Source organism: Syzygium oleosum, unplaced genomic scaffold (genome assembly GCF_021117445.2).
Source record: "Syzygium oleosum isolate NSW1041296 unplaced genomic scaffold, Sole_v2.1 Sole_v2.19, whole genome shotgun sequence".
In the NCBI taxonomy this organism is placed as follows: Eukaryota; Viridiplantae; Streptophyta; class Magnoliopsida; order Myrtales; family Myrtaceae; genus Syzygium; species Syzygium oleosum.
Genome location: NW_026607503.1, coordinates 1,560,908 through 1,612,986, shown reverse-complemented (window position 1 = coordinate 1,612,986; position 52,079 = coordinate 1,560,908). Strand labels below are relative to the sequence as shown.

Here is a 52,079-nt window from a genome sequence, read left to right as displayed (position 1 = left end):
AATTTAGGGTTTGGGTTTCAGGGTTCTGAGTTTGGAGTTTTGGGTTTAGTATTTCGGATTTTGGGTTTAGGATTTGAGGTTTAAAAGGTTTAAGGTTTGGGTTTGGGGATTTTGATTTTAAGGTTTAGGGTTTCGGATTTTTTATTTTAGTGTTATGGATTTTAGGGTTTGAGTATTGAAATTTAAGGTTTTTGGGTGTAGGGTTTGAGGGTTAAGGTTTATGATTTTAGGGTTTAGGATTTGGGGTTTAATATGAGAATATCTTGTGAAAGAAAGAGTTGATCTTGTTTCTCTATAGTTTCTCATTTTGTTCCAGAAACAAAAAAGCAGATTTTTTTTACTTCTTATTTCTGTTCCAAAGATATTCCTTGACCACTTTTCTGTTTCGAGGAACAAAAAACTAATTGACGTTACTAAACGAATTTCTGTTCTTTTTCTATTTCGAGAAATAAAAGATTAAAAAAAAAATAGAAACGTTACTAAACAGGCCCTAAATATGAACACCGAGGAAGGGCTTTGAAAAGAAAACACATGTCGAATGACTTTTCACCGTCCGGAGAGGGAGACATACAAGCAAAGAGGGACCCCATGAGCAACCCACAAATCGAACAGCAAGTCGTTTTAGTCCTCGCAGCACTCGAAGCCTGTCGTGCCCCATCCTTCCCATCTTTTGCTCTCTCTTTTTATCCCTTTCCTTTTTCTCACAAATCGACCAAAAGTTCACCGAACGACCGCCGGTCAGATCCACGCACCAGATAAAAGTAATACCCCGTCACTCACATCTTAGTTGCAGTCGATGTGTAGTCGCGTGACGGGGGTGTAGGTAATGTCGCATTGTGACAATGGTTTCATGAAGATGATGAGAGATTCTTCCTTTTTGGCTTCACAAGAAGCAAGGAAGTGGATAACGAGGTGGTAAGGTAAAAAGACTGGAGATCTATTTCATTCCTCATATTCGAGTTTGGAGCATCTACAGCTTTGCGCGTAATTAGCACCCGGCGATCATGGGTGCATTTTTGGATACAACTAGTTTCTACGAATGAGAAATCAAGATGCGCGACAAAGGGTTACCTGTTGTCGTTGCCATTGTTGATGTGGTGCATCAAAAGCGAGACAATCTCGGAAAACTGAGGGCGTTTTGAAGGACTGTTGTTCCAGCATTTCGTCATCAGATTTCTCAGGAATTGCGGGCAGTCCTTTGGAATCTCCGGCCTGAGTCCGCAAGCGGCGATCCCCACCGCTGCCTGAACTGGAGAATAAGCAGCATAAGCTGCCTCCCCGGTCACCATCTCCCACATTACCATTCCGAAACTGTAAACGTTACTCATCCATGTCTCACTCACACTTTCAGGATCGCCTGCAATTATCTGTCAAAACCAAAACCGAAGTTATTGCGTATCTCATTTAATTTTGTCAAATAGATTTGCACTTTAAACATCTCTCTTTTCATGTTGTAGTTCACTAAAAGCAGCTTGCAGCTTGTTTCTTCAGAGACAATGCTCATTATTTTACCGTAGTTCCGCTCAAACTGTCCATCCTTGCAAGCCATCAGTGAGAGGGAAGATGTATTGAAAATTATTGAACTTCCATGGGTCCAGAATCAGGTAAGAGCTGAATCATATCTAACGAATTGGACTAGTTCTACCAAATAGAAAGAGGCGATCTAGAGCACTGTGACTTAATAATGGATAATGTCGTAACATCAATGCTGGATCCCTATGACACGGCTCTGCCGAAAAGGTCACTAAAATGCAGCTCATTAGGAAGAGAACAAAAGCACCATCACTGGGGGCTCCACTAATGCACCTAGTTCAAATCACAGGTGCCGAGTCCCCACTACGTCTTCTAAGGTCATGGCCGGGAGATGACGGGATTTAGTGAAAGCAATAGAATTGCTTAGGCAACGGTAGACAATTATACTAACAGTAAAAGCAAAAGCAAAGGCAATAATGAAAGGCATGGAAGGCATGCTCATTGAATGATGTCATAATAATGACTAAAGTCCCTTTTGGGAAGCATGGAGTGAACAACCTCGTAAAGCGCAGCCTGTGTGCATGGAATCTGGTTGAGTAACTTGCACAATGGCGACAAGGAAAAAGGAGCGAAATAAAGCATAGAATATTTCTCCCGAAAGACATGCTAGATTGAATGAACAAGCGGTACGGAGTATGAATTTTACACGGTATGGTAAAATGACAACTGGAAAGCAGGCAACAGGGTAATCCAACCGGCGATAGTTGACTTTAGGTTAAACAATTTACATCCAAAAGGTTTGTAATGAGATTTAGTATGTTTAAAGAAGATTGGACAATCGAAAGACAAACGACGTGTGATCAAATGAATACAACTGTCGAGAAAATATTCCGACTGATACTTCAAAACTTCAATCGTACACATGGAAAATGTTTATCGAGTTAAAGATTGGACAGTTCTCCGCCATGAGCTATCTACATGTGGACTAACGAAGGTAGTGGAGATATGCAGCAACATGTGTTGGTGAAGAAATAGCAACATATAAACTGGGCTTGATCCAATTTCGAATGTGTTGGGAATTTATTGGTGTCGAACACCAACCTAACAGCTAAGGCCGTGCTTGATGAGTATAGTGTTTGTTAAAAAGGAAAACGTGCACAGCATATTATTCAAGTGCGAATCAGGAGTGAACAAAATAATGCAGCAGAATACAAACCTCAGGAGCCAACCACCGGTAACCATCGGTTTCATAATCCATTGCTTCACCAACACTCTTACAAGCAGCAACAATGCCCATATCCCCCAAGCAGGCATTCCCATGGCGGTCAAGCAAAATTCTCTGTGTATTGAGGTCTCTATATGTGACGCCATGTTCGTTCATAAACTTGATTCCTTCTACCACATCGATTGCGATTCTGACAATCTCCCTGATTTGAAGCTTCTTGCTTTTAAGCATCAAGTCATGAAGAGATCCACCTTCCATCAACTTCGTCACAATGCATAGCCCATGACTTTCATCTATGCAGACACCGATAAATTGCAGAACATTTTTATGCCCACAAGTCATTAGCTCCAAAAGATCTTTTCTGAGCTCGAACTCATAAGAGTTCCCCTTATCACAACCCTTGAGCTTCTCAATCCCCACTCTCCTGCCCTTATAAACCCCTTTGAAAGAACTCGGGCCAATCTGATCAACGAATTCAAGATTGTCCGAGTTCAGAAGCCATTTCGCAATCTCGTCCCCGCCCGACTGTATGGTCTGCCACTCATCAACCGAAACGACATATGATGATGTGGGAAGGGGCATCTGAAGCTGAACCTTTGGATACAGATTCTCACTACCATTTCGATAATTCAGCTCCCCCACGTCATCTTCGACCTGTCCTAGTTCTTTACCGTTTGTGCTCTCTTCTTGACAGCCACATAGCCCAAAAGCCAGCTTCACAGAGGTGGGTCTATGCTTCTTCATGGCCAGCTTCAGGGCATTCTCGATTCGGGTCTTGAACATCCTCTCTTGCTCTGCTTGCACTAACAGAAGAACAATCCCTAGTGTAAACCCCTTCTTCTCAAAGATCTGTATCTTCTTGCAGCAAATGGAGGCATTGTCGAGTGCCCCTGACATCGCCGACCACGAGATTAACGAGTTGCAGGCAAATGTGAGCTTAAAAACTGACCCCTGGACCTCATCCTGCGACACTTCTTGGATAAGAATCGCGGGACGATCATCCCCCGAAGCCTGCTCCATCAATTTGATATGGAGAAACACATCCTTCATATCAAACCCTGCTTGCGCATAACTGCCCAAAGAATCACCCAGCCACAACACATCGCATCAAGAAACAAAACACGAAAACAGTGCCCTACAAAAGATAAGCAGAGCAAGGACCATTCAATCGAGTCAAGACCAGCTTCGGGATCAAATCAAACCTGAGAGGCAAAGCATCGTAATGCTTGCGAATGTTGGAGACGAGCTTCTCGGGCAACTGGCTCCCCGGGTACAGCTGGGTCAAGCTCCTCACGACGCTCCCCCACACCATCCTCCGGCATCCGTCGATCTTGGAGGGATGCGGCGGCGCGTCGCGCGACGAGTCCAGATTCAGCGAGTTCTTCAGCGACGCGATGGCCTCCGACACGTTCCGGCTCAGCCTCTGCAGCTTCTTCTGCATGACCGACGACGACGACGCCGACGACGGCTGCTCCCTCGCCGGTCCCGAGGACGAGGACGCCGCCGCCACCGGCGACCCCTCGGACCGGTCGTGGGTCCGCATCAGGACCTGCTCCACCATGTCCTCGTCCGTGCTGGCCCGGCCCGACCAGCACTCCAGGGCGGCTGCCATCGGACTCGGGTCGGGTCGAGATCCTGAGTCACAGAGAGTCCCCGAGCGCGAGTGACCCAGGAACTCTCTCTCTCTCCTCCCTCTCTCTCTCTCTGAATCTTGTTTTCACTACCCAAGTTCACGACAACAGAGAGGCGCCTGTTTGCTGGCACGTAACATCAAAAGAATCGTTTTTCCTTTCTGGGTCTCGGATTCCCATCGACCCCGGTTCAGAAGAACGAAGCCGGGAAGAGAAAACGGCGGCGGCGGTGGATCGTCAGCTTCCTTCCTTCCTTCCTTCCTTCCTCCGGAGGAGGTGGCGGTGGTGGTGTTTCTATCGAAGGGGCTGGTGGGGGTGTGACTAGACGGGCGTGCGATGCTCGCGAGAGCGACGCATGTGAGAGTGTTGAAAGCCCTTTTATACACACGCCGATGGGGGAAGAAGGAGGTGGTGGTTGCTCCGGATTCGGATCGTGTCGTGAAAATTTCCGCCGCGGACAGACAAGCGAGGTTGTCTTGTCGTGAACAATGGGGGATCTTCGGGCTCGATGATGACGGAGCTTACATGCGGAGACCGAACAATAATGGCGTTCGAGAGCAAGCCCAAGAGGAAGAGAGAGAGAGAGAGAGAGAGATGTCGGGTTTGATTCGTTGATCCAAACCGAAAACATCTGACCGATGGCGAGAGCTACTGGGCAACGACTTGACAGCGAATGTGGGGGGTGGTCAACAGTCAAGTCGCCTTCAAGAAGAGTCCAAGCTGAACTTCGAGACCGCTTTGGCTTTAAGATGTTAGCTCTCGAAATCGATCGTAATTCCGAGGCGATGTTTCGCAATCGGGTCCGACCCAAACTATGACATCTACTACTTGATCGAACAGAATAAGCGCTTTCAATTTCAAGCACGCATTGAAGATGTTTTCGATATCGTTGGAGATGGCTCGATGTGATTACCGAAACAACAGGACATTTGTAGTCGTAAAGGTAATCAAACTCCCAGGAGAATTCCCCGCCGCAACGTACGTCATGTTAACTTGAGAAAAATACGATATGTTTTGCCTTTTTAGGAAGTGTTCGAGATTATTGAAATTGGTCCCTCCTTTATTTGGAAAAAGGTAAGAGGTTGAAAAATAAGCAAGGAGAGGAAAAAGAAATTTAAAAAGAGAGTTCCATTTTTTTCCCCTTGATTTCCCCATGGCTTCAATTTAAAAACAACACAAAAAGAAAAAAAAAAAAAGGGTTTCTTCACCTTCTGTTTATAGTCACCTCCATTTTTACTCCATTATTTTTTGTTTCTCACTTTATATTTTTTAGGCTAAAACCTAAAAGTAAAGTAATATAAATATGTTTACATTCCATTTTAGTATATAGACTGAACATAAGCATAATCATTGTAAACAACACTCTACGACTCTATCCACATTTCTTTACCCACGTTTTGGAAAACATGTCCTTAAAATCGATCACTTGTATCGTTTATTAAGATAAATGAACAAAAAATATTTTACATCGTTCACTAAAACATCTAGAACGAAAACATTTTTTGCTAGTTTATTCTAAACGATATGATCAATCATTTTTAGGAAAGTATTTTTTAAATCATTTATATTTCGTAAAATAAGCAAACTCTAAAAGAGAAAGATTAAATTAAGACCACATGCAACTTCATACTGTCTAGATATTGTGAGACCCGTCTGGGGACAGAAGCCACAGTTAGGACCTCCAAATTCTAACCACTGGTCCTGTTCCCCTTTAGTTTATAATTATTTTTTTCTCCTGAATTTTTATATTATATTCTAGATGGGGGGTACTATGCCTATTAAATTCAGTTGAATCCTGTCTTAAAAAATAATTGACTGTGCCTTGTAAAATTGTTGGGGTGAAGGCATGATGTGAGACGGGGGGAATTTTTAATCACTCGACAAGATATTTCGATATAACAGAGCACACCTAGCCATTTTCGTATTAAATAATATGAATTGAATATACTTATTCGATCGGATACCTTCCACTTTATCATAAAAAAGCTTGCTTGCGAAAATCGACATTTAAAACATTGTCAAATCATCTTATTATGAGAAACTTGAATTATTAATTGATGTAAAGTAATTGATGACATGCTATGAAAAAAAATCGTATTAAAACTGAGATAGATGGGACAAAAAATAAAGTTATAAATTATGCATGGGTCCAGCGGTAAAATATTTATAAAAAAAAAATAGGAAAAAAGTCACGAAAAGTCTCAATCTATACTCACCGACACATTTACCTTTAAAAATTTTTCATAACATAAAAAACTTCAAACTTGTACTTATACGATACATTTACCTATTGTCAAGGTTCCGTTAATTTATTTTTCAGCACAAACTATATCGTTTTTATTTCACTTAATCCACGTAGGCGTTATGTTAACACTATTTGCTTTCTAGCGTTCATGTAGGCCAATTTTTAAAGGATCTCATTGACAAAACTTTGACAGAGGGTAAATATGTCACACAGGTGCAAGTTTTGAAGTTTTGATGTCGTTTAGAGTAAACGTGTCACGGTGGACATAGTTTAGGATTTTTGGTGGCTTTTGCCAAAAAAATTAACCGAGGATATTTTTTGCAGGAAAAAAATAGATTATAATTTCTTAAAAAGTTAATATCACGAAAAACCTCAAACTAGTACACCTGTGACAAATTTATCCTCCGTCAGTTTCCGTTAAATTTTACTGTTAAATTGCTTCGTTAAACGACACGCCGCAATTGGCGGATGTACTAGTTTTGGGTTTTATCCTCCATTTGTCACATGTGTACCAGTTTGTGATTGTTTGAGGTATTAATCCAATTTAACAGAAACTAATTGAGGATAAAATTATCGCAAACGTGCCGGTCTGAGGTTTTTGGTGGTCAAAAAATTAGTTTTTGGTAAATTTATCGCATGTGTACCAGGCTAGGGTTTTTGGTGGTCAATAAATTAATTTATGATAAATTTGTTATAAATATACCAGTTTAAAATTTTTCGTGAGATTAGTCCTTTCTCAGATGTTGGAGTTCACCTCTATTGAAATAGATAGCGCAGATATATATATATATATATAAGCGAGGAGAAGGACATCCGATAATGACCGATTAATATAACAATACCCCATTATCGTCGCAAGAAAGAAAGGAAGAAGAAAATATGATTAGTGTTTTTGGGGGAAAAGGACTTGATCAGGGAATTTTGACATTATTTGATTGACGACGGGGATGGGACGTTCGGGGGTGGTGGGTCCCGCCCCACTCCTCAAGTAAGACGTGGTGGTCTGCACCCCCACCCCCCACCCCACGTGGCCCCCACCACATGCAGAGCAGGGAGATAGCCGCCCCCCCCTCCACCGATCGCGAAGGGCTCGGCAATCATCCACCGTTGATTCCGGCGAGCTAGAGAGTGTATTTACGAAATTGCCCACCCCGGGTGGGGTGGGGCGGCGAGGATGCGGGTCGAACCGAGGGCCCCGCACCCGGCGGTCGAATCGCCGAATATGTCTACTGCAAGTGGCATGGCCACCAACCCCCTTCTAGTTCGCAAATCGCAACGGGGCGACGTTAGAGGCCGATTTGTAAGTTCCCGAGCGATGTTCAATTCGATCTTCGCGCTCTGGTTCCGGTCAAATTAGTTCCCGTGCTCTCTAGTTCGAACCAATCGATTCTTCAAGCTAACATGGCAATTTGGGTCTTTCGGGAGACTCGGTATGCATTGATTCGTGTAATCACATCGACGGAATTTTACAAAAGTAAATTAAAGAAACCGAAAGAAGAGTAGCTCTAAGAGGACAATAGCTTTTCGAGAATCACCGGCCCTTGCTAGCGGGGACGGGACGGGGGCACCGTTACCCCTACCCAACACACACGCACTTGGCCGTCTCTATCCGATTTTGTTATGTTTTTTCTTAATTTTTTTTAACGAAAAAAAAGAAGAGGCAATCAGTCGATCGTGAGCACTTTTGATTTGAGCTTGTCAAGATCGACCGAGTTTTTAAACACTTTAGCAAAATGTTCAATCTATTTCTTCATCGGAACACGACATCGTTTCACATGATTTCGAGAGCTCTATGTTCCATTCTAGAGATAATTTGTGCGCGCACGGGAAAGATCGATCATTCGAGATGGGAAAGTTTGGGGGTCCGCAGTAGTACAATTTGTTGCTCCCGAAATCACTCCTTCCGTTAAAAAAAAAGAAAGAAGAAGAAGAACCTATTTAATTTCAGGTGTACTCGTCGTGATTGGGTGCTAAAAGGACTTCGGAACGCAAAACGACAACCCGTCGGTGTCGTTCCCGGGGGGCAGTGAGCGGCCCACCTTCGCGAGGTGGGCCTTGAAGGTGGGCCCTCGAGTCTTGTCTAGCCCGGTCCAACCTTGGACGTAACAGCCCGGCCCACATTGATGCCGAGTCAGAGGCTCGCTGTGCTGACACGTGTCCCTCTCTCTCTCTCTCTCACAAACATTTCTTCGGCTAATCGGAAAAGAAATTTCCACGTTACAATCATCCTGCCCCCCCTCCTCATATTGGACCTCTCGGCTGTGGATGAAATTCCCTCGTGACGTCACGCTGGAGCTGGCCCTACGTCACCCTCCCCAATCCGGCTTTCCTTCATGTTTCTTATTTCATTTAGGTTTCCTTTCCTCGCCTCCTTTTATCCCCTACTCACTAGAGCAATCGAATGACAATAAACTCACTTTCCTTAGAAGGTTGCAGCGACGGACTCACCGATCTCGAAGTTTTGGGTTGGGGTCGGTGTGGAGTAATTACAATTCCAATCGAACATTTTGCTGTGCATGTAAGATCACTATGGTAACTTCTAAAGAGAATGCCGAGCAATAGTCGTATTCCCATCCTTTTGTCTAGAAATAAAAAGTGTATTCTGTGTTTTGAACGTGGAAATATCTTAGAGAACTCGTTAACATGAATCTTTTCCACTTTTAGATTTATTGAGTTTTCTTATAATTTTGTATTGGTGTGTCACCCATTTTGTTTGGGAATGCGATTTAATTATTTGCGGCTCCATTTTGCCTTTTCTTCCCATTTCTTTGCCTTTAGTCAATTTTCTCCCGAAAATTGAACTCCACTTCGGGGTGTAGTGTGGCTTGGGCCGACCTTAAAGAGCCCGAGAAGTTCATTGCACTAATGGGCCTGGCCCATGAAGGCCACAAAATTCGGTGATGCAGACATCGGGTCGGGCTACTTAACCCGGTACCAAACAGAATGTCCACAAAAAGGCCCGCCTTTGGCATCTGACCACGTCAAGGCCGATCGATGTCCTAACAAGCGAGGACCCATATGGACTCGCATGTCTAACCGGGTATCGGTCCGGCTCCCGGCAATGGCTAGTGCATCTGATGAACGGTCGCCAGTCACCCGCCCTCCTCTAGGCCCGCCTACGATCCCGAAACGCACCTCAATAAGGCCATCAACTATTTTGAACCAGCGCATGGGCATGTCTTATTAGGTTCATTCACACCATCTCGGTTCGAACCCGACGGACAGGACGGACTCCTTATCCGGAGCAAGGGAAAGAGACCCGACTGACTGACCAAGAATTCTAGATGATCGCAGTCGCTTTCGCGGCTTCATATTCTGCATTATCTGGATCAGCGAATGGGAGTATGAAACCTAGCTTTCGTATTTCCTCCCCAATATCAGATCGAGGAACAGGTTACATCTTCGAAGACAGCTATTTTGACTTTGTTGCGCAGCCATCATAGGACGGGAGCGTGGTGGTGATCTTCGCTTTCGTTGAAAGAAATACGCTGAGCAAAGGCAAGGCCCCCTATGATTGAGCAACAAAGTAATCTTTTCTTCTTGCTTTTGCCCCCCATTAAGAAATTAATTTGTCTTTAGAAAACGATTAAAGATAGCTATCGATCTCAGGCACATTCCACCGACGTTATTCGTCTTTTTACATGGCCCGGACCAATTTTTAATAATTGCTGGCAAAGAGGGCAACAAAAGATGTTGGCGTAGCCGTTTAAAGCAAATCCTAATCGACACGTTAGAATAAAGGAGAAGGGTAACCTTCAAACGTCGTTATCACTTTTATGCGCATCTCAATTTGCATCCTCGATTTTCGAAGCCTCTTATTTGCATCCTCGACTTTTGTGAATATGCAATCAAATTGCATTGGACGTGGATTAGTGTTTTGGTTTTATTTACAGGATCGTTATTTTTCATCTAAGATTACTCCTCTCGCTTTTCTGAACTCACCCCTAACGAAAAAGGTCCCCCTGGCATTGCCCGTGGCCGTCTCCATTCCTTACGACTCCCAATCAGGCAGCTGCTCGCTATGATGGCTATGGAGGAACCGCCATTTCTAGATTAGGAGGAGACTGTTATAGCGTCAAGGTTTACTGAGAATCAAGCTCGAAACTGCCGTGGCCTTGGTTCGAGGTTGTGATGGCCACGGTGATGCTTGCGTTTCCAGAAAGATGGAGAAAAAAAGGAGGGAAAGAGAGGCTCATCGACCTGTGGAAAGAGAGGGGAGGCCAGGGCAACATTGTGTGTGGCTCTAGGTAGCGGTTTGAATGGTGGGTGTGACTAGACCTATCAAATTAGGTCATAAGCCTATTTTTTAACCCATATTTAATGGGCCGAGTTATTATAAGGATTAATTATGTTCAGTAAATGAGTCATAAATGTGTTTAGATGGTAAAATCCAAAAATAATATGAGTATTAAATGGGTTCACAACTTACTTATACCCAATTCATTTCTATGATTCTCTCTTCATTTTCTTTCGCCCTTTGCTCGATCTCGCGCTCGCTCACTTCACACTCTCATATCAGTTTGGGTATGAATTTTCCTAAATTGAGTCAAATATGGAAGTGCTGTAGCAATATGGATCGGGTCTAGTATGTACCACCTAATTTTGCATTGCATAGAATTGGGTCAAAATAGGTTAGATGGATTAATTTGGGTTGGAAAATTTTCGTCCCAACTCAAACGCAACCGAACCTACCCGTTTGATGCATCTAGATGTGACGTCTATCGATAGCGATTTACAGAAAGAGGCCGAAACGGGATGAGAGAGAGAGAGGGGGGTAGGGGTGGGGGGCTAGAGGGAAGAGAGAGAAGAGAGGAAAGGTGGTGGGGAAAGGGTTCAGTTTACGCGTGGCGGATGGATTCATGAGAACTTTCATCCGAGTCTTTTGTTTTATTAAAGGCGCAAATTGTCAATATTAAAATGTAGAAATTCATATTGACAAGAGTGTGCAATTAGCGAGGGTGATTTTTGAAATCCCCCCGCGAGGATATATAGTCCATCCCTTGAGAGTTCAGCCAATAGAATCTCATTTTAGGAACTTATATCTAGCTCCATCGTAGGCATGAGCTAACTAACTCTCACTGTTAAACATATATATCTAACATTTACACGTGATTCTAATTTTTCGAATTTTAAATCGATACCTTCATTTGAGGAGATCAGAACCCGGCCATCAACACATCCGGTTAGACTATCAATTAGGATAATATTAACTGCTATACACTATATCAATTCTTCAATACGAGACTATCTCAACGACAAGAATAGCATAAGCTACTCCTCCTACCCCTTTTCGTTTTGTTCAGGGCTCCTCCTACCCTAGATGGAGTTTGATTTGCTTTTGACGAGTGACGCGAGGGAATCGTCCTGCTGGTGGGGACAATGCCAAAATGAAATACGCATCATCAGCCATTTGTGTTTAAATAGTAATTAAAAAGGGGGGTGTGGGGGAAGATGTGGGGACGTGGGACTGACCTCTTTCGTTCCGAATTCACCGTGGCCGCATTGGATGCGACTTTGTTTTCCGTCGACAATTCAACAATTAACAATTGCAAAGGGATTGCACAAACCGTACGATGTAGCCACCATATCCCCTCACACCCACACACACACACACACTCTCTCTCTCTCTAAAATAATTCTTCTCTTTTTAAAGCCCAATAATTGTCGTTTTTCCAAGTTGATTAGTAGAATAATGGTGGTGCTTAGTAGATTAATGGCCACAATTATGGTGGTGTCCTCGTAGGTTGCAGCTCAGATTGTTGCCATAAGATCATTGCGATCTGTCGTCAATCCAAGCGAGTGAGGACTCCTCATGACAGATGGTGGGTGGGTGCGGGGGATCGTTCGAAAAGTTCTAAACTTGTTTATATGGTGGTCAATTCAGTTCTAAACTTCAACTTGGCCGGAAGGACCATGTTGACAAATTATCTAAACGTTTGGGACTAAATTGGCAAAATGAAAAAGTTTAAGACTGAATTGGCTGCCGTACAATAGGTTTAGAACTTTTTGAATAATTATCCTGACGATAAGGTGTTTAATGGGTGCAAGCAATTTTTTTAAAAAAAATCAGCTAATGGTGAAAGTGCTTGAGTGATTGATAGTAAAAAATAAATAAATGTACGTTACGCAAATAATATATGAATCACTTACTTGAGTGTAATATGGTATCACATGATCATCCAATTTACTAGCAAGTTTTTTTTTTTTTGCTAGAAATTTTACTAACAAGTTAAGTATGCACGTTTTTTGTGGCTTGAAAGCATAGGATGTACATCCTTATAATGTTTCCATATGGTGTTACTCGGTTGTATAAAGTATAGTGCATCGAAAATAACCATAGTTGTGCTATATGATTGCCATCTCTCTCTCGCGCCCACACCCGGCCTTGCTTCGTCTCACCTCGCCGCCTTTGTTGACATCTAGATGGCGATGATGACAAGCCTCAAAGCTAATGTTACATCCCTGTAGAGGAAACAAAACCATCAATCGAGCAACTTTTTGATTTAAGGTCGATTGTATGTTCTAATCTCGTGATATTTCAAAGCTAATCATAATCATAAATTGCACAGCTCTAGCGGTTCCACACCCAAAAAAAACAAAGAAGAAATAGATGCAATCGGTGGTCATCATTAACCAATTAGCATATAAAAAGATCTAATCCCCCCAAGGACCTAAAACTTTTACACGGTGCTTGTCGGCACTCCATCTCCATCCGCTGAAGTGAAAGAATGCTAAACGGCAGTACATAATAATGCTGATGCGCCCACAAATCCTCGTCTCGTAAGGGACCAAAAAAGGAGCTCCAAATGGAATATGGGGAATTAAGTGGCACTCCGGTCGGTGGGACTCCGGTCGGTGTTATATTTTGAGACGTTCTTAGATGTACCGGATGTATTCGAGCCAAATACGTCCTAACTCTTTTATCACGTAAATTCCATGTGAGAATCACTAACATTGATGGTTCAGAATGTATTGGGCTCATCTAAAAAAATTTCTGACAAGTGTGCATGTAGTCACCGACGGGCTTTTGCTTTTAAAACCATCAAGAGGTGGCTTGTGATCTAAAGGGTCACTTCAAGTCGGTCTGGTTGGACTGATTGCATCAATCAATTAGGGTATGATGATTAGGATTGTGGAGGGCTGATGGACCATTGAGGTCTCTACCTTGAATAGGAATGATGTGCATCACGCTTCTCCTGCTTCGGTTATTTCTGCGCTGTGGGAAACTCTTCAATCATATCTTCGAGTGGACGAGATTATGTTAAAAGTGTCAGGGAATTTTCGGTTGATAAACCGGAGGTCACCTATTCAATTCTCACAAATTGTATGTGAAGTGTTCTGGATCAAAGGTCTAGACTAAACTAAATTATGGGACTTACAGGATACTCCACAAGTTTCACGGTAGCTGAACATCTACTCTCGTGCCCAAAGAATATAAAACAATAGCTGGACCTTCATTATTCTTTTACCTGGACGTTGCTTTTCCTTCCACCCTTTAAAAGCGAGCTCTGTGTTACATTATAGAAATAGGGAAAAGAAATTGATTGGTCTCGTGCCCATGTATTTTTAGTAGGTTCTTCCATTCGAAAATTGACATGCAACTTGGTACATAGATTAGGTGGTTGGAGAAAAAAATTGTGAGGGCCTAAATTAATAAGTGATGCAGCGAACAGAGTTGATGATAGTACAAAATCTACGTAAGAACATGGATTTCGAGGAAGTATTCAATGTGGATCCAACGATCCCTTAGCTTGTGATTAGCGGGTCTATCGGACTAAGTCTACACAATGACTTCTCATGATTAGATGGTCATATGTGGATGGCTATGTATCATTGGCGTGGTTGTCCTAAAAACCACTCATGTAATATTGGCCATCAAAGTAATAGAGAAGCAACATACCTCGATGAACATCCCCATTTTTGTTGACAAACTCATGATCCAAACTATCTCATTGGGTCGAACAACGTTGCTAGCTCCTGTTAAACTAGACATTGGATTGAAGCGCTTAACGTATTGATTTCGGTCTAAGAAAAGGGTTTTTTCTGCTGTAGAATTATAGCATTAACTCTAATTTTCGAAGACATGGTTATCATTGGTTTTTTCTCGGATCAGCCACATGTAAATTTATTCTAGACGATAAAATCCTAACAAATGACATACAAGTGTCCTCACGACAAAGACCCGATATTTTGATCCTCTTTCTTTGCCCTCTCATCTTTCCCTGCCTCTCTCAACGCCGGATCCGTCGCGTCTGCTACCGCTACGAAGATAGTTGAATTGATGCAACATGAACTTGATACTTTCATCCGAGGTGATCGCTGAGATGGAGTTTAAGTCTAAGGTCATCAACATATTGGCTTGATCCCGCTTACATTCAAAAGCTTAAGTGAATGAGCTTCTAATAAATATATATCTTAATCGCTTCACATTACAACATATATCTGATGTTGGATTTCTTTTACCTAATACTTCTATAAGTGCACCATAACAAATTTCCCTTCGTTTGTGATTCACCAGCGTTAAGTCCATTCCCTCTTAATTTATGTATACTTCCGCACCAACTTTATTTCAACTTGAGAACTTGCACCTTGGCCAGGTCAAGTTTAATAGAACATTGGTGAGGATAATATGTACCTTTCAAACTCCACCTCAATCGGCTTGACTCATCCAAGCTTGGTAGAAGGCTGAGAGATACCATTTGCCACCTCAATTAGGTAGTCACATCCAAGATTTTCCTTTTTTGAGATATTCACGAGATACCAATATATATTAGGAATGGGTCACCAATCAATCATCGACTCTAATATTATTTGTCGGCTGAATACAACGGAAGCTCAATATTTTAACTCGAAAATATCATCAAGACTAAGGTAAATTCAGAGTCCATTAATATATTCAGTTGATCTCATCTCTATTTAAAAGTTCAAACAAATGAGTTATAATCCTATAAATATATATTAATCCCTTCACATTATATTAAATTCTCGATGTGATACATTATTTTCCCTTATACCTCGCGAAGCTATGGGTGCTATATGGAATGGCCATATTCCAAATTAGGAAGGTAATTAATTCTCCCTGACCACGTGTGCATTCACATGCACGGGCTCAGTTCGCATCGCGATACCGCTGTGTTATGGGAAAAACCAAAGGGGCAGTAAAATCTGCAGGCTTTGCTTCTTCTGATGAGAATCCCAAGTCAGTGGTTAATTCAGTTTTCAGGTGAAGGTTGGGACGAGGTGGGTGGCAATAACTATGGGGGGGGGGTGACTTGACGTTTGACTGAAGTGAATCCAGACAAAGACCATTCTCTCTCTCTCTCTCTCTCTCTCTCTCTATCTGTCTTTCTGGGACTGGACACGTGCCGGTGACAAGATAAGGGGGGCAAAAGCTTTTTGTGCACTCAGGAGGGAGACAGCGATACCACCACCATAAGATTTTACCTCAGGAACAAAGCAAAACGAGGCGATGAGCAACGCAGAGGGAGATAGATCTTATGCAGAGTAGCCAGTTTTAAAGATGTTTGACTTCAGCAAGACCCCATTTATTGCCTTAACTGTTCACGACCATCTTGGGATGCCAAGCGCCCACTGCTTTGCCGCTCGACCACGCGCAACGCATCGTTCAAACTCATTGGCTTATCATCCGCCCATTCTTATGTAGTGTGATCTTCCTGTATCGTAAAGATGGAGTAGATCACAGTGCTGTAACAAATGAACAGTGCTTTACTTGCTCGTATGTTAAAAATAATGTGAATGGTCTTCTATGTAGTTGTGATTACTTAGCTTGTTGTGCTGCTCTTAGAGAATGCACTTTAGGGTTCGGAACTTGGGGTAAGAAATTGTGTTATGGTTTTTCTCTACCCATCTCCCGTCGCCATTTTTCGAGTTGCTATATGCGTGCCGTGTGTCCATCTTTCGTCTAATGTGAAAAAATCTTAGCTCACCTCTGCTCTCCTCCTCATCTTAGCCACCTCGGCCTTTTGCTTGTCGTTTGTCTCCAACAACATTGTCAGTTTGGTTGCGGCAACACGAACACATACGGCGTAGGGCTTACGCTGCAAGCTTTGTGTGGGAGAGATCCGCTGCGAGCTCGTGCGCCCTCGGTCTGAGAGAGATCGACATGTCCATCTTTCATAGATTTGTTTTTTAAATCGTTAGATGAATTGGGTTATACTTACGAGTACACATATCGAAACTCTTGAATTTGGTGTACCCTATTGAGTACTTGCGCAATTCAATGGCTATATCGCAAGGAGCTTATGTCGATTGGGTGTACGCAACAATACTTAAAAGTTGATTCATCGGAGTACTTCTTTTGATGGAATAATTAGCATGGTGCATCGGTTTATGTGCACTTCATTGCACCACAACCATTTATCTTAATAAGCTTTACGTGAAACCCATATAATTTAACGATTATGACTCGTCAAATTCACATGAACCCGGTGCACTCAAAAAATAGTTCCGCTCAAGGTGAACCGAATCAATGTACTAAAGTAAATCTAGACCGTCAAATCTAGCGGACATACAGGGAAACCCATCATTTATAGCGATCCAAATTCAGTTCAGTAAATATGCTAAGGGATAATGACACAAACAGTTCATGAACTTTGATTTAATGTGTAATTTGAGTCCATGAACTATAGCCAAATATTCAATGTGGTCCCTGAACTTTTAATTTGTTTAAAGTGGTCCCTAATTTTTTGTACATGTTCAATATAGTCCATGAACCATATGAAAGTGTACAATATAGTCCATGAACTTGAATTAATAGAAGGACAACATTGAACATTTTTATAAAGTTCAGGAACCACATTGAACAAATTGAAAGTTCGGGGGACCACATTGAATATTGGGTCAAAATTCAGGAACTACATTGAATAAATTAAATATTCAGAGATCAAATTATACATCGAGTCAAAGTTTATTGACTATTTGTGTCATTTTCTCGTATGCTAATCCCGGAGAAAAGTGGCGTCCAAAAGAAGGAAGAAGAAAGCCGTGGCCGAGGGTCGCGGCGCGTGAGGGTGAGGGTGGGGGTTGGGGGGTGGGGGGCTGAGGGGGTACGAATAGAAGAAAAAACGGGGGAGTGGCGGGGGCCGCCAAGTAGTGAATAGTAAGCAAAGTCGTGTCCGCCGTGGGGGCCGCCGTGTGAAACGATGAAGATGGGGCGATCCTATTTTTCTTATATTGCGCCAATGCTCCCTCCTTCCATCACAATTTCTGGCCCGTCTCCTTCGTTCACTTCATCTTATACGTCTCTTTTTCACGTCCCATCACCGCTCCCTCTCCCTCTCTCCCTCTCGAGAAAAGAAAAATCACTTCACTTTCTCGTGAAAAGATCCTCCCCGAGAGCGCCCCTCCATAGCTTCTTCTGTCACGCCTTGCGAAGCAGCCACTCCAAGTCGCCGATCAAAAGCAAGAAGGCGTTCAAACTACTGGGTCGGGTCGCCTTTCTCGATCACGCTCGTGTCCAAGGAGAAGAAGAGGATCAAATTCGATCCTGATTCTGATCACCGCGCCCTATGGATTCTGCTTCGGGTGCCGGGCCACCCGAGCCGCAGCAGCAGCAGCAGGGCGCCGAGGACCCTTCGACGGCGGCCCCGCCGGCGCCGCCGAGCCGGTACGAGTCGCAGAAGCGGAGGGACTGGAACACGTTCCTGCAGTACCTGAGGAACCACAAGCCGCCGCTGACGCTGGCCCGGTGCAGCGGCGCCCACGTCATCGAGTTCCTCAAGTACCTGGACCAGTTCGGGAAGACCAAGGTGCACGCCTCGGGCTGCCCCTACTTCGGGCACCCGAACCCACCCGCGCCCTGCGCGTGCCCGCTCAAGCAGGCGTGGGGCAGCCTCGACGCGCTCATCGGCCGGCTCCGGGCCGCCTACGAGGAGAACGGCGGGCGGCCCGAGTCCAACCCCTTCGGCGCCAAGGCCGTCCGGATTTACCTGCGCGAGGTCCGGGAGGGCCAGGCCAAGGCCCGCGGCATCCCCTACGAGAAGAAGAAGCGGAAGCGGACCCCGGCGTCTGCCGACGTCGGTGGCAGCAGCACCGCCGGGGAAGGTTCTGGCTCCGGCGACGTTGTCAGCGGCGGCGGCGGCGGAGGAGAAACTACCGGCGGCGGCGGCGGTAATGTTGGACCCACCACCGCCCCGAGCTAGCACCGGCACATATCTTGCCACGTTCAGCGTCTTCTCTTTCTCTTTGTCTCCGCTTTTTCTTTCTCCTTTTTACCTCCATGGCCGCCATTTTTAAGAGCGATAATCTCTGTAATTGTAATTACGAGTCGATTATTACATTCAACCCGCAGAGACGAATCGAAATCTCGCCCACCCTCTTCCGCTCGCCGTCGACACGGTACGTCTTCATCGTCATCTTCTTTCTTCCCATGTCTCTGCTGCGTCGCTTGTCGTTCCGCTCGTTTTCCGGGAAACAACTCTGGTAGACTTGTAGTCTCTTCCGATACTCTTCAGAACGAAAAAGCTTCGGAAGCAGAGACAAAACGAGGAAGAAACCTCGATGGATCCGAGTGCTACTGCTGTGCTGATGGTCCCCTGCTTTGCTTGTCAAGAGCCTGGGCTCCCCCCTGGTGATACCACACGTGCGCATTCATCTGTTTCAGTCCCAGGTGCACCCCCTTCTTCTTCTTCTTTTCCCCATCTCCATCTCTAGATTTCGAACTTTTGGATCACAAATGAAAACAACAACATCGACAACAACAATAATAATCATATGAAAGAAATCTTATTAGATGTTTACCCTCGCCGTTCCGATTTTCACGATTTTAACTCACGGGGTTTTCATCAGCTCCGCCGCCGTCGACGGCGTAAAAATAATTTACTAGATGAATCGACATGCGGGAGAATTCGATTGCGTTCGTCCCACGATTATAGTGTAATTTATTTTTTCACCTGTCGACCCCACGACAATATATAATTCATCTAGCGACACACACTTTCTCTCTCTCTGCCTGCCCTACATTTCTTGCCCTGCTAGAATAATGCTGTGTACTAATATGATGACATTGCTTCTGCGATAACGACGTACGCAGATTAAAGAAACATTTCCATAAGCATCAGATTGGAAGCAAAATCCAAACCTTGTGATTGCTTCCCTCAAATTTCTAGATTCTTTAAAATTTATTCATTTAAATTTTTTTTTGGGGATGACCACCCACCGCGGTGTGAAAGCGACCAGAGGCCAACCCTTTGCTTCCGTTTTCTTGCATCTTGTTGTTATTTATAATCTTTGCATCTTGTTGAGTTCCTTCTTTGTTTATATGGAAATATATTCCGTACCCACCAAAAAATTCGGGTTTTATAATAGAATTTCGGCTCTGCTCGTGAATCGTGATGTTCTGCAATGTCCATGATCCCCTTTTGAAGCTTCCTTCTTGTGGTTATTTCTTTAATTTGGTTGTTTGTGGACCGTGGAGAGCATATGATAGTGTTCTTCTTCGTCACAAATGATGTTTCTGCATCTAATCCGGGGGGACTTTTTGCATTGGAAATTAGAGTTGTTGGAAGCTCGAATGATGCTGCTTATAATAATGCTATCATGAATCTAACCCCTTTGTCTTGCACTTGTTCGATTCGTGTCCACACTTCCGGCTTCTTTATGTTGATGGCATATGAATATTTTGTGTCAAGTTTAGTATAGCCATGATTAAGCTGTGACTGCGCTGTGCTGCATCTGTGCTGTAATTTATGTGTTTAGAATTACATGTTTTAAAGTTACAGCACCTTGAAACTGGGTGAGCACAACTTCCCGAAAACTATTTTAAGCTACCGTAATTGTCTACGTTTACGGGGTACTTGCTGAGACCTTATAGAAACTTCAACGATCAACGCCTGCTTTCGCAGCTGTAACCGCTGCAAAAAAGGCGTACCAAACATGCACTAGTTCAAGTAACAAATGGCCTTTTTTCTCAACTAATGCTAAACACATGAATATTGGTACATAGGATCGACCATATCGAACACTGAATAAGATATATATTGAACAATGAATAAGTGGTATGGCAAATGGTATACGACTACTTAAACAATACGATCATGTTGTACACTGAATAAGATATATGTTACACGCACTTTGTAACTTAATATTTAGTAGTTGGCTTTTCAACACGCATAATATATATTTTACCCTAAACATCTATACACGTATACTTTCGGTGAAAAATCAGATTCGAGATTTGTCTATCTTGCCGATAAAGTTCATTTGCATTTTTGAAAGTACAATAATGGACGACTGAAGGATAGTGTCTTCAAGCACAATAAATGACCAGGGTAATTAATAGATTCTGGATGCGTGGGCAAATTTGGAATTAAAATGAAAACTGAGCATTTTTTTGAGATAAAAAAAAAGTTCGGGATCATAATTAATATTAGATCTAAAATTGGGGGTCTTTTAGGAAATTAGCCGGCGTTTGAAACCAATAAAACAAGAGAAATTATATAGCTTTTATGCAGGTGGATGAGACCGCTTCTTTAATGTTTTCAAGTACACCGGCGGTTTATGTACTGTAATTTCCTTTAAAAAAAGAGCCCCATTTTAAAGATTTCTTTCATACTGGTCCAACTCGTTTTAGGCCAAAAGCTAGATGATGTATGGTGATTATGTCATTATGTATCTACTGTTCAAGTTCCGAATGAAGCTCTGCTATTAGCCTCGGCTCTTGATTTAGTACGCTACATGGGCAAGAGAGACAAAAACAGCTCATCTTATGTAATCGTCAAAATTGATTATTTGAATGTCCAAACTATTTTTTGGGGAGGAATGTTCTGGGGGAGGTTATATATCTAATCTAATATCTAATAATTGTAACTAAAAAAGCGGCTGGTCTCACTTCTAGGTCCCTCCCGATTATACTTTTAAAATAAAACGGAAAACAACGTAAATTGTCCATGATCTTTGATTCAATGTAGTTCCTAAAATTTTAATTTATTCAATATGGTCCATGAACTTTAGTCTAATATGTAATGCGGTCTCTAAACTTTCATTTGTTCAAAGTGGTCCATGAACTTTTGATACAAGTTCAATTCGGTCCCTTAATTATATGAAAATGGCCAATGTTATCTTTGAACTTGAATTAATGAAATGACAGCATTGAATATTTTCATATAATCCAGGGACTAACTTGAACATGCACCAAAAGTCTAGGGATCACATTGAATAAATTAAAAATTCAGGGATAACATTGCACATTGGGTTATAGTTCATGGACCATATTTGAACAAATCAAAAGTTTAGAGACCACATCACATACTGGATCATAATTCATGGACTATTTGTGTTGCTTACAACTTACACAACAAACGATAAAACAGTAAAGTGTCACTTACCTCTTATGGCTGCGTAACATTCTCTTCATCAACTCCTCATATCATCTCCGCTTCTTATTACCATTCTCTTCGTTATTTTTCGAATGATAAAATTAAATAGCTAAATCGGTTTGTCCAACAACAAATAGAAACTAATGTCGAGTTATAAAGTTCACAGAAAAATAAGCATGATGATTATTGGCGCGTGCATGAGGTCATAAAATTCATTATAACTACTAACATTAGGTAGCGATCATCCTTCGCTATCATTTTTGGAAGGCAATGAAATTCATAATATAAAAAAGATTGCATGTATTATATGGTTAATACCAAGGGCAATTCAACCTATGGGGAAAGGGCTTGGTCAAATACAGAAAAAAATAAAAATAAAGAACCGAGTAGGGCCACCACAACCCTCCTCTAGGTCTGCCAATCTGAAAAACTACTAGAATCTTCTCTCTCTCCTAACTTATAATATATGAGTGATTATCCTTGATTAAAGATTTAGCACGTCCCTTATTCTAACTAACTTAATTTAATTCTAGGCGTCAAATTATAATATAAGTCGCTGTTGACACCGAACAGTCTTGTCCGCAGCACCGGCAGATAAATTATTGAGAGCTAGGGTTATGACTATAGAGGAATATACACATAATTTCATTTATTTATTTATTTATTTTGCGATTTTTGCTCTCTGTTGTTTTTTGCACCCACCGACTTATTTACTTGTCGCAGAAAAGAAGAGGGGAATTTGGACAAATCGGCAGTACGTCGGACGATGCAGGTACGACGTACCGGGCTGCATGTATGGCGGTACCTCGCCCATGTCCATGCATGCATCGACATGTTTGGACCGAAACGTACGTCCAAGGACGGATGCTAAAGGCGTAAATGAGAGTCACCAGTCAAAGAAGAGGAGAGTGCAATGAATGGATCTGAAAGCTTTTTGCATATGGCGCTTTGTGGGACGTGTTTGGGTCCCGAACGACCTCCGATAGTGAGAGTGCATCGATACAGGGAAAGGGTCTTGATCGCTGCTACGGCTTTCCTAATTGTTTTCCTTGTCCGAACTCCTGCGTGACGAACCGAATTGCCTGTCGAAGATATCCCTAAAAGTCGGCACGCCTCGGCTCGCATTTGTACTCTCGAGGCATTTTACACGGGTTAGTTGCCCAAGGGATGTCATCGATTTGTGTGGCTGTGCAAAGTGAGGATGTGGCTTAAGTCGAGCAAAGCAAGCACTTCTCAGCACTGGCTTTGAATTGGAGATACGACATAGTCGAATGCTGATGTACATGCGACGCGTCGTCGTGGTACAGGTATAGCAAGTGCGCGACCGAAAGGCTTTAAGTAAATCATACCCAGTACAACTGCGCAAGAGTTGGAAAGAGAAAGAGCGAAGGAGATGTGTCTAACCGAAACTAGTACCTCTTTCCCGAGGCTGCTTCCATAGCAATCAGCTGTATGTGTCGGATATTACGTCGAGGGTATTCAGGCACTTGCATCGACATTTCGATGCAGTAGATGAGCAGAAGATGCGCGCTTTGCAGCGGTGCATCTCCCCGCAATAACTATAAGCTTGGTTGGTATTTAGCCGAAAGCCGATAAATTAAGGTGCACATGTTTACGCAACGTATGCGATACTTCATCTTTCACCTTTAGGAAAACATTCCATTGCTCTTCTCCACAATCAAATCTGTTGGGGCTGTGTTGGTGGTCAAATTAAACATGAGGAAAAGGCTCATCCTTTGAGCTAATTTTTGAGGGTGAAATAGGCCAATATCACCCAACACTGGTATGAGAGCTTAGGTTACTAACAAATTTAGACAAAATAGTCACGTGGGAGATACGGGTTATTGCCGCTCTGAACCAAGGCCGGATATGTGAGGAAAAGATTATTGGGGTTATCCCACATCCCTTATAAAGGGGCGGGTGGTCTCTTTTTAAATGTGAACGAAAGTCTCACGAGCTAATTTTTGAGGTAAAAGATGCCTAAAATCACCCAACAGAATCTTCAACCATAACAACAAACTAATTAACTTAGGCCAAACATGTACTGCACATGCTGCCACAGTATTGAGGAGACATTGGGACAGATCATGAAATGGAACTCGACTTTAGTCGGATAACTCTGAATTCATGTAATCCTCCTACTAGTCCACTTACCACACGAGTCTCTAAGTTCAGGCGGATGGCCTTCAAAGTTTGAGGGATCGAACAGGGGAAAGAGCCTGTTTCGCAACCACTAAATTAATCGAGCCACATCAAATTCAAAAATCCCCGAAATCAAGGGAAAAGTGTCGGAAAAGTCCTAAACCTTTTGCATTTGTGCCAATTTAGTCATAAACTTTTTTTTTATGCCAATTCAGTCCTAAACCTTTTTGTCTTTGTGCCAATTCAGTCTTTCTAGCTAATTTTGGCCAGATTTTGCTGACTTGGATACCAGCCGGCTTACGTGGCACCACCAGAGATGACTTGGACAATTTTTAATAATATTTTAATATTTTTCGAATTTTTTTATTTTTATTTTTTTTATCTTTCTTCTTCCTCTAGCTGGTCGTCGGCCTCTGGCAAGCCCTGCCCCGCCAATCACTGGCGAGGGCGGCGAGGCTCAACGACCCTCACAGGATGGCCGCGAGGGCGGCCTTGCGCTGGGCTGGATGAGGCTCGCCCTCGCCGAATCCGGTGATGGTCGAGCCTCGCCGGCCATGGGGGAGGCCCGACATCTCGCCAAATCCGGCGAGGTCGTCCCTCGCCCAGCCTAGCTCAAGGTCGCCCTTACAGCCATCTAGCGAGGGCTCGAGCCTTGCGCTGGGCTGGACAAGGCTCGCCCTCGCCAGATTCGGCAAGGTCGTGCCTCAAGCTGGGCTGGGTGAGGCGAGCCTCACCATTGGCCGACGGGGCTCGTCGGCCTCCAACCGGTCACCGGACCAGCGACCGGCTAGAGGAAGAAGAAAGATAAAGAAAAAAAAATTCGAAAATATATTAAAATATTATTAAAAATTGTTCACGTCATCGCCCCGCCGGCGTCCACGTCAGCAAAATTAGTCGGGAGGACTAAATTGGCACAAATACAAAAGGTTTAGGACTGAATTGACATAAAAAAAAGGTTTATGACTAAATTGGTGGTTTAGGACTTTTCTGACACTTTTCCCCCAAAATCAGAGAAAGCGAAAAGAGAAACCAAAGAAAAAAGAAGAAGATATTACTTGCCCGACAACGATTGAAGGAGAGACTCCGTCCGATTGCGAACTCGAAGAAGAGAGAGGACAATCCCGTAGGTAGGAAGAAGAAAGGGAGCGAGCGACAGCAGTGACAAATGACAAGATGATCAAGAGGAAGAGATGAGAGAGATGGCGGAGATGGTGGGGGCAGAGTCGCGAAGTCGTGACAGTGAAAAGGAAGGAGGAGAGGGTATTGATAGATGGTTGTCGAGGCTGTCGGAGACTGAGAGCGACGGTTTTTGCTTCAGTTTCGGCCTCGGTCGTCAGTAACAGAGAGAGTTTCAGTACGAGAAAAGGCCAACAACCTCCTTCTAGGACCATTTTCAGAATGAGTTCTGATACATCATCTGCTTCGATTTCCTCTACTTGTTATGTTTCCCCTTATATTCTTGCGCATAATATTTCCATTTACCTATTTGTTTTCATTTGTTTGGAAACAATTGCGCGCACTTTATCTAAAAGATTCATTATTCATCTCCCGATCATTTGTCGATGACGGATTTTGTCGAATCATTGATCGCAGTTTCTAATTAGGGAAAATGTTCAAAATGGTCCGTTTTAAAAAAAAAATCACTCTCCATTTTGTCAAAGCTAGGACACTGTGGCACCACTCCTTCTCTCCTCTCGGGTTTGCTTGCCACTTATGAGGTGACTCTCATTTTCAGGCGCAGAGAGTGGCGTGACCATGTCCGGCCACCAACAAAGGCGTGCGAGTGTCAGGAACGAAAATTGCTGTCATGATCAAGGCTTCAGTGCTCTAACTGCAGCTATGATTGGGGTTTTAGAATACTTGCCGGTGGCAAACGAGGGTCGGTGACCATCGATTGAGGATGGCTGGGTAGCGTCACTTACTCTCTCTCTCTCTCTCTCTCTCTCTCACACACACTTGTATTTCGTTTGTCCAAATTGAGCATCACTGCGTCCATGCTAGCAACACAATGAAGCAACTTGCACATTTCAGAAACAGTACTTAAAGACAGTTTTTAACTAAACGAAGCACGAGAGCGATTTCGATTTTCAAGTAACAATATGTGATGGCGTTCGTGATCGTCACATGAGCTCATGATGTCTACGGAGCGACGTTTAATAGGTTCACTCATCATCGATCCTCTATCAGCAATGTTATCGTTAGGCATGACTTAGGGCATTCATTAGTCTGTTCCCAATGATAGGAACTACCTAGTTACCGTCTGAGGAGGAGCCAGAGACGTTTCTTCTTATTATTTAATATGATGCGGCTGCAAAGGATGATGGCCACGAGCTGTTGGGCTTGCCTGCAGATGGAACCTGCTTCGCGTGCCATCATGCACTTTTGGATACGAGTAAATTTTGTTCCACTTTAGATCTTCCAACTAAGGAGCATCAGACAGCAATCTCAAACGGCGACCAGTGAATGGCGTTAAAAGAAATCTCAGCATCGATAAAAGTTTGTCTGCATTGGTTTGTTTACCTACCTTCACGACCTCAAACAGAGACTGGCAAATGTCTCTCGAGCGTCGTGTTTACTATCAAATCCATATCAGCAAAACTGAAGAATTTGAGATCAGATTAAGGTTTCGAATAAATAAACCGTTGACAAAGCAATTGGCTGATAACCTGCTTTATACTCGGTATGTATAAGAAGAAACGGAAAATGCCCAGACTCATCTATTATCCTTCTCTTGCGTCAATGAGCAGGGGAATAGCCGTATTTTAGGAAATAAGCGCACATACGATAGTAATCCCCGACTTTGAGTTGTAAAGAGAACGTGAATCTTTCGTTATAAATTAAAAAGTTTAGAATCATTTCTCTTTTGACCACAGAATGCCAAACTGCATTCTTCTCTCCAGTGAAGGGCTGCCTATGTTGCTAACCAATCTAAATTATTGGTCATTTCGAACGAAGCCCAGATAATGACTGCCACGCACAAAAGACTATTTCGATCACTGCTTCAAACTTTATACAAGTACGTATCAGAAGAATTTACATGTTCATCTGAAACACATGGCTGTGAACCACTGAACTGAAAGTGCCTGCCTGCACAAAGCTTGAATTCTGCTCAAACGGTGAAAATCTTTCGAACCTTTTTCATTTTCCTACGACAGATGGGGCAAGAACCATCTTCCTCCGCAATCCTGAAGAAATAAAAGGTCAGTAAACATCTAAAGATCTTGAAAAGGACTCCCATATCATGATGCATAGAAAGCACATATAAAGTTATAAATTGGACAGCTAGTGTCTTAATCGCATGGGTACTTGTTAGCAATGGGAAGACGATCATGTTCTTTCCCATACATCAACAAGTAGTAACGTGTGAGCCTCTAAAACAATTAACTGCCATGAGTAGTGAGATATGTCTACCTTGATCCGCATGCATAGCATGCAGCACAGTGTCCACAGGGAAGGAAGAAGCAATCCCTGGGGGCATCAAAACAAATGACGCAGAGACCGCGGGGGTTGCTGTGATTTTCTCCTTCTCCAAATGGCTTTCCTTCAAGAGCAGTGACTGCAAGCTGCTCTTCCAAATCCTCCTCATCATGCGATACGGAATCATAAGATGAACCCCAGCTTGATAGGTCATCCTCCTTAGGAGAAAGCAACGGTGCCCGTTCAGTTTCCATCTGTCCCGGTTGAAGTCCTGTACTTTCTCCACTGCTAAATTGGAACACGTTACAAAGTCGGAATGCTAACAGTAGGAGAATGGTCATAACACCTACAAGAAGAAAAGCCTCAACATAAGCGTGACCATACCCACGAAATTACAGGTAAATTGATGAGAAAGAAGGAAGGAGAACCTGATCCAACAAAATAAGTGATCCACCGTGGACCATAGGAAACTTTGATGTACCAATTGTTGTCAGGGGAACCCTAATTATAAAGTCACAAATTTCCATATGTAAAAAGTAAAGATCGACAAGCAGGGAGTTCCTACGGTTACAGCTTCTGTACCTCTTTAAATCCTGGAGAACTCAGAACAGCGGCATTTTCCCTCAGAAGAAAGAGCTTCAAGCTACATGAGAGGTTTCCAAGGGAGCATCTATAATACGCCTGGCTTGTATCATAGAGAAAAGCATTTACAGTGAACTTCAACTCTACCTGTGAAAACAGATAGGTACATTAGTTTATCACCCAAATATGTCAGCAAATGCATGACAAGGAAATAGTTATGTTAGATAAATGTAAAATGCATGCCTTCTTCATTCAATCATCTAGAAAAGCATAGAACCATTTATCATGTTAACCGCTCTGTTTTGCAAGATGATGAGGAGCATCCTCTGCTAAAATCTGCTACACCATGAAACCGCCTCTTTGTAGTTTGCTAAGTCAAGCACTAAATAGTCATAAAATTTTGTGCGCATTAACTACTATGTTCCAAAACACGGGATGATATTTCATTTAGAGATACGTAGCTCAACACACGGGGTTTGCCTTGGCCTAGAAACTATCCTCATTTAAGAAAGCCGTATTTTGAGTACATTGATAGGCCTCTTCTAGTAAGTAAGCCCTTCAATCTAGACGATATCAAGTTTCCTTGAATACCTCATTAGACATGCTCATTTAAATTCTGCTTCTTGGCGCAAGAAAAAAATAGTTTCGAATTTCTTACACAAGATATAATCCCAGTCATAAAGCTTACTGGCTAAACTTCCAGTCAAGTAACTTCCTAACAGTAACCATCTCATGCTCACTAATTGATGTATATCTACATCCTTCTTTTTCCTTTTTCCAGATACTACGTGATTTAAGATAAGTTTTTACAGTTGATTCTGCTAGAATGTCAGACACGCATAATCGGTAATGTTACCTTCACCTCCTCTGAATTTAAGTTACCAACGGCAATATAATAACTAGAAGATGTAGAAAATTCTTGCTGGACTGTGCCCATCCCTGCATAGTGATATAATATCAGCAAAGCCTATCTGAACAAGTGGTCAGAGGAGTCTCTTAGATTAGAAATTTTACCGTATATTATATTCCAAGATAGTGTTGTATTTGGATAAGATGGATCCTCAATCCACTCAACAAGGCTTTCTCTGCCTGCAAATTTTATAGGAATTTTAGGTCAGGGTGGTACAGAAAAGAAGAAACTGAAAACAAACTGATCCACTTCGACTCATAAACCAGTAGTAGCATTCACTAGCACAAAAAATTGCAGATGCATTATGTCAGGCCACAATTTCAGGCATTATCGTTGCAGTTGCCAAAGAAACGACAAAGGATAACATTTGATAAAGGAACTAGGTTTTAACCAGGAAAACATCATCCTAGTCAAAAAGAAGAACACATTTTCTCAGACCATGCAAGTAGCTGTGTAACCAATTATCAGATAGGATGATCAATCAAAAAATTTAAGCAGTCGCCTGCAAATAAGAGCCTCAAGTAGATAGAGTCAGATAGAAAATGCTCCAACTGAAACAGGAAACTTTTAGTAGAAATTGCCCTATTTGTTGGATTTAGTTCCGACAGAAACTTGTATTTACCTCTGGCAATCACTAGGGATACAGGCAACGGAGATTTTACACTGTAGGAGACATGTACTTTTGATCCTTCATTCAGGAAGTGTATCCACTCCTGCAAGACAATCAGTTAAATACACTGATCAGAACGTTGGCAGCACTCAAATGGAAGATGAGGGCAACAAGATGAGGTACCAAGGAGAAGATCAACAATTTAGTAGATGATATCATGCCTTGTGAAAGTTGGCTGCTATAGATACATTATGTGTTTCTGTCCAGGTTGTTTCGACATCGAGGAGTGGAGGTTTGGAATAACCATACAGCATGGGACCAGATTTTGATTCATCTAATTCCTCGACCTGTTCAAGAAGTTAACAAGGTCACTAGAGAACACAAACAGCCCTTCAGGCAGCCAAACTATCAAAACTCGAGAGAAAGAAATGAAAAGCGACTCATCACCTTAATGGACTGCACAAATATAGGATTAGTCTGTATAAGCCGAGAGCAATTTGGCCCCAACTCTAAATTTATAGATCCATACAACCCAAGAATCAAAGTCATAGATGCTGCTGGTGACAAGTAGGAGGAGAAAACCAAAACGAGTCGATCAGTTCTGTGCTTGAACAAGCACCACTCAAGCCAAACAAAGCGTAAAGTCAATACAAGCTTATGCTCTTGCAAGCTATCGACTGGATGCACTCGAATCTGGGAAGTAAATACAATTGGAGAAAAAAAAAAGCAAGCTTTGATCGTATACGAGTCACTAGGCTTTTCCGAATTAGTTCGTTCCTCGCATTGAAGAACACGCACGGGAGAAAATGAATTACTGTATCTTCTGGTACTAACGAATAATCAGAATATCATATCAAGGACCAAAACAAGAGCTCTTGCTGGCGAAAACTAACTGTATCAACCTAATCTTCTCGAATCACGGAATTTAACACATGATCGAACAGAAAAGAGCAAACCTTCGAACGCAAGAACTATCGATAGGCGCTAGACATTGTCGAATTAATTCCAATCATCGTTTCAAAGAACATGCTGGGGAGACAACGAGATCATATACAATTATGCAGTCGAGAGTGAAGGAAAAGGAAAACGGACCGAAGAACCAGAAGACAACGAGAACTACGAGGCAGGACCAGACATCGTCTCTCATCTCTGAAGAGGCCACATTGGAAAAGGTGAAGTTGACCCGATACGACACGCGAGGAGGCCGCCGCAACCACTGCCGCCGCCGGTCGTGGCGGCGGAGGTAGAGGTGGTGGAGATGCACGTCTTCGATCTCATCGCCCTCGACGCCCTCGCCCTCGACCCGCGAGGTCGACGGGGCGGAAGGCGGTGGGCTTTCGGCCGCGACCGAAGAGGAGGAGGAAGAAGAAGCCACGGGTTCGCGCGGCTCGGGATTCGACGCATCCTCCATTCGGCGAAACAAGAAACCTTATGAGCTGAGAACAGAGGGAGGGTGGTCGATTTGGCCTGTGATCCGGAGGCGCTCAGCGGTTGTTGCTATGTCTGAGAGAGAGGAATGGAGAACGAAGAAGAAGAAGAAGAAGAAGAAGAGCAATGTTCGGGTTCATGGGTCTGGGGGCTTGGGGGCATACCTTGGAGGGTCGTGGACTGAACCAGCCATTGCTGATGCAGGGGGGCGGTGGTGGTGGTGGTGGTGGTGGTGGTGGGGGAGGGCTGGGGAGCCTCACCAAGCAGTCCCACTCGGTGGCACTCTGTTTCTTGGCAGGTCGGAGGAATGGTAGTTGTCTCGGCGACGGGTAGTTAGTTCGTTGTGGATGTCCTCAAAAAACAACGGGCTCGTCGGTCCGACGAAGTAATCTTATTGGTCGTCCGCCCGTTTACGTTCAAAGTTGTCTCGCCATGATGTGACGGAGAATTGCGCTAATGAGCACGCGAGGCCGTCATCAAAAGGTGTAAAGATAACGTGAAACGTCTGCGTCTTTTGTTGAGTTTTTTGAGTAATAGATGTTTATCTGTTCGATGAAATGTCATGGGACTCGATGTTTGTACCAAATGAGATCATGACATGACTCTTAAAGGAGCATTTCGATCGTGTGATAACAACTAGATGGAGCAGTGATTCCATAGGAATATAGACAAATTCAAATAGGAATGGCCCTCTCGCAAATGCTATTAAACATACGGCAGGATAACCATTCCATTCGAATGAGCTACACACGGCATTGACATAGTTATTGAAGTGACCTGGACATGTTATTAGTTAGGTTGGTCACAACCGGAAGCTACTCTACTACCCCGCCTCACTCCTTGCATTGGACTTGTTATGTTAAGCCTTTCTATAGTGGAATTATTAAAAAAAAAAAAAAATTTGGGGTTGAGGGGAGGGGGGAGTGGGGGCAATTGCAAATAATCGTAACCCTGAAGTAAATATAGATATAGATAGAATGTAAATATTCTCGAAGATCAGATACGTTACTTTTGCAAGGTTGGACATAAATAATTTTTGTGCCTTTAAGTGATGCTATGAATTCAAAGAAAAGGCGAAGATCGATATTTTTTTTATGTGTTTGGTGTTGCATTTCAAGTAAAATACCGCAGTTGGTAGAGACGTTGAGGATTTCCAGCTAAGGAGCCAGACGTCATTCATTCGAATTCCACATACTATACGCAAACTATCATGGATCAGTGCCACCTGTACACTCCCAAAACTTGGGACTTCCTTGTGGGGGTTTGCAGATCAGCCCCTAAGGGTGCGCATGAATGCATTCCGAATAAAAATTGTTCAAATGCATTCAACAAACGACGTTTGTTAAAAATTTAACGCATTCTGAGCGATTTTCAGATTCTGAATAAAAATGCGTTTGTTAAAAATACTTGATTCCGAGACGCATTATTTTCGATTCGATCGGAATGAGTTTTGGCAAGAAAAGAGAAGCTACTTTTTGTAGTTTCTGATTTCGAAATGCATTCTCCCTATTTTTCATAATTTTTTTTTCTAAAATGCATAAAAATTGAAAAATTCTAGAAAAATTCATAAAAATTTCAGAAAATAAAAAAGTCAGATTTCGGGAAAATATAAAATTTGGTGAATTTTTTTAAAAAAATAAAATAAAAATAAAAATTTCAAAACTTCACGAATAGCTTAAAACACATGTGGCACCCACTTTGAGTGAAATTTAAATTTTTGAGGTAAAAAAAAATCAAAAATTTCAAAACTTCACAAAATGGCTTAAAATACCTGTGCCACCTACTTGAATGAAATTTAAATTTTTGAGGTCTTAAAAAAAAAAATAATAAAAAAATAAAAATTTTCAAAACTTCACAAAATGGCTTAAAATACCGTGTGCCACTCACTTTGAGTGAAATTTAAATTTTTGAGGTGCCCAAAAAATAAAAATAAATTTATATTTCAAAACTTACAGAATGGCTTAGAATATCGTAGCCACCCACTTTGAGTAAAATTTAAATTTTTGAGGTGCCCAAAAAATAAAAAAATAAAAAAATTCAAAACTTCACAAAATGGTTTAGAATACGGTGGCCACCCACTTTGAATGAAATTTAAATTTTTTGGTGCCCAAAAAATTAAAAAAATAAAAAATTTCAAAACTTTCTGAATGGGCTTTATAATACATGTGGAACCCACTTTGAGTAAAATTTAAATTTTTTAGGTGCAAAAAAATCAACAAATCAAAACAGTTTCGGAGCGGAATTAGTCATGTTTTACTAAACAGATTTCTCCTCCGAAATCAATTTCAAGCAAAGAATTCCGAAATCAATTTCGGCAAGAATTTGATTTACGGAGCGAATGGTTACCATTCGCGCCCTAAGTAACCAAATCTCGGGCGCATGTCGCTAGATTATTTAAGGGGAAAGAAAGAGAGAGTTAAATAATGCATGGTCACAACAAGTGAGAATGCCATATAACCTTCCCTCAAAACCAATCTTTCCTCATTTGTTCTTATATGGCAAGCCGCAAGCAACCTCATTTGTAATTTGTTAAAAATAATATATAACTAATATATATGTATATTTGAAGATATAACGAATTGATATATATATATATATATATATATATATCTAGTATAAGTATACATCAATAATATTTGGATATATATATATATATATCTAGTATAAGTATATATCAATAATATTTGGATCCAATCATTGTGCTCTAATGTGATAAACTGCCAGCATGTGTCTTTAGTGAAGACATAATTGGCAGGTTCTCGAGAAGGCATGTCACTAATTTTGATTGATAGGATGGTGGTGCTACCATCGGAATAAGACCGGAGTGGGTTTTGAGGATTGACTTCGAGACAGATTGGCATGGGCCACTATACTATCACGTGACAATGATGTTCCACATGACTATAGGGTCCACAATAATTATTAGAATCGTGCGATTCTCGATCTATGTCGTATGTGTCAGATTCAAGATTTTGCATATTAAGTGAATTGCCAATCTCCTGAATTGTAAGTACACGCATTTATCGATGCGATTTTCTATATGTTTTACCTGACGAATGATGTATTTTTACCACGTACATCATATTTTGATAGTTACGTAATAATCAAAAGCAAATTTTGGACTATATGATGCAATGGTGAATGAAATGAGTACACCAAGAAATTACATCTTCTTATGATCATCATAGTAACAAAGAATTGAGATTTTCTTTTTCCTAAATCATAATTCTTACCCAAAGTTTTATACTTTTTAACAGTGTTTATAGAATTCACAACTGTCTTAGTGTCTTTGATACAAAATACTAATTTTAGTTACTCTATCGAATTTTACGATTCAATTAGATTTCTCGATTCACGATTCATAGATTTAAATTTTCTGTTCACGATGCGCATCTCGATTTAATAATTATGGGGAGTGCCAACTAAATACATTAATATGGTATATTCGTCGTAGAGGTGAAACAACAGTTGGGACAATCAGTTTAGTGAACTTAAAAAGGAGGTTTGCCCACATGAATAATTTCTGCAAAAGGAAGAGTTTTGCTAAGCGGGTCTACATCATCTCTAATCTATAAAAGAATTTTTTGCCAGGGATGTTGAGTGAAAGAAATTCACCACGGCCGTGATAGAGGAGGACCCTGTGAGAAAGGACTTAAAAGAGACGACTGGCTCGACGGTAAAGGCTGGCACGGGGAGCCGAAGTCGAAAGACGAGCGAGACCATCAAGTGCTTCTTCTCTTTTGGGAGGCTCGGTGCAAGGCAACAAGCCATCCTCGAAAGCATGAAGATTCTTGTTCCAAATCGAGGAGTGGAATGTGACGTGCTTGTTTTTGTTTACACCAAATTCGTCATGTGAAGGTGATTAAAGAATACAAAACAATAGATTACTAACATTACTTGCCTCCTACGCCTGTGCTGCTTCTTAAGTGATCATGATGATGCTTTGATTTGAAGCTGCAAATTTTGACTATAAAATCTCATAGAAATCAAAGCTAGGAAGATGCCAGAGTCAAAACCAATAGGTCGCAACCAAAACCCCAAAGCTAAACCCAGTTGCCACTCGTCATTTTCCATGGGTGGGGCATACTATTCCTCTCCTGGATGGTTGTCTTTACTAGAAGCTAGGGATTTTACTTCAATGCTAGGAGAAACACAGAAATAAGAAACCTAATCAAGATCTAATTGCAAATAAGCGAATGAATTAGCGATCTCCTGGGCCCCCCTATGGGTAAGAAACCTAATCAAGACCTAATTGCAAAAAAATTCATGAATGCAAGCGTTCGAATTTTAGCACTATTGCCTGAAATGAAAGGACTAATTCTTGGTCTATGCAACTGTTTGGCCACTTCAAGCTCCCAGAGAAGCATATCTAGCATTACAGCCCCAGAGTCCCTAAAGCATAATTGCGAAGCACAGTCACAGATATGAAACCAATAACAACATGAGTACACGGTGCACCAAGAAGTGAATGCTTGAATCCCGACACAACTTATGCATCATCCAATGACGAGAAGATAGGATTTACTCTCCGATGAAGACGTTAAAGAGACCGCAAACACGGAGCAAGTGATCTCGATGGTAGTACATTGATAAGATGTGCAGAAACAGATATATTCACCAAGAAGGAAAGTTTCAACCAATTGAAATGTGCTAATGACAAACAAGAAGGACAAAGGAGGATGGAATCTCATCTCACAAGTCTCTCTGTGAATGAGAATGCTCTCTAGATCTGCTCGACCTCATTCCCACTGCTGAAATGCAACTCATGGTAACGGATCGAAATGGATCAACAGGCACAATTCATATGCCTGATGCCAGAGCAACTGAAAATGCACAAGGAAAATGAACCGTGATCTCCCTGACGAATTCTGCTTCAAAACCGTTGACAACCTAAGAGCAAGCAGCAAGCAGCAAGCAGCCACTTTTTCAGCCTTAACTGGCATCACCACTGCCGTTGATTAAAACCGAATGATAATTATGAATTCTTCCTACTGCACTCAATGGCTACCCCTACATATACCCTGTCACAAGACTCACAACTGAGGCACCGTCTGGACCTCCCCTACATGGAGTCACTTCTCTATAGTCAGCCTCGACAGATGATAGTGGATGATAGCATTTGATAATCAGAAAGCTGGAGTGAAAACATTAAACCTTGTCGAATATATTATACATCTTACCAGCATCAATCCTTTTTAGAGAACACAATGATGTCACCATCATTCTAACTTCCACAGGATATCAGCAACATTAAGCTCACACAACATATCGACAGAAACATTTAGGGTATGAAGTAAGTTACCGCATTGTAACAATTCACTATTCTGTACAAGAATAATTTCGATGAAAACTTACTTTAGTTGCCAATTCACAGAGAATTTTGTACTCCTGGAACTTCTTCATGGTATGACGAGTGATCAGCAAATGAGCCATTATCTAAACCCACCTCAGTACATCCAACTCGATTTCAAAACCATAAAACTTCAATTATTACCAACCACAGCATCCACAGAGTCATACAAAAGCTCATTGCATGATTACATCTAAAATTAAATCGATCCATCTCTCTAACATATCCTGATGGCAGAAGGGTTTCTAAGCATTTAACATAAAAGGATCCTTCTAGCTGCCACTAACTTCATTCAAGTTCAATAAACATCAATATAATTCGCTATAAATTTAGATTTAAATACGACGCACTTCATCGATGAAAGTATACCAAAAGCAGCAGCCTGATGCACTTTTACCTCTCAAATTGATTGTCGGAGCTTTTGCAGAACTTCCAATCTTGAACCTAGTGGCATCGACAAACCAGAGCGCACCAAAAACAGGACGCTATCGTACTTACTTAGGCTACCACGCAAAAACATTCATTCAGAGGCTTTTCCAAAGCTTCTGCTTTTCAAGTCGTCTAGAGCCATGGAAAAACTGACTCTACGAAGCAAAGATGAATAAGCACAGCAATTTGAACATCTCCCCCTGCTTCTGTTCTTCGGCAAAGCAAATGCAGACTATCACTCAAAAGCTCTTTTTCATGACCCTTGTGACTACAGTTAAGCGAACTTTTACAAACTATCACAGCAAGAAAATAAGGTTGACATAGAGCTGATAGATGCAAAATATAAAAAAATAGTACCTATCCAAACACACCATATGATCGTCTGGCAGCTTCTCGGCCCTGATATTCCTAATAACATTCTAGAACTCAATCTTCTCCAATTACCACGATTTCAAATACAATGTACACCGACTCCTTTTCCCACTCATATGAAGAACTTAATATCTCGGCTTTGAATTAAAAAACACGAAAACAAAAAAGCAGGCGACCCAATAGAACATAAGTACCTTCATATCTCGGCGGTGCGGGGCTAGTAATGAAGAGAAGCAGTCCCGCAGTCAGCGTCCTTACAATACAAAAGAAGCATAACAAACGCAACACATGAGTACCAAGTTCGCGATTGACCACGACAGAGCTGGCTCCAATTGAAAGACAGTACTACTCACCGACACGAACAGCCAAACATCTAAGACTTACTTTCGCAAGACCAGACACAGCTAGAAACGAGCCAAGGTCAACTTTGTTGACCAAGAGAGTATTGAAATTCGATCAAAGCTCAAGAAGCACAAGCTTAAAGTGATTGATATTACTGATAAACCATCATCGCTCAATCGATGGATGCGATCAGGCCCCCGAGCTCTCCAGCTTTCCGCCGTTCCTTCCGCCGGCACCGTTCTGCAAGGCACGGCGTTGATACACGACGCCGGAGAAATTGACCGACAAATCCGAGTATATCGAAAGCACCTTCGAGACGTTCCCATTGATCTCGCGGATCAGCGCGACGTTCTTCGCGAGGTTGTCGGGAACCTTGGACTGGTGATTCTCGTTGACCTGCGAGATGAGCGCCCGGTTCCGGTCGAGCGCGGACTGCACTTGCCTGAAGCTCGCGCTCAGCATCTCCCAGACCTCGACGTCGCATCCCCCGCCCTCCGGGCCGGCGTCCTCCCCGCCGCCGGGCTCCGGCGCCGGGCGATCCGCGGTGGCGACGGTGGTGGTGGTGGTGGTGGTGGTGCTGTCGGTGTTGGCGTTGGTGGTGGTTCTCCGAGGCTTAGCGGCGGCGGATTCCTCCATGGATGACGGCGGCCGGACCGATTTTCACGCGCGCATCGATGCATGCGTGACTGCAAGTGGAATCACGGCAATGCACATCTCTCTCAACTCGCGAAATTTCTAATGACGTAAGAGCGAGCCTTTTGTATCTGGTGCCGAAACGTGCGATCGTCGCCGCCGGTGACTCGTACCGGTGCAACGTTGTAGCCAAACCGACTTGCACTAAAGGTAAACGTGGGTCCATGTGACGTATAGATATTCAATATTAAATATTATTCCTGAAATTGAATCGATAAAAAGATAATATTGAATATTTTCGTTTAGTCTAAAGACTAAATTAAATACAATTAAATATTCAGGGACCATATTGCTCAAATCAAAAATTAAGAAATGATATTGTATAATAAGTCAAAATTCAGGATCATTTGCATAATAATTCCTTAATTCTTCCGGCTCGATAAAAGCTAGCTCTGCAAGTCTCGTGAAGTTGAAGTTGGTCATGCCGTACGTATTTGTGCATATTGTACCACACAGGGTTACATAGGTAAATATATGGTAGGTCGTATCGCATTGTTTAACAATGATCTTCTGGTGGGATCAAATCGGGAAAATATAATATTTCATCCCCTGACTAACATAATGGTCATTGATTAATGATTTAATTGGGTGCTAGGATATTTTCGACGGACCGGAAAATACCAAAATATTCGAAAAGGACAAAATATCTGGAAAGTAACCTCGGACGGAACAAAGTGAACACATTCGTAAACAACCTCGGCCAGAACAAAGTGAACATTAAAATATCTGCATGCGCATGATTTTCCATTTCCATGGACGGATGCGGCTTCCAAAAGCATAAGTTTTTAGCGCGGAAATTTTTGAGACGATAACGAATTGGAAATTGACAGAGCTAGGTAGCATTTTCTCCATTTCGTGTTACATGTAATCAGTGCTTTAATAAAAATCATCTGACTATCGAAACACGCGGAAATTACGGCATAATGTAGCAAAATGGATATAAAAAAAGGTGGATTGCTCTTAAATACCTATTAAGTCACTACAACACTTGGTTACTGTCTCTACTCAATGATCAAACATCAGAGGCATCCAGTGATTTGGCCACCAGTAAACTCACCATTACCATCTCTTGACTGACCTTGCAATCTGAAGAGCAGAACAGATTTTGGCTCACCAATATCCCGAGATAGGCGGACTTGGTCCGATTCCATCGGCAATACCATAACCATATCACAAATCTCAAGTTAAATCTGGTTACATTAGTTATACACAGTGAATATATCAGAAGATGAGTTACAGTCTGCACCTTATTTTGAATAAAGCTGCTATTTTCATCTCTCTACTCTACGCTGCATAGTGATTACAAGAGGATTTCTGCTTCAACAAGAGGACCTGCAACGTGACTTACAAGCTACATCACCACTGACTGACTAATACATCTGACATCAGCCCACGTGAGGACACGGTCAGAAAAGTAATTCTATCGTATTTTATACAGCTGAGTCAGATTCTCCTGGATCAGTTACGAATGCAAAAACCAGCTTTCTGTTCTGCGATCAGTTTTGCCTGCAAATTTTACTTAATCGCTGTCGCTATCAGCATCTACAAAGCTGAAATTTCTGCGTTGATCAAGTTTGATGACCACCATTCCTTGGTTCTCCTCGCTCCATTCAATACCTTCCCTTTCTATGAGTCTAACAACCTACACGTGGCAAATAATATTGTCTTCACACGGATCTAAAATAAGAAAGAGCCCCATCCCAATCAAAATCAGTCTAGACATCAACTAATATTAACTTTACCAACATCAGTAAACTGAATTAAAACAACAGGAAGTTGGGCAGTTTTAAGCTTCTTCTGTGTTTTCCTCCATCCCTTTCCTCGAACCAGTCTTCTGATTGGTGGATTACAAAACGTGAAAATCACCCAAATATCCACCAATCAGAGGCATGGTTAGAGGAAGCTTCCTTCAATCTGGAACGAAAGAAAATACAATCCTTGGTACAGCATTATTTAAGGTGTCAATCCAAATTTCCCGTTTTCCCAATAAGTTCTTAATTTTAGAAGAGGAACAGAGAGATTATATTAGCCTAATTTCGGCTAATCAAGCGAAGCTACTTGACACTCTTCAAAAGCTTATACCAATACATGTCAACAGCACCACCTCAGCCCCACTGACTTATGGTAATTACCTGTACTATCTGCCACCAGAAAATTATTAGAGCTATGCCAGATAGACAAGCACACTTCTAATCAATTCACTTGCTTAAGCTTTCATTAACTTTCCAACAGCATTCTCGAATGGAGTTGTAGAGTCTGATAGAGGAAAGTAATATTAAAGCTGAGAGCTTTTCTTGCTAATGGCATACATGTAATTTTCAAGTTAAAGAAGAGAATAGAGCTTTTTACGGCTGCTATGGCATACATGTAATTTTCATCATCTCTATGGATGCCATAGACTCCTATTATATATTTTGGCAATAACTTTTGTAGTTGTAACCTTGAAACTTGTAACTCTAATACTGATACTGATAGTGAAGAAATCGCCTAGTGCGACACCATGGTTTTTCCCTTTCTAATTTAGAATAGGTTTTCCATTTCTCTATTTTTTCTCTTCAACAGTTCGTGTCCTAACAATTCTTGCATGTGGGTACCCAGGTTTATTACAACCTGTGCAGTCTAATTTGAGAATGAAGAGGCATATCAGGGACGTTTGTAAGTCAATGTTATTGAACAATAAAGATCACCAATTCTAGATCAACGCAGAAAAAGGAACAGTTCATTCAAGTCAGAAGTTAACTCATACCGACTGTTTCAGCTTTGACTTGCCCACACCATGCGACCCACAGCCTGTTATTACCTTGAGTTTCTGTATAGCTAAGAAGAACCAAAAAACGGTACAAGAAATTCTCAGAATTGTTGCAAAAACAAGCCAGGCATACCCAGCCAACTGATCAATAAGCAAAAAGTTTTCACGAGAGATTGAAATTAAGGCAGAGAAATGTCAACATCCAGGAATCAGTAATCTCTTACAGGGCAATAGCAGGTGAAATTTCAAGAGCCTCATTGCTTGTTTGACATGTTGCCCATGCAAATCGATTGTTATCACATTCTCTATGTTCTTGTTTCTGCAGATTATGTGCACCAGTGTCCACACAGAAATTTCAGAAGACAAAATTAAATCTGATACATAAAATCATGCACAATACACTGACCTAGCTCTAAATATCTCCTGGCTTGCCCTCTCTTCTGCCTGTCGACCCATTTTAGAGTACTTCTTCCCCTAAAAGATTCCAATATAAAACTTTGATCATTCATTCAGATTAAAAGAAACGACTGGAAGCAATAGAACAACGTAGAAGCAAATACTTCTGCAAACTATTTCTAAGTTGACACAAAATACATAAAAACTAAGGGAAAGTATCAAAGAGTTCTCTTCAAGATCTTCTGAACACTAGGTTTCGAACTCACAATTAAAGAAAGATGAAAAGTCATATCAAGTACCTGTCCATTCAATTAGCATCAAACTACAACTACCTTCGATTAAGTTACACTGTGCGTATTGGCATCCAATTTTTTTCTACTGCATCTCTCTAACTTAAACTTAGGATTCCATTTTCAATTCTTCTCTTCTTGAGCCTAAGTCCTCATAATGAATGTTACACATGGTGCATTATTTGGCCGTGGGAACTACTTATTCCATTAGGTCACAGTTCTTCCAAAATTTTCAATCAAAATGCTGAAAATTTTTTAAAATCTTTCATTGGATCACTCCATTACCACCAAGACCTTTCTTGCATGACCTGAAACTCTCTTGTCAATTATCCATTATCTTTTCTGACGGATGGATAATGCACTTTATTAATCGAACAAAGAACCAGCAAACAAGCATAACGATTAGGTGAGCACGGTTAGGCGCCATGAATTTTGTGTGCCTTGGGTTCCAAGTTCTGATAGAACATTCACCCCGTTGACCCAAGATCCACATCTGCAAAGGGGGTGGTAAAACCTCCAAGGTTGTTGTACTCCAAGGGTACAGATAGTTAAAAAATCTAAACTAGGATTCAAGTTCCTACCTTCAACTAGAAGTGGCAATATGAATCAGAGACTCATTTTCTAACTCATATACAAAGTAGATATGGGTAAGGCAAAAATTTGTTAAGAATAAAAACACCCATTATATGCAAACTATATGAGTCCCCAGGGCTGGACCCGACTCCCCAATGTTTGCACCCTCCTCGTCCAAATCACCGGCATTAACCAAGTCCTTAACAGCTGGACCCTAAGTCCTTGCTAGCTGGGCCCGGGACCTCAGGGCCTGACTTGGGGCACTGCCAAAGCCGGGCCCAGGAGGGCCTGTTCGGATCTGGGGCTGGACCGCAGGTTGCGCTGGCGAAACCCGGGTCCCAGCACCCATATCCTTGGAAAATAGTTTCTTTAAAGCATAAGAAACCCATACATGTTGGTTATTTGAGTGGGTACGGTTCAGTTATGGTCGGGTTAGGTATGCGTCGCGCAACTTTTATTTGCATGAAAATGGGTAAATATGAGTTAAATGGAATATTTGGGTCTAACCACATAAAACCCATCCCACCCATTTGCCACGCAATACCCTCAACAGACCTATGGGCAGCTCACGAACTTAAATTTTACAACAAATAACATGAGTACGATTAGGTTTTAAACAATTAGCAGTCTAGTATAACATTCCCATCCTCCAAAATGCCTATCACCTCAAACCACAAAAACAAATAACATGCCATTAAAATTCAAGCTAAAAACAGTGGCACTTTCTCAGCATTTCATTTCAATGATTAAATGGCTGAGATCTACAAGTAGAGTTCTGAAATAAAGAAAGTACAGATTCTGTTAGCATAAACAATTCTAAACTAAAGACACACACCTCCTCAGAAAGGACGGCAGCATACCCCTTTGCCCCTTTAGAATAAGCAACTGCAGCCTGCAAATATGTGACCACTCATCAGTCCATTCAGTACGAATCACCCTGTAAATCATGACAGAGTTTCTTATAGCCAGCAAAGATCAAAGTAAAGGTAGCATCTTACCTTTTGATAAGAGGATTTCATCGACTCCCAGTGTTGTTCAGCATCTTTCCTGAGAACAGTGTATTCATCCCCTCTGGCTACAATTCCATAGATATGAAAGTAAATATGGCTTACATACATTTCTCATCTTTAATTTTCCTTGGCTACTTCAACCAAGATGACACAAAAGAGCAATGACTGAAAGAACTACACGACGATTATGAAGATAGGGCCACAATTAAAATGGCTCATCCGATGATTCTTTGAAGTACTTGAGGTTTTCTTTATATCATTTCCTTAAGATCAGATTCTTCATCGACTAGAAGTATATAGTTATGAACTTGAGCAATGGCATTATTTTTGGTTTGGGTCTCACAAGTCATTCTCGGTCAGCTACAAATATACGCAGGCTGTCTATTTTTGGGCTTTTACTTCTTTTTGCTTAATCTAAGTCTTGCGGCCCATGCAACTTTGAAATTTATTTAAATCCAAAACTAACCGAAACTTTCACAACACTCAATTTTAAAATTTGTGGAAAGTAAAAATGTGTTTTTTTGCTTTTGCTCAAGTGTAAACAAACAAGCCCTCACCTTCTTTGGTCTGCATGAGCCATTGAAGAGATTTTAATTCACTCAAATGGTTGAACCAAGAATAATCACATGAAACTGGCCCAAAACCATTTACACTTTTGGACGTGACAACGTATGCAATTGCCAATCAGCCTAATAACTGTTAATATTCTCAGGCAATAGTCATGATATTGGACTAGCCAAAACTCATCCTCAAGTTTTGACAACATTAAGAGATGCCAATTAAGCAAAAAGAAATGGTTTTCTTCCCAAATTAGGCAGATATAAAGTAGAAAAATACCAATAGTTTCCTCATGAGACTCAAGCTCATTTCCAAAAGTGTTCATCTTCTTTGCTACATGCCTCCAGTTCATAGTTCTTGGTTCATGTTGGGGGCTTTTTGATATCTTGTAAAGGCATTCCAACACTTCTTGAGAAACATTAGATTCAATAGATCTACCAGAAGGAACGTCAAAATGATTCCTACAATCATAACAAACACATTTAGGAACATAAATGACCATTTTAAGAAAATTATCCTTGAGGATGCAGATTTCATAAGATTCACATGGAACTAGTAGACCGAAGCATCAATGAAATTTTTCAGTAGCGACATCACATTAGTATGCTCTACGAGAAAACTAAGGAACTAAAGAAAACATATGAACAAATATTTTGAACTATGAATGTCGCTCATGCTTGATGTGGTTTATCAATGTAAGTCGAGAGGAACATAGAATAGTTAAGATAAGTGACATGATGCAACTCGGAGGTCCAAAAAAAGTAAGGAAGAGAGCAATCAATTGGACCAACCCTCCTTAAGTGTTACTATAGGAGTCTCATACCCCCTGGAAAATATCCGCTTTGAGCCATAGCAGATGCCCACAGAGTCTTGACCCTAGAAGGGTCCCCAGAGTTAAGACTTTGAGAATCTGAAGCTGAACTCATCTTTGTAGCCCAACTGGCATCCCATCATGAAGTACTGTTTTGCACGCAGTTGAACTCGTGACAACATGGAAAGACAGTAGCTGCCCTCGCCACTTGGTTACCACGCTCACTTGTGAAATTTACAGCCTTCGAGAGGCATAAGGAGTGAATGTATTCCCCAGTATACTATCTGGAATCCCAAATCACCCATTATAGATCATATTTCTAGATCGACAAGATTTATTTCATCTTGAAGGTTAATCAACATGGAGATTTGTCACCAGAATCTGATTTAATTCGCCTACGAAGTGGTTTATCATTATCACCAATCATTACAAAATTTCTCGAGGAAGTAGCCACATTTATGAGGTAATAAGTTAAGCAAAAAAATCATTTTCCGAATTCCACACTCTTAATACCTTCTGCACAACATACTCACCTCAAGTTCATAATTTATCTAACAACATTCAATCATTAGTCCAGAAGATTGTTGCTGAAATGACAACTTAAATTCTGTGATCTGAAAGTAAAAGAGGAATATGCAAAGTTTGGTATATCCCAAAGATAGGTAATACCTGCACTCACTGCTTATGAACCACGGATTCTCATGAGGTTCACTTTCATATGATTGGGAAGTGCAATCAGATAACCTATCTGCATACTGTAGCGAGATATTAACAGTTACTTTTATACTGTAGATAAGAAAGCAAAAAAAATTGAGAGATTGGACAGATTTGACAAAGTAAGACAACAGAAAAGGCTAAAGAAGATTTACAGCAAAATGTAAACAAAGCATATCAGCAAAAAGCTTGCTTATTCAAAAGCTAATCAGATAATTCTTAGTTTCTCCAGAGCTTAAGATCCTTTGAATCAAAGCACGAACTTATATATGAGCGAGAGGAACTATGCATCCATATGTATACATTGGCCTTTGCCAAAATAAGTCTAGCAAAAGTTGGGCCAAAATATTATAGCATCAAATCTAATGCTTAGAGCTCTATATAGGAAAAGTTACACCCCACTCTGCCTGCATAACTTAAGTTACAGAGAAAAGACAGGATACAACAGCAAAGCAGAATTGCCACACAGTGCATGAGAAGCATTTGTATTCAGTAAATAGAAGTGAGGAGGACAAGCCCCAAGAATAATCCAATTCAAATAAAAGTGATCAGCTGAAAATTTAGAACAAGCTGCATTCACATAGAGCACAAACCAAACATTTCCGTCAAAAAAATATCCGGGGAGAAAAAGAGGAGCAATAAAGATTTCGACCTATAAACGACATAAAAGAAAAAATAACATTGCTCACATTTTCACTGCATTCTAAGGAAGATCTTGTATCTTCTCTACTTTCTACATCAGTAACCAAGTTTATACAGTTCCTTGACTGCTCACATGAGGAAGCAGAGAGATCGAGTAATACATCCAAAGCCTGACAAACACCAACGAGACAAGCAGACATCAGTACCAAATGTTTGAAGATATTAGTTACTTGGTTCCATAAGCGAATGAAGCAACGGGGTATCGAGAACTGTAGAATCTCAGAAAAGGGTCCCACCACCAGACAAAGCTCCCACTACCAGACAGATAAGCACATGGGTGGGTCTAACAAAGATGACATCCAAGTCTGAGAGGATTACCAAATAAAACCAGAATATATTGTTTCATCGAGCATATTTATACATGTTGCAATTTAGATGAAGATCCTTATAAAAAAAAATAAAGGGATAAGTGCACTAAAAGTCTTAAAAATTGTCGCTAAAGTGCGATTAAGTACTATAACTTTCAAAAAGTGCAACCAAATCCTTCCGTTAACACCATCAATTTGGTTAACAGAAAATGCTGACATTTTTTTATTATTTTCTCTCTCCTACGTGGCCTTAAAGTACGGCAAGGCACTTCACCGGCGAGGGCCCTATTGTTCTTTCTTTCTTTTTCAATTTGGGTTTTTTATTTACCCTTTTTATTTTTTTAATCCAACTTAAGTAAGATTTGGAAAAATAATAATAATAAATGCCACATAGGAGAGAGAAAATAATAAACATGCCACGTCAATATTTTCTATTAGCCAAACTGACCGTGTTAACGAAAGGACTTGATTGCACCAATTTAACAAGTTTTAAAATTTGATTGCACTTTTTGAAAGTTTTAGGACTCAATCGCACTTTTTGCGACCAGTTTTAGGACTCAATCGAGCATGTTTATACATGTAGCAGATTAAATGAATATCCTTATAAAAAAAAAATGAAGACCAAGTTCTGCATGAATATCGACATAAATCCGAATGTTGCGGTTGACAGACCAACAAGAAAACAGATATATATAACTAAGAAGCAAGAAAGGACATCATATCTGTTATTTCAGTCAAATTGTTCATAATACCTTCCCAACATTGTATCCACACTGACCTGAAAAGAAAAAAATTTTAAAGTCAAAAGTAGACATACAACAATAATCTTCATGCATATAAAAGGAACGTTAAAATAATCCAAACATATAGTCCCATCTCAATTCACGGAGATCAAAAGCACCCGTTAAGCCCAGAACATTAGAAGGATATCAAAGACAGGGGCACAACAGTTTAATAGAGAAAACAGAGTCAAAATGTCTAAAAGGTGCCATCACCAGCTTGATGTAGACTTGAATTTCACTAAGAAAGATGATATGATTTAAAAACTTTGGAACACAAACAAGTTGCGTTGCAAATGTCAAGGAGGCAGGGGATACTAGCCGTGATGTGGCTACAGCTATAATGGATGTACCTTGTCTGCAACCACTAATTGTGACCTAAAACATGAATGATAAACATGACTTTAACTTCTGGTCCCATGTTCTCATTATAGTATGAATTTGGGTTAGATTAGCTTATTTTTAGTTAAAAAAGGCATGTCTAATCTCTGCACTTGATTTGACCAATAATGTACTTTTAGTGATAGAGATGATGAAGAAACTGAACCAGCTAAATATCATCTAAACGCATCGATATTTAAAGGGCCACATACAACATTACTGATCAGATCTTCTCTTTGCTTATCCATCTCAGCCAAAACTCAGTTATCAAGACCAGAAATAAATTCTCCTCCTTTAAACTCTCCATAAAATTGCAAAAGTAACTGTTTCCCGACTATGCCATACCAATCAGCATCAACATGATCTACAGCCAGTTGTTTCATATCAATTCGTAATCATATAACTCTACTGTTCAATCACCATAAGCTAGGGAAACTGATCACTTCCTAGTTATAATTTCATTTGTACTTCCTAACTCCCTTCCCTAAAAATTCATTTGTTTAGTCTTTAGGGAGCTGACAACCCCATAAGCTAATCAGAAACCACAACTCAATGACAGAAAATGTTATCGGACTTTCACACCTCAGAACACATAAGTAACTGCACAAATGCTCGCAAAGTCGCTTACAGAGCACATCTCTAACAACGGCCAAGCTCAGCTCGCTTTCTTCTCCAAGCATTGCGCAAAGAAATTGCTCCGTCTCCTCCTCTTTACCATAAACAATCCCCCCATTCAAAAATCCATTCAACCGAGCCGAATCTCTCGCTGAACTGACCTTCAGATACTCCTTCCCCAGGACCGTCGACACCGTCCCCGTCGCGGCCACCAGTTTCTTCGCCTTATTACCCCTGACCCGCTTCTCTCTCAGCGCGTCCTGCATAAAATTAGCCTCCACATATCCCTCGCTCGAACCGGAGACGGAGCTCGAAGCAAACCCCGACTCCGAGGCCGATGCCCCGCTCGAATTCGAGCTCGTGGACGGCTCCTCCGCACCGTCCAACAGACCAACCCGCAGAATCTCGACGGCTCGATTAGGGTTGCCATCCGCTTCCCTAAAAGCCGCAGCCGCCTCGTCAACCGAAATCGAACCGAAAGCTTCGACTAAGGCGCTGATGATGATCCGCGTCTGTTCGTCCTCTCCCGCCGGCGCCGGCCGCGCATCGCCGAAAGGGCCGGCGGCGACCAGCCTTTGGGCTTCCGACCCATGATGCCTCTGCTTCCTCTTCTTCCTCTTCTTGGTCTTCTGATTCATTGTCTAAAAGAACACGCGAAAAAGGGAAGATCTTTCCGATGTGGGTGTGCAGCAATTCCGATCCAGAAGGCGACAATCCAAGGGACGCGGATTTGAGCGGCGGGATTTCGATTTGTGGGGGGGGGGGGGGGGGAAGAGGCTCGAACGACGACAGGGTTAAGTCACATTCTTTTCGGACAGGAGGAAGAAACCAAGAAACCTGTGAATTCCTCAATGTTCGGTTGGCCCCGGAAGGAAAGAGACAACGGAAAAGGGGCAAAAAAAAAGGTGGGAAAGATTCGATTTTTCTCAAGTGGGCAGATGAATGAATGGGTGGTAAAGGAAGAGGAAAGGAAAGGAGAGGAGGAGGAAGGAAAGGCCTTTTCTTTCTTGTCCTTTTTCTTCTGCGGAGAGTGTCAAATCATATCTTAGGTTTGTGCACCGTGGATGCTGCCCCAGTCGTCCGTGGAAGAATCTCAATCCTCCGAATTGGCTGGAGTTTCTCTTGTTTGTTTAGGAGTTAAGAAAGAGGAGATGGAGGTCGCAAAATCGGTCCAAAAGCCCGTTTTTAAATCTATAATTGATGGGTTGACATTTCAGGGGGAGGTTATAAATGGACTGTCTTGAAAGTTAAAAACAGAATCAAATTGTCTCGATAAATAAATGTCTAATTACATAAGGGTCTTCATGAATTAAGCATGTACCTATTTTGGAACCCGTTTGTATTGCAGCCCCACTTCGTGACTTGGCTTTCCACGTCCTCTTCCTCAGTCATATTTGTACGCCCTGTGGTATCAAAAAGTAAGGATAAAGACGACACAAGTCCCGGGAGTTCATTTTAATGTCATGACTTTTTTTTCGATTATATTTGTGTCATAACTTATGAACAACGTTCATTTGAGTGGCATAAATTTTGTTTTGATCACTTGAATGTTGTAATTTCTTTAAAAACGTTCACCACCAGTATTATGTCGCGTCGAATTTTTAGTACTTGGTTTACATTTTTAATAAATTATGGCATCGCAGTGATCGATTGAAAGTTATGGTGTTTAAGTAAATGTTTATTTAAAAGTCACGACATTAAAGTAGCAAAAGAAAAATTATAACACTCAAGAAAACGCTGTACGAAAGTTATAACACTTGTAAGGTTAGGGATATAGAAAATATGAGTTCTTTGTGGTTTATTCTAGAACATTAGCTGTGGGTTTGGATAAAAGAATTACCAAATGATGTGGTTGAAATTTCGTCCTTGATTTGAGCTGGTCACCTCACAATAAGTTTAGTGCTCAAGTGCGATATCGAGAGGTCGAGCTTGTGACCTTGTTGGACCATGTTGCGCTTGAGCACGATACACACGCACAACGAACAAACGCACTCAAATGTGCCCGTGCAGACCAATTTCAGAGATGGAGGTGATGGTTTGGCAACAGATGATGGCTTGGCTTAGCCATAACAACGATTCGCTAGTAATGACGACTCTTCAATGGCCACGAGTGAGGTTCAGGTGTTCAATGGTAGATCTGAAGCAAGACGATGATGATTCATTTTTTCTTTTTGACTTTTTCATATTTTATGTTATTTTGTCAAATAAGGTTTAGGTACGCTTTCTTAAATAGGGAAACAAAAACGATCCTTTTAATTTTCTTATGTGCATTAAAGGATCATTTTGTAAAATAAGTAAAAGCAGAACGCCCTTTTAAAGACAAAATTATATCAATTCTCTAGAACCAAGAGATGTGCACTAATAGTTTGGTTCGTCACTTTTTTTATTATCTTTTATTTGCTAATTTTTTTCGTGTTTAATTTGGTTTTGATTGATTAGCTTTTTTCATTATGCTATTTTCCATATTTAAAAGGAGAAATAGTAAGGATTTGGAACTTAGGTAAGGTAAGGTCGAGTCAGGTACGAGTCGCTAATATTGCATCGCATAAAAATTGATCAATTTGAGTCAAACCATTTTCGATCCAACCAAAACCCAACTCGATTCACTCATTTGAAGTGCCTCAGTATAAATTAGTCTTGGGCAAAAGCTACCGAAAATCCTAAATTATGTTCATCGTGATACATTTATCTTAAACTTTTTTCCATAACACCAAAAATCCCAAACTTGTACCCGTGTGACACATCTACCCTCCATTAAAATTCTATCAATGAGAATCGTTTAAAATTTGCCTACATGGACGCTGAAAAGCAAATAGTGCTAACATGGCGCGTGGGCGCCATATTTTGTGACATAAAAAACCTAAATGTGTTAACAGTGACACATTTATATTAAACTTTTTTATGACATCAAAAACCCCAAATTATGCCTATGGTGACACATTTACCCTATACTTTTTTTAACATAAAAAACCCCTCAAACTTGTACCTATGTGATATATTTACCTTCCGTAAATGTTTCGTTAAATGATTTTCAGTCAAAACAATGGATGTTATGTCAACAATATTTGCTTTTTAGCGTCAATGAATGCATATTTTTAACTAGTTTTATTGACAGAACTTTGAATGAAGACAAATGTGTCACACATGTACAAGTTTTGAGGTTTTTGTGTCACATAAAAAAGTTTATGGTAAATATGTCACGGTGGACAAAGTTTAGAGTTTTTGGTGGTTTTGCCAAAATATAAATAACGGTTTACTTTCTATTATTTTTCCTATCTCCATAATATTATGCACCAACTTCTCCATTTAGACCAAAATTGCTAAAGGTAAATTATGGTTCTCTCTCAACTCTCTTTTTTTGGGAAAAACAAAGATAATTGATACTTTCTTGTCTATTTTTTGTTTTACGAATTTTCAATATAACGTCGTTATAATCCAATCACAACAACATGATCACTTACTTAGTCAGGTCCACCCATCACGAAGAAAATAAATATACAACAAAATTATGTGAGATGGACAGGCTCGATTCGGGCTCTCAACCGGGTCGAGTCGACCCTTCCTTGTACTCGAGAGTTCGGGCTTCAGGCCCGTAATCAGGTCTACGTACAACCATCCTCTCCTTCCCAAAAGCCATTGTTGCGTGCATTTGGTGAACGTGAACCGTGCACAAGCCCAGTCGAAACCAAAGGCTATGGTTGCAGATCACATGCATGCCATGTACCAAAGTATATCCTCCCAAACAGTGTTAATTCTCGCAAGGGAAGTAGGTAGGTGAACGGTGATGACTCCGTCAGTCTTAAATGATGAGCCGATGGTGACTGGTTTCCTCTGAGCTTTTCCAGTTTCTGCTCTCTCTTACTTCTGTCTTCGCGCTTCTAATTAATGCCTGTCAACGCAATAGAAAGCAATCTCATGCAAAGGTGGTGAGCTTCATTTACTGCCATTGCCAAGCCCCCAACTCACGCCGTCCAAATCCCAAAGAGCAAACGCCTTCGCACTCAACCTG

At 41.4% G+C, this 52,079-nt stretch overlaps 5 protein-coding genes across 7 annotated transcripts; 1 reads left to right on the top strand and 4 right to left on the bottom strand.

The window, feature by feature from the left end:
- Positions 1-921: 921 nt before the first annotated feature.
- Positions 922-4,704, bottom strand: LOC115670469 (uncharacterized). Its single transcript, XM_030591757.2, has 3 exons — positions 3,901-4,704; positions 2,690-3,770; positions 922-1,367 (listed from the first exon to the last, which is right to left on the bottom strand). The coding sequence occupies exons 1-3, from the start codon at positions 4,308-4,310 to the stop codon at positions 1,068-1,070; spliced, it is 1,791 nt and encodes a 596-aa protein (XP_030447617.2). The 5' UTR covers positions 4,311-4,704; the 3' UTR covers positions 922-1,067.
- Positions 4,705-17,864: 13,160 nt separating this feature from the next.
- On the top strand, positions 17,865-18,906 carry LOC115670158 (protein LIGHT-DEPENDENT SHORT HYPOCOTYLS 5-like). Its single transcript, XM_030591360.2, has one exon. The coding sequence runs from the start codon at positions 18,103-18,105 to the stop codon at positions 18,733-18,735; it is 633 nt and encodes a 210-aa protein (XP_030447220.2). The 5' UTR covers positions 17,865-18,102; the 3' UTR covers positions 18,736-18,906.
- Positions 18,907-26,965: 8,059 nt separating this feature from the next.
- Positions 26,966-31,334, bottom strand: LOC115670521 (E3 ubiquitin-protein ligase APD2-like). 2 transcript variants are annotated; one of them, XM_030591828.2, is made up of 10 exons: positions 30,663-31,334; positions 30,018-30,127; positions 29,792-29,917; positions 29,583-29,673; positions 29,065-29,139; positions 28,907-28,989; positions 28,051-28,197; positions 27,897-27,969; positions 27,463-27,814; positions 26,966-27,236 (listed from the first exon to the last, which is right to left on the bottom strand). In XM_030591828.2, the coding sequence occupies exons 1-10, from the start codon at positions 30,979-30,981 to the stop codon at positions 27,161-27,163; spliced, it is 1,452 nt and encodes a 483-aa protein (XP_030447688.1). In that variant the 5' UTR covers positions 30,982-31,334; the 3' UTR covers positions 26,966-27,160. The 2 variants fall into 2 exon arrangements, with proteins under 2 accessions (XP_030447688.1, XP_030447690.1); XM_030591830.2 differs by having other exon boundaries at positions 30,018-30,124; positions 30,663-31,330.
- A 5,988-nt stretch (positions 31,335-37,322) lies between these two features.
- On the bottom strand, positions 37,323-38,283 carry LOC115670516 (protein EARLY FLOWERING 4-like). The gene has a single exon (XM_030591823.2). It carries the CDS (start codon positions 38,125-38,127, stop codon positions 37,681-37,683), a length of 447 nt encoding a protein of 148 aa, XP_030447683.1. The 5' UTR covers positions 38,128-38,283; the 3' UTR covers positions 37,323-37,680.
- A 1,020-nt stretch (positions 38,284-39,303) lies between these two features.
- On the bottom strand, positions 39,304-49,045 carry LOC115670227 (SMR domain-containing protein At5g58720). 2 transcript variants are annotated; one of them, XM_030591444.2, is made up of 11 exons: positions 48,084-49,045; positions 47,048-47,073; positions 45,975-46,097; positions 45,241-45,326; positions 44,040-44,221; positions 43,191-43,267; positions 43,028-43,084; positions 41,340-41,407; positions 41,158-41,252; positions 40,931-41,001; positions 39,304-39,826 (listed from the first exon to the last, which is right to left on the bottom strand). In XM_030591444.2, the coding sequence occupies exons 1-11, from the start codon at positions 48,706-48,708 to the stop codon at positions 39,704-39,706; spliced, it is 1,533 nt and encodes a 510-aa protein (XP_030447304.1). In that variant the 5' UTR covers positions 48,709-49,045; the 3' UTR covers positions 39,304-39,703. The 2 variants fall into 2 exon arrangements, with proteins under 2 accessions (XP_030447304.1, XP_056175872.1); XM_056319897.1 differs by lacking the exon at positions 45,975-46,097.
- Positions 49,046-52,079: the final 3,034 nt, after the last annotated feature.

Coding starts and splice junctions, on each gene's coding strand:
- LOC115670227 (XM_030591444.2), bottom strand. CDS start 48,708: ATGAATCAGAAGACCAAGAAGAGGAAGAAGAGGAAGCAGAGGCATCAT. Junction 41,002..41,157: donor ATTTCACCTGCTATTGCCCT/GTAAGAGATTAC, acceptor GGTTCTTCTTAG/CTATACAGAAACTCAAGGTA. Junction 39,827..40,930: donor AGTCAAAGCTGAAACAGTCG/GTATGAGTTAAC, acceptor TGCCACGTGTAG/GTTGTTAGACTCATAGAAAG.
- LOC115670158 (XM_030591360.2), top strand. CDS start 18,103: ATGGATTCTGCTTCGGGTGCCGGGCCACCCGAGCCGCAGCAGCAGCAG.
- LOC115670516 (XM_030591823.2), bottom strand. CDS start 38,127: ATGGAGGAATCCGCCGCCGCTAAGCCTCGGAGAACCACCACCAACGCC.
- LOC115670521 (XM_030591828.2), bottom strand. CDS start 30,981: ATGGAGGATGCGTCGAATCCCGAGCCGCGCGAACCCGTGGCTTCTTCT. Junction 28,990..29,064: donor ATCTTGGAATATAATATACG/GTAAAATTTCTA, acceptor ATCACTATGCAG/GGATGGGCACAGTCCAGCAA. Junction 27,970..28,050: donor GTTCTCCAGGATTTAAAGAG/GTACAGAAGCTG, acceptor CTTTATAATTAG/GGTTCCCCTGACAACAATTG.
- LOC115670469 (XM_030591757.2), bottom strand. CDS start 4,310: ATGGCAGCCGCCCTGGAGTGCTGGTCGGGCCGGGCCAGCACGGACGAG. Junction 3,771..3,900: donor TACGATGCTTTGCCTCTCAG/GTTTGATTTGAT, acceptor TTCTTTGGGCAG/TTATGCGCAAGCAGGGTTTG. Junction 1,368..2,689: donor ACCGGTGGTTGGCTCCTGAG/GTTTGTATTCTG, acceptor TGGTTTTGACAG/ATAATTGCAGGCGATCCTGA.